Source organism: Bufo bufo, chromosome 3 (assembly GCF_905171765.1).
Source record: "Bufo bufo chromosome 3, aBufBuf1.1, whole genome shotgun sequence".
Lineage (NCBI taxonomy): Eukaryota > Metazoa > Chordata > Amphibia > Anura > Bufonidae > Bufo > Bufo bufo.
In genome coordinates, this window is record NC_053391.1 from 201,630,967 (window position 1) to 201,703,055 (window position 72,089).

The 72,089-nt window shown below is 44.9% G+C and overlaps 1 protein-coding gene across 3 annotated transcripts; it reads left to right on the plus strand.

Annotated features, from left to right (window-relative positions):
• Positions 1–12,291: 12,291 nt before the first annotated feature.
• Positions 12,292–43,391, plus strand: SLC16A1 (solute carrier family 16 member 1). Of its 3 annotated transcripts, none has more exons than XM_040423889.1 (5): positions 12,292–12,417; positions 28,965–29,214; positions 36,243–36,386; positions 37,237–38,097; positions 40,557–43,391. In XM_040423889.1, exons 2-5 carry the CDS (start codon positions 28,998–29,000, stop codon positions 40,811–40,813), a joined length of 1,479 nt encoding a protein of 492 aa, XP_040279823.1. In that variant the 5' UTR covers positions 12,292–12,417; positions 28,965–28,997; the 3' UTR covers positions 40,814–43,391. The 3 variants fall into 3 exon arrangements, with proteins under 3 accessions (XP_040279823.1, XP_040279824.1, XP_040279825.1); XM_040423890.1 differs by lacking the exon at positions 12,292–12,417 and adding an exon at positions 14,948–15,004 and having other exon boundaries at positions 40,557–40,813; XM_040423891.1 differs by lacking the exon at positions 12,292–12,417 and adding an exon at positions 15,115–15,132 and having other exon boundaries at positions 40,557–40,813.
• Positions 43,392–72,089: the final 28,698 nt, after the last annotated feature.

The following is a 72,089-nucleotide window of genomic DNA, read 5'->3' on the forward strand; positions in this document are numbered from 1 at the left end:
CTGGGAAAAGTACAGAGGAGAGCGTCTAAACTGATAAGGGGCATGGAGGGTCTTGGTTATGAAGAAGGATTAAAAGAATTGAATTGATTTAGTCTTGAGAAAAGAAATCTAAGGCGGACGACGACACAATTAACCCATACAAATATATAAATGGGTCATACAAAAAATACAGTGAAAAAGTGTTCCATGTAAAATGCGCTCAAAAGACAAGGGGACACTGCATCTGATTGGAAAGGAAAAAGTTCAGTCTCCAGAAGAGTCAAAGCTTCTTTACTCAGTGCTCCAGACTAAGGCCTCTTTCACACGACAGTATGTCTTTTTCAGTGTTTTGCGGTCCGTTTTAAACGGATCCGTTGTTCCGATTTTGTTTCCGTTTCGTTTTTCCGTTCCGTTTTTCCGTATGGCATATACAGTGTACAGTAATTTCATAGAAAAAATTGGGCTGGGCATAACATTTTCAATAGATGGTTCCGCAAAAAACGGAACGGATACGGAAGACATACGGATGCATTTCCGTATGCATTCCGTTTTTTTGCAGACCCATAGACTTTAATGGAGCAACGAAACGTGATTTGCGGACAAATATAGGACATGTTCTATCTTTAAACGGAACGGAAAAACGGAAATACGGAAACGGAATGCATACGGAACACATTCCTTTTTTTTTGCGGAACCATTGAAATGAATGGGACCGTATACGGACCGCAAAAAACGGCCCGCAAAACGAAAAAAAAAAACGGCCGTGTGAAAGAGGCCTAAAAGAAAATACCTAGTAGCTATTGGCTCCTGATCAGATCAGCGTAGGGTTGTTTCGATACCAAAATTTTGATTCGGTTTCGACAAGTATTGCGATACTTAATACCACGCGAAAAAAAAAAAAACACTAAAAAAAGCCATGTGCATTCCGCATTTTATGAAACATTCGGCCCATAATAGAACAGTCCTATCCTATTTTTTGGGGTGACAAGGTGACTAAAATATGGCGAATCGCATGGTTTTTATTTATTTATTTCTGTTACGGCATTCACCGCATAGGAGATATTTTTTAATAATTTTATAGTTTGGAATTTTTGGACGCAGCACTATGTAGTATGTTTATTTATTTATTGTTTATATATTTTATATGTAAAATTGGGAAAGGGGGGATTTAAACTTAATATTTTAGTGTTTACGTTTATTTATTTATTTGACTTACTCTTAGCCCCCTTCGGGGTTGGAACCCTTGTCCTGTTCACCCTAATAGATATATATCAGGGTGAATAGGACTTCACACTCTCCCTGCTGCCCTGGGCTTTGTGCACACAGCAGCAGGGAGCTGACTATGGCAGCCAGGGCTTCGGGAGCGTCCTGGCTGCCATGGTAATCGATTACACTGCTGGGGCTCCGATCGGAACTGCCACTGAACCACCAATGAAGAGGGGGAGGGGACCCTGTGGCCACTGCCACCATTGACTTTAATACTGAGAGGTTGAGGGGGGGGGCACACTGCACCACCAATGATTATACTGGGGTGTTGGGGGGGGCGGCACCCGACCTTTATGACAGAGCTGCGATCCGCTGCAGTTAACCCCTCCGGTGCTGCACCTGAGGGGTTAACTGCCGCTGATCGCAGCTCCCTGTCATAGAGGCTATTTGATTCCAGCACCCGCCTCCTGTATTTGTATTAACAGGTCAGTTATCTTCATTGGTGACGCAGTGGCCACAGCCCCTCCCCTCCCGTCTCTCTTTATATTGGCGGCGGCGGCAGCAGCACAGGGGGGAGGGAGAGATTCCTTCTCCACTGCGCTGCTGAGAAAAACATTGGCGGCGGGTGTAATGACCGGCGTCACGCACAGGGAGGGAAAAGGGAAAGCCCTGCCCAAGGGAGAGAGAAAGGTGGTGACCCCTGACTCACCTTGCGGCTGGCACCTGACTGCCCTGACGTCCCTAGACGGGTTCCTCACCCGTGCGTAAATCACGTGCCTAAACCCTGGCTTTCCCTAAAATGAGCCCTAGATAGTGAACGGGCCGGTGGGATCGCTAGTCCGCACCACTGACACTAAGAGGGAAACACCAGGGAGAGGACAGACAATACAGACAAACACATACACCCAGGTGGGCGACCACAAAGGTCCAACAGGGATCCGAAGGGTAGCGTTCTGGACCAACAACCAGAGAATGCAGCAACACAGCTCCAGAGGGTCAGAATAGATGTCCAGGCAGGAAGCTCTATATCTGGCAACCAGAGAAGTGTGAGAGGGGAATATAAGGAGGTTGGGAGTGCTGGACAAGGAACAGCTGAGGAGAAGGAGCTACGGATCCCTGAGTGAGCCAAAAGGGTTTGCAAAGCAAACCCAGAAAGCTACCATAAGGAAACGGGCTGTCTTACATAGAGCGCGCAGCCAACTGCTGCGACTTCCTGACCCCGGGTATAACGGAGTCAGGCGTGGTTCTTGACACCCTCGTGACAGTAGGGGGGCTCTCTACGAGGGGCCTCCAGACACTCAGAACCAGGTCTCTCAGGATGAGAGGCATGAAAAACCTGAACTAGCCTGTCGCGTTTACCTCAGACGCAGGAACCCACATTCTTTCCTCGGGACCGTAACCTCTCCAATGCACCAGATATTGAAGAGAGCGGCGGACCCGACGAGAATTAACAATTTTGGATATCTGAAATTCTAGATTACCATCCACAACAACAGGAGGGGGTGGCAGCGGTGACGGTTCTAGAGGTGGAACATATTTTTTGAGTAACAACTTATGAAAGACATTATGGATTTTAAAAGTCTGAGGTAACTCCAGGCGAAAAGCCACGGGGTTGATGATGGCTACAATTTTGTAAGGACCAATAAACCTAGGACCCAGTTTCCAAGAGGGAACCTTCAATTTAATATTCCTAGTAGACAACCACACATAGTCATTCACTCCTAGGTCCGGACCTGGCGACCGTCTCTTATCAGCCATGCATTTGTATTTACCTCCCATATTTTTCAAGTTAGCTTGCACCTTCTGCCATACCGATGAAAGAGATGACGAAAACCGTTCCTCTTTGGGAACCCCAGAAGACCCCCCCTCTTTGAAAGTACAGAATTGGGGATGAAAACCATATGCACCAAGAAATGGTGACTTGCCAGTGGATTCCTGACAACGATTATTTATGGAAAACTCAGCTAACGGTAAATATGATGACCACAACTCTTGGTTTTCAGACACAAAACATCTTAGATATGTCTCCAGGTTTTGGTTGGTACGCTCAGTCTGTCCATTCGACTGAGGATGGAAAGCTGAGGAAAAGGACAAGTGTAGCCCCAAACGGGAACAAAAAGCTTTCCAAAATTTAGAAATAAACTGGGTACCCCGATCCGAAACAACATCGGAGGGGACCCCGTGAAGCTTCACGATTTCACTGACGAATACCTGAGCAAGAGTCTTAGCATTAGGTAGTGCGGGTAACGCAATGAAGTGTACCATTTTGCTAAACCTGTCCACTACTACCAAAATAACAGTTTTACCTGCAGACAAAGGTAAGTCAGTGATAAAATCCATTGACAGATGTGTCCATGGTCTATTGGGAATGACGAGTGGTAATAGAGACCCTGCAGGACGTGTATGTGAAACTTTTGCGCGCGCACAGGTAGAACAAGAAGACACAAAATCCAATACATCCTGACGCAACCTTGGCCACCAAAAACGACGAGACAATAGCTCCAAGATTGCTTTACTACCCGGGTGCTCAGCAAGTGCCGAATTATGATTCCTTTAATAATTCGAAACGCAGGTTCAACGGTACAAACAATTTCTCTGAGGGGCAAGAGACCGGGGCGTCCCCCTGGGCCTCTAACACCTTCCCCTCCAGAACAGAGTGTACCGCAGAAACAACCACTCCTCTTTGAAGAATGGGCACCGGATCACTCACATTACCCCCTCCAGGGAAACAACGAGATAGTGCATCAGCCTTGGTATTCTTTGCCCCAGGACGATAGGTAATCACAAAGTTAAACCTGGTAAAAAATAGCGACCACCTAGCTTGTCTAGGGGTGAGACGCTTAGCTGATTCGAGGTACAGAAGATTTTTGTGGTCCGTAATCACAGTGACGGGGTGGACTGCCCCCTCTAAAAAGTGACGCCATTCTTCAAACGCTAGTTTAATAGCTAATAGTTCCCTATTGCCAATATCGTAGTTCTTTTCTGCTGCAGATAGTTTTTTAGAAAAGAAAGCACAAGGACGCCATTTGCCAGGAGACGGACCCTGAGACAGCACCGCCCCCACTCCCACCTCTGATGCATCGACTTCAACAATAAAAGGCTGAGAGACATCAGGTTGGACTAGTACAGGTGCTGATGTAAACCTCTCTTTTAGAGAGGAAAAAGCAACTTTAGCGGCGTCAGACCATTTAGAAAAATCAGTCCCCTTCCTAGTCATGTCAGTAAGGGGTTTTACAATAAGTGAATAATTTTTAATGAACTTTCTGTAGAAATTCGCGAAGCCCAAGAACCGTTGCAGTGCTTTGAGGTTCTCAGGAAGATCCCAATCTAAAATTGCCTGGACCTTCCTAGGATCCATACGGAAACCTGAAGCAGATAAAAAATAACCTAGGAATTGTATCTCCGTAACGGCGAAGACACATTTTTCAATTTTAGCATATAATTTATTCGTCCGTAGGACCTGCAGTACTTGTCTGATATGCACCTCATGTGTTCTCAGATCAGACAAATAAATTAAAATATCACCTAGGTATATTACCACAAACCTGCCGATTAGATGACTAAAAATGTCATTAACGAAATGTTGAAAGACGGCAGGAGCATTGGTCAGACCGAAAGGCATAACTAGATTTTCATAATGCCCCTCAGGGGTGTTACAAGCTGTCTTCCACTCATCCCCCTCCTTAATACGAATCAGATTGTAGGCCCCCCTAAGATCAAGTTTGGAGAACCACCTAGCACCCTCAATCTGGTTAAACAGGTCAGGAATGAGAGGAAGAGGGTATGGGTCTCGGATGGTTATCTGATTTAATTCGCGAAAATCTAGGCAAGGACGCAGGCCCCCATCTTTCTTTTTAACGAAGAAAAACCCTGCAGCCACGGATGAAGAAGAGGGTCTGATGTGTCCCTTAGCCAAGCTCTCGGAGATATAATCTTTCATGGCTTGTCTCTCTGGACCTGAAAGATTATATAACCTTGTCTTGGGTAATTTTGCGCCGGGAATAAGGTTAACTGGGCAATCATAAGGACGATGAGGTGGTAACTTCTGACAACCCTTTTCAGAAAAAACGTCCTCAAAATCCGAAATAAATGTAGGTAGGGTAGTTATGGAGGCGACTAAGCAATTGCTATTTAAGCATATTTCTCTGCACTGCTCACTCCACTCCAATATCTCCCTGGCCTGCCAATCCACCACTGGATTGTGCGCTACCAACCAGGGAAGACCCAGCACTACCGGAGTGGGAAGCCCCTCCAGAACATAACATGAAAGCATCTCGTTATGGTGGTCCCCTACCCGAAGGTGTAAATTCTGAACAATGTGGGTGAGGTTTCTCTGAGACAGAGGAGCAGAATCAATAGCGAATATGGGAATAGGTCTCTGTAGCGTACAGAGAGACAAACCCATAGTGCGGGCAAAATGGGCATCTATCAAATTTACCCCTGCTCCACTGTCTAGAAAGAAAGAAATAGTCTCCGTCTTATCACCAACAACAATAACCGCTGGCAACACAAATTGCGATGTACATATGGAGGAAACGTATACTCCCCGGCTGACATCCTCCACACGGCCTGGGGTTAGTAGTTTTCCGACGGTCTTTTGTTTCTGAGGAAAGAAGGACAGACATTAATGAAATGACCCCTCTCCCCACAAAAAAAACAAACCCCACGCCTATGGCGAGCCTCAGGAGGACGGACAATACAGACAAACACATACACCCAGGTGGGCGACCACAGCAGACCACAAAGGTCCAACAGGGATCCGGAGGGTAGCGTTCTGGACCAACAACCAGAGAACGCAGCAACACAGCTCCAGAGGGTCAGAATAGATGTCCAGGCAGGAAGCTCTATATCTGGCAACCAGAGAAGTGTGAGAGGGGAATATAAGGAGGTTGGGAGTGCTGGACAAGGAACAGCTGAGGAGAAGGAGCTACGGATCCCTGAGTGAGCCAAAAGGGTTTGCAAAGCAAACCCAGAAAGATACCATAACGCTGGGTTCAGACCTGAACGTTCGCGATGGAGCGCTCTGTATGCGCGATTGTACCGGCGTTTACAATCGCGCATACAGAGACAAGCGAACGCCCATTGTCGCGCGTTCCCGAAAGTCTATGTACGGGAACGCGCGACAAAACGCCCCAAAGAAGCTCAAGAACTTTTTTGAGCTTAGGGTAAGGAAACGGCCCTATCTTACATAGAGCGCGCAGCCAACCGCTGCGACTTCCTGACCCCGGGTATAACGGAGTCAGGCGTGGTTCTTGACACCCTCGTGACAGCGGGGCAGAGAACTATCATCTCCTGTGCCCCGCCGCTGTATTGAACTGCAGAGCTGCGGGTCTAGTCGCAAATGGCGGCAAGACTAATAAGTCTTGTCGCCATTTGTAAATTCTAAGTAGCATTAGCGACCATTTTGGTCACCATCTGGAGCGCTGTTACTGTAAGAACTGTGAATCTGTGGAATAGACTTCCTCAGGACATGGTCAGAGCAGGAACAGTGGACAGTTTTAAAAAGGGTTTAGATGAATTCTTAAAAGTAAAAAACATTATTGCTTATGAAAATGTGTAGAAATCTGAGTCTCAATTCCTTCTGGGATTAGCGTCCCCACCTATCCCTTGGTTGAACTTGATGGACGTTTGTCTTTTTTCAACAGTATTAACTATGTAACTACAGATGTATCAGGGTTAGCACTCAATCTCTTAACTCAAATTTCTTAACTCATCGCGTTATCTTGAGACAAAAGCCATTGAAAAGCAATTGAAGGTGTTTGCCTAACGCATTTAGTTTAGATAACACGTCTCATAAAGCATGAGTGTTAACTCTACTACATCTGTATGTAATACAAGAGACACTCCTATGAGGTTTTTCAGCAATGACTTACTATTGAGCTCTATAGCCCAGTGGTTAAGGTTCTTGACTTTAATGTAGAAAGTTGTGAGTTTGAATCCACACAGAAACATTTTAAAAATAGAGGCTAAATAAAACTTAAATACACAGGGTGTCTCCAACAGTGAAAAGTTTGATTTTATTGAGAAAAAAAATGGAGCAAAACGGAAAATATGATCAAATAACACCCGTATTAACCCAAACCAACCTTTTTAAACTTGTGTAGCCAGTATTTTTTTGTTGGGAAAGGTGGCAACCCTAACAGCAGCCCCGCTCAGGACGTCTATAGGCCCGCTCACTGCAGCAAGCCAAGCCTCATCAGGAATAGCTTCGTAAAAAATTAATTTTTTCTTTTCATTGCAATATTCTGACCCTCATAACTTGTTTTAGTTATGTCTACGGAGATGTGTGAGGGCTAATTTTTTGCGGGGCAATCTGTCGTTTTTGACAATACCAATTTTGAGTGTGTATGATCACTTTTTATTCAATTTTCTTGGGAGATAAAGTGATGAAAAATGCGAAACGGCCTTTTTAAATTTTTTTATGTTACGCCATTCACCATATGGGCTGACTTTTATAAATATTTCAATAGTATGAAAGTTTTTGCATGCGGCAATGCCCATAATGCAATTTTTTTGGGTTTCTTTTTATTTTCGGGAATGTGGGTGATTTTAATTTTTCAGTTTTCTTTATATTTTCAAAACTTTTTTTTACTTTTTGTTAAAGAGGACCTTTCACCACTCCTGACATGTCTGTTTTAATAGCTGCATGCATTCCCCATGTAATAACAATTCTGGAGCATCTATTCTTATGTCTGTATGTTGTGCCATTCCCTTATTATTTCTACTAGAAGTTATGAATGAATTGCTATTAGTCTTCAGTAAGGGTCCAGAGGGGAGGTAACCAGTTGGCGGGGTGCACCTGCACAGACTCACTCTATCCAATCAGTGCTGCCACTGTCAGTCTGTGCAGGTACACGCCCCCAACTGGTTACCTCCCCTCTGGACCCTTACTGAAGGCTAATAGCAATTCATTCATAACTTCTAGTAGAAATAATAAAGGAATGGCACAACATAGACATAAGAATAGATGAGAGGTGACAGGTCCTCTTTAAGTCCCCCAAGTGGACCACAACTTAGGGTACTTTCACACTTGTGGCAGGACGGATTCGACAGGCTGTTCACCCTGTCGGGTCCGTCTATCTGCTATTTCGCCGTGCCGCTGCTCCATCCCCATTGACTATAATGGGGACGGGGACGGTGCTCCGGCGCAGCACGGCAGTGCACGGCGAAAGGCCGCCGGACTAAAAGTCCTGCATGTCCGACTTTTTAGTCCGGCGGCCTCTCATCGCGAACTGCCGTACTGCGCCGGAGCTCCGCCCTGTCCCAATTATAGTCAATGGGGACGGAGCGGCGTTCCGGCGAAATAGCGGAAGGACGGATCCGACAGGGTCAACAGCCTGTCGGATCCATCCTGCCGCAAGTGTGAAAGTACCCTTACAATAATAAGATGTAAATTGCTCCATTAGGGAGAATTCACACGACCGTAAAACATGGATACCTGCCGTGTGCATTCCGCATTTTACGGACCGCACATGGCCGGCACTATATAGAGAATGCCTTTTCTTGTCCGCAACCACGGACAAGAATAGGACATGCTCTATCTTTTTAGCGGGGCCACAGAATGGAACAATGAATGCGGACAGCACACGGTGTGCTGTCCGCATCTTTTGCGGCCCCATTGAAATGAATGGTTCCGCACTCGTTCCGCAAATTTGCGGAACGGATGCGGATCCATTTATACGGCCGTATGAATGCTCCCTTAGTCTGTATAGAAATCACGATATCACAGTTCAGTGCTGCCATCTAGTGGCCTGAACTGGGATATACTAACAATGAGCCTGGAAGCCTAGTAGAGGCTGCAGCTTATTCATAGAACAGGGTGCTTTCCCCAATCTCCGCTGGGGGAAAGCGCGCCTGAAGAGGAATCCCACGCTTCCGGTTTTTAACACTCTCAGATGCCGTGAGTAAGGGGAACTCATTGCTGTGAGGGGAGGGGACATGTGGCATACTCTGTAACTGTGTCGTTAGTACATTATTACAAGATTTGGGGCCCCACTTTTGATTTTGCCCAGGGCCACATTTTGTCTAAAACCAGCCCTAGATATACCCCTTCTCGGTGCCGGCGCGATCCTCAGCGCTGCCTCCCATTGAAATGAAAGGGAGGCAGAAACCAAGCAGGCATCGACGAAATTTCAGCAAAAGTTCCAGGGAAAAAGACACTGTGTGAACATACCCTTAATGTTTCACGTGTCAAAAGCACTCCAGCAGTTACTACACCGCAACACATCGCCAGTCAGTAAAAAACGCGATTTTGACAAATGACAGATTTATCAAAACTGGTGCAAAGGAAAACAGGCTTAGTTGCCAATAGCAACCAATCAGATTCCACCTTTCACTTTCTAAAGGAGCTCTGAAACATGAAAGGTGGAATCTGATTGGTTGCTATGGGAAACTAAGCCAGTTCTACTTTACACCAGTTTTGATAAACCTTCCCCAATTTATTTTATTGGGGGTCATTTACAAACAGTTTTATGCCTTCTTTTGGCGTAAGATTGTCACACTGACCCTTTTTAAACACCCATACAATATTTGTTGCACAGGCGTTTTTACTCCGCGTTCAACACAAAGTAGTGTCGAGGGAGTGGCGGGAGTTGGCACTGCAGCCCCACTAATGTTATGCTAGAAAAAAGGCATAAAAGTTGCTGAAAACCTGCGCCAGAGGCAGACGCAAAGACTACCACAGCCCTTATAAATTAGGCCTCATACACACAGCCATTGTTTTGGTCCGTATCTGAGCCGCAGTTTTTGTGGCTTGGATGCGGACCCGTTCACTTCAATGTGCTGTCCGCATCCGTTGCTCCGTTCCGTGGTCCGCAAAAAAATATAACCTGTCCTAATCTTGTCAGCGTTTTGCGAATAGGCAGTTATATTAATGGCTGTCCGTGCCGTTCCGTAAATTGCGGAACGCACACGGACGCCACCCAAGTTTTGCGGTTGTGTGCATGAGGCCTTAGTCAGGACGGATCCGTTTTTACTTAGACTTTTTTTTTAAAGAATAATGCAAACGGATACAAGCGTTTGCATCATCAGTGCGGATCCGTCTGTGCAGATACAAGATGGATCTGCACCGAAAGCAGGTGTGAAAGTAGCCTTAGGCTACTTTCTCATTGGCGTTTCTGGGTCCGCTTGTGAGACCCGTTTCAGGGCTCTAACAAGCGTCCCAAAACGGATTAGTTCAGCCCCAATGCATTCGGAATGGATAAGGATCCGTTCAGAATGCATCAATTTGGCTGGGTTTGGTCTCCGTTGCGTTTTTTAGACGGTCACTAAAATGCAGCTTGCAGCGTTTTTGTGACTGGCTGACGATGCGGAGCCAAACGGATCCGTCCTGACTTACAATGTAAGTCAATGGGGATGGATCAGTTTTTCACTGACACAATATGGTGCAATTGAAAACGGATCCGTCCCCCATTGACTTTCAATGTAAGTCAGGACGGATCCGTTTTGACTTAGACTTTTTTTGAATGAATAATGCAAATGGATCAGTTCTGAACGGATACAAGCGTTTGCATTATCAGTGCGGATCCGTCTGTGCAGATACAAGACGGATCCGCACCGAATGCCAGTGTGAAAGTAGCCTTAAGCGCATCTTCAGCCAGTCTAAAAGGTACTAGAAAGACCATCAAAAAATGACGATCTTAGTCTACTTTCACACTGGCGTTTTGGATTTCCGGTTGTGAGAGCCGTTCAGGGCTCTCACAAGCGGTCCAAAACGGATCAGTTTTGCCCTAATGCATCAGTTTGCCTCCGTCCCACTCTGGAGGCGGACATGCCTGCAGCATTTTGGTGTCCGTCTGACGAAACTGAGCCAAAAGGATCCGTTCTGACACACAATGTAAGTCAATGGGAACGGATCCGTTTTCTATGACACAATAGAAAACGGATCCGTCCTCCATTGACTTTTAATGGTGTTCAAGACGGATCCGTTTTAAGATGTTCTGAACGGATGCATGCGGTTGTATTATCTGAACGGATCCGTCTGATGCATGACGGATCCACACAAACGCCAGTGTGAAAGTAGCCTTAGGACTCTTTCACACTTGCGTTGTCCGGATCCGGCGTGTACTCCATTTGCCGGAAGTGCCCGCCGGATCCGTAACACCGCAAGTGAATTGAAAGCATTTGAAGACGGATCCGTCTTCAAAATGCGTTCAGTGTTACTATGGCAGCCAGGACGCTATTAAAGTCCTGGTTGCCATAGTAGTAGTGGGGAGCGGTGGAGCAGTATACTTACCGTCCGTGCGGCTCCCGGGGCGCTCCAGAATGACGTCAGGGCGCCCCATGCGCAGGGATGACGTGATCCATGTGATCACATGATCCATGCGCTTGGGGCGCCCTGACGTCACTCTGGAGCGCCCCGGGAGCCGCACGGACGGTAAGTATACTGCTCCCCCGCTATACTTTACCATGGCAAACAGGACTTTAGCGTCTTGGAAGCCATGGTAACCATTCAGAAAAAGCTAAATGTCGTCTCCGGCAATGCGCCGTTTCGGCGCATTGCCGGAGCCGACATTTAGCTTTTTCTGACGTTTAGCTTAAGGCCGGATCCGGATCAATGCCTTTCAATGGGCATTAATTCCGGATCCTGCATTGCGGCAAGTCTTCAGGATTTTTGGCCGGAGCAAAAAGCGCAGCATGCTGCGGTATTTTCTCCGGCCAAAAAACGTTCCGTTCCGGAACTGAAGACATCCTGATGCATCCTGAACGGATTTCTCTCCATTCAGAATGCATTAGGATAATCCTGATCAGGATTCTTCCGGCATAGAGCCCCGACGACGGAACTCTATGCCGGAACAGAACAACGCAAGTGTGAAAGAGCCCTTAGTAAATGACGACCACTGTGTAAACCCAAAATTGTGGGTTTACATACTGAGGTCAAAACGCAAGGGAAAACATACAGCCAGCCTGGTTATTGTATAACCTATTAAGCACAATTCACACGAACGTTCACGCAGGTGACGCAGCTTTCAGACCCGCTTACAGATAAACGAGCGCACACCGATATATTCCTGACTACACGGCAGCCAGTACCAAGCGAGCGCCGAGCGGTCACCTTTGCGTGTCAATGAGAGGCGTGGCCGGCAGGTAGGCGTGGCGCGCATGCTCCCTAGGCTCGCCTGATTCTGCTCGCTACATTGCTGATTAGCCCATTGCTGTGGTGAGAGCGCATCGTGCGGGGCTGCTGCAGCCCTCCTCTCGTGTGTGTGACTTCAGGCTACATTGTAACCAGAGGTGAGTGACTGGAGCTGGGCTGGCGGCCTGAGCCGCAGAGTACACGTGTGCACCTGGACTCGGGCATTGGTTTAGTCCGCCGCGGGGGGATCTGCTGCTATATCTGCTGATTGTTCTGTGGTGGCGGCGGCTCGGCGTGATATCCACATGGTACCGGCCGCTCTTTCTCCTTGTATCATAGGGGCTTCTGTTCCTTCCAGCCTGTGAGGATCGCTTTCATTAACCCTTACTGTTCCACGCACCCCCTGCAGTGGCTATAGTTTCTACCCGGTCATCCACTGCTGGTATATAGCGGATTCAGAGCTCCCCCTCCAGTCCCGAAGCCTCTTGTGAGTCCCTGATGAGGACTGCCTTTATCTGTGTGATGCAATTCCCTGGAAACCTCTGAGAGCTGTCGAGGGTTTGACCTGCCGGCCACTAGTGGTCTGTTATCTCGGGGAGTAGCGGATTACTGGACTGTTCACTGGTTTGTGGTGGAGTTTCTGCCTGTTTGTGTTCTTCTAAATCCTGTAAAAGTGAGTTAGTTTCCTGCCGGCCCTGTCACCCCAATCATTGACTACAGGGTGTCCTGGCTCCCAACCCCATATATACACCAGGTGTGTGACAATTATACTGGTAACCTCTGGCATTCGTCCTTCATAAAGGACCAGGAAATATATGGGCTTTCAGCCTCTAGAAAGTTTCCATTCACAGATGGCAAGTTGGGGTTTAGGGAACAGCGAGGACATGGGGGGGGTATTGGAAAGTTGCCTTCTCACTTTTTATTACATTCTTCACTTCTCATGATCACTACTGTATCCAGTTCTGTGACCCACTCTTCTGACCGCTATGAGAGTTGACTTTTGGATAAGCTTGCCTATTTTAGGTGCAATGCTCCTCTGTCTCGTTAAGGGACCGTGCTGGGCCCAGGAAGCGGACCTGTGTGTTGGCTCCTGTGACCATGCGGTGAAGTAGTCAGAGGAGCCACCGTTGGTCAGGGACATCCGGCCGACACACAGGCTGTGTTTTCTGGGCTGAGCACCGTCTTGTACATGAGCCCCAAGGCTTCAGAATTTGGACTGGATTCCGCTAGTTGGCTGTGTGGAATCCGCCTCCCGCTTTCAATGGAAGCCTGAGCTGGAGGGGCTTATAGCAAGGATGCTCCACCTGCAGCCCTCCAGCTGTTGTAAAACTACAACTCCCACCATGCCCTTCTGTAGGCTGTCCGGGAATAAGGGGAGTTGTGGTTTTGCAACAGCTGGAGGGCCTCAGGTTGAGCATGCCTGGCTTATAGAAAGGACATGTTATGTGATGTATCAATTTAAGGCCTCTTTCACACAAGCGATACGGATTGGGCGGGATCTGTTCAGGGAAAAACTGATGGTTTTGCAGGCAAGTTCAATCATATATTTTTCTTTTCTGCGGTTGTGTTCAGAATGTGTTTTTCTGTCCAGATGGCTTGCGTTTTTCACACGCATGAAGAATAACAATCTACATCTCCTAGCGCCCATCAGTGAAAAACGTGTTGCATCTGGATGCTTTCCGTTATTCACACAAGCCCCATTCACTCCTATGGCGCCAGAGCCATGCTATGTAAAAACGCTCATGTACACAGACCCATTGAAGTGAGCAGGTCAGGATCCTGGTCCCCGCACCGCCGCTGCTTCTCCCTGTACACGGATGAAAACATCTGGTGTCAGGGAGGGGAAAGCGGCTAATGGCTGGCGGGGATGAGCCTCTCTAGCATTGTGGGTGACACTAGGGAGGCTCGCCCCGCCTGCCATTGGCTGCTCCCCCCCACCAACACCGGATTCTCTTTCTTCCGTGTACAGGAAGAAGCGGCAGTGTCGGGACCAGGAGCGCAGCGGGGTAAGTATATTCCCTCTGAGGGGTCCGGCACATGGGGGGGGGGGGGGGCTGTTTATGACATTGGATAACCCCTTTTAAAAGGATTATCCAAGTATCTGATCAGTGGGACTACCCGCCAATCAGCTGTTTGAGAAGGCACAAGCGCTCCTATGAGTGACGTGGCTTCCTCTATGCTCGCCAAGCACAGCGCCGTACATTGTATAGCAGCAGTCCTTGATATTGCGCTCAGTCCCACTCACTTTTATGGGGCTGAGCTGCGCCTAGGCCATGTGACCGATGAATGTGTTGTCACTTTGCCTAGGAAAAGCTGAGAGAAGGCGGCGGCGCTGCTGCCTTCTCAAACGTCTGATTGGCGGGGGTCCCCCCACATTTATCCTGAGGATTGGTCATCGGTATTAGTCTCAAACTCCTCCTTAAGCGTTTCTTCCAACAAAATAGCCATTGGATACGCCCTGTGTATATTGGAAATCGAGTGCTCTGCTGTGAAGGTTTGGTTTTTGCCTTTCACTGAGTGATGTGGACATTGAGTAATCAGTGGATCACCCTGTCGGTGTACTGTCAGGTGACTGCTATAATCTCACACTAGTAATGTGCTTCCGGTACCTTATCAGTGTCTTTACACTGACGGGGCTTGTCCCTTTATGGGCTTCCAGAAGCTAGTAGACAGCATCAGACTTTTGAGGTCTGTCCCTTCCACCTCCTCTTATGTTGGTGTTTGATCTTGCAGGCATAAGAACAGGTATTGTGACTCACTCCGCTAGTGTGCGTGCCGCTGGATGGCTGCCTCATGGAAGGGCGTCTCGTTACATGGCAACTGCCGGCATGGAAGCTGTGACGCCTTCGTTCTTGTGCTGACTTTCCTGGCTAGTATCCACGCCTCATAGGTTTTAGTAACTGAAGACGTACAATACCAGGAAGGGAATTTTGTGATTGAATGTCACCCCAGCTGTTGATCCAGATTTGCATCTCAATCAGAGGTGCATCTGAGCTTTTCAGAACGTCCTTCACACAGGAGGATCTTGCTGGTTTGATGCAACCTCTTCAGAAGGAGGTCTTTTCAGACTGCGGAGAGCTGTTCATGCGCATTCTTGAGTATGGTAGTAGGGTTTCTATCTGTTCATATGCCTGTGATCATGGGGGAAGGGGGGTACGGTCGGGGCTCAGTATTCGCATTAAGACTTCACGCACATGACCGTATCCGTATTGCAGCCTACAAACCACGGATCTTAAAAATATAGATATGTTCTGTGTGCAATCTGCATTTTTCTCACTCCCGTCGCTAGAAATGACGCTTCTTGTTTGTAATGCAGACATAAGGATGTGGAATTTTTTTAGGGTCCATTCACACGTCCGTAATTTAGGTCCCCATTCACTTTCAATGGGGCTGGAACGGATGCAAATCCACATTTCTTGGATCCGCATCCGTTTTTTTTTTTCGGGATCCACATCCGTTTTTTCGGGATCCGCAATTTAGTTCCTGGAAAAAATAGAACATGTCCTATTCTTGTCCGCAATTGCGGACCAGAAAAGGCATTTTCTATTAGTGTCTGTGATGTGCGGATCGCACATTGCAGGTGTCCGTGTTTTGTGGATCCGCAAAACACTTACGGACGTGTGAATGGACCCTTATTTCCATTTTTCTTTTTGTAGACCCATAGAAATGGCTCCATCTACAAAAAATGCAGATTGGACATGAATGCAAAATGATTGTGTGCTTGAGCCCTTATGTTATGTTCATGCGAGCTTGGCCTATTTTTTTTTTTTTTTTTCCTTTACGCTTGCGTTGCGGTTTTCCGGTATTGACATCCAGCAGAGGATCTCAATACTGGAAAAAAGTGTTTCCGTTTAGTCCTCATGCATTCTGACTGGAAAGAGATCCTTTCAGGGTGTCTTCCGTACTGGCTGCGGTTTTGCGTCCCATTATTAAAAACTGATCTGGCACTGAAAGACGATGTAAGTCAATGTTGACTAATCAGTTTTTTGAGCCTAAAATAAAAAAACAGATTCGTCACCCATTGACTTTTAGTGTATTTAGTGACTGATGCATCCTGATGAGCAAAATAAAAACGGATCCAGTTAATTCTGGCAAAGGATCTCAATACCAGAATTAACAACGCAAGTTTGAAAGTAGCCATAGTCTGGGAAACATGCTTAGTGTGACGGCCGGATTTTCCAAATCGAACCCTGCTCCTCTCACCGACCTCACAGCATCGGGATGAGCAAATTCACATAAAACTTAGTTTGAATACTGTACAGAGCGAGTGCTCCTTACAGTATTAGAATGTATTGGCTCAGATGAGCTGAAGTTGTTACTTCGCGAATGTATTTCTACTGTGAAAAACCTTTTCCCAAACTCTGATTCGTTCTAAGTGGTACCTAAGAACTTTGGCTCATCTGAGCCAAAACATTCTAATGTACGGAGCGAATCGACTTCGGATGTTTCATCCGAAGTAGATTCGCTGATCCCTAGTGATGACCTATGACTTCATTCCTGACCACAGTTGTACTGTACTCGCACAGTACAGTAGACCCACCATCAGACAGGAACTGAGATTCGTAAAGGGGTTGTCCAAGTTATATTTATTGATGACCTATCCTCAGGATAGGTCATCAATATCAGATCGGCTGGGGTCTGACAACTGGCACCCCCGCCGATCAGCTGTTTGAAGAGAAGGCGCACACTGTGCCAGCGCTGCCTCCTCTTCATTGTTTACCTGCTCGCCATTGCATCTGCAGCGGTGAGCAGGTGTAATTGATGACCTATCCTGAGGATAGGTCATCAATAAATATAACTTGGACAACCCCTTTACGTCATTATGATGTTGTGAATTAATTGCAGTGGGATTTCAGAAAATAGCTGAGTCATCAATATAAGTCTCGGAAATCCCCTTTAATTTCTTAATACATAGAGACTAAAGAGGCAAAGGTAAAATCTAGTTTTTGATGGTATTTGTGTACGTGGGCAGTATTTTAGACTTCTAATCACTTAATAGATGCCGAGCCAGAATAAGTTTGGATTGCTGCCTTGAAACAAACAGCAGGTGGTAAGTGACCATGCCAGATCTCCATCTTCTTCCGGAGCTCTGGCATTCCTTGTCTGTGGTGGGAGGGTTGGCGTGGACTAATGCCACCTTTCTGGCTCTAGCTGCCACAAAGAGGAAGGTGGTAGCCATGACCCAGCACTAGATTGAGGATGGATTGCCCAGTAAGGCTTCATGCGTATTCGTCTACAATATGGACTAGAATAGGACGTGTTATATACGTTTTGCAGAATGGACAAACGGATCCGCCAACAGTACGGATGTGTGCATGGCCCCATAGAAATGAATTGATGTTGTTCACAAAAAAAGATGGCACATTGCTGGAGAACAGTCGTGTGCACGGAGCCTAATCATTTTGGAGTCAGGTTTTAGTGTAGCTGTAGGGGATATTGTTTTTCTTTAACTGAGCAACAATGTGACTTTTCACCAGTTTTTGAATCTGTCGTGACATTTTAAAGAGGACCTTTCATGATTTTTATTTATTCTAGATAAATACCTTTTACCCGCTGTGTTCCCCATAGTTTTCCTGCTCTGTATGTTAAATACTAAGCATCGGTACAGGGAGGAGGAGACACCAGGGTTTCTCAATGGGCGTCTCCTTCTCCCTGGCTGTGCCGCAATCCAGTCTCAGCGGAGGGCGCCTGAAGCAGGGAGAAAAAAAACTCAGGGAAAGTTGTTGCAGCATGTCTTCTGATTTCCTTAGTCAGCATGTAACATCTGGCTGCATTTTGGTTCTTTGCTACAATGTTACCTGACGGGATTCATGAAACGTACTGCAACCGTAATCTGGCATTCATGGTGGAAAGCAACTGGATCCCATTATAGTCAATGGGGATCTGATGTTGTGTGTCTGTTCCCCACTATCTGCAAAAAAAAGGGGGTTAGTCAGCACCTCCCAAAAATTATAGTGCTAATGCTACACTTATTTATAAAGTGAGATGCTTGGCCAATGCATTTTGTACAAAACCATCTGAGCCCGTCTGCCGTACTTCAAGGCGATCTCTGTTAGACGGGTCCTAACACTAAACATTATGGCGCATAACAGGTAGTATTTAGTGTTAGGACCCATCTAACAGAGATCGCCTTGACGTACGGCAGACGGGCTCAGATGGTTTTGTACAAAATGCATTGGCCAAGCATCTCCCTTTATAAATAAGCGTAGCATTAGCACTATAAGTTTTGGCATTATTGTACTTTATCTGATTTGCATGGTGCTGCTGCATTCTCTTGTTCCCCCACTATGCCGGATACAGTAAAACTCCAGTAGTCTGTTCCTCTGCTGGAACAGATAATCAGTTGTTTGCTTCATATGTGAACCTACCCATACTTAGTCTTCTGTCTGAGATTTCCTCAAAGCTTGACCTGTTGTACGTCAGAAACCTTGACCTACTGTAGCTGACGGTGAATTTGTTTTTCCTGGCTTAGCCTTTTGAATGTTTGAGTGACTGCACAAAGTGCATAGTTCTATGAACAGGTAACCTTGGCATAAAAGTCAATTGGTGTGTGGAAATCTTTCTGTCAGTTTTATCTGTGGGTATATATTTAAATTTCATGGTAGAATTTATTTATAGCATATTTTCCATCTTTTTAAATGTATTTTGGGACAGACAGTCTAAAGATGCTCCAAATATTTCAGTGGATCATGCTAGATGATACTTTTGGTGCATCTTTATATACTTTATCTAACTTTACACCACCTATTGTTTGGCTTACTTTACACCAAACTTTTTGTGCATGTTAGCACATTTTAAGCCAGATGAGGCACAAAAAAAAGTGCTCAAAATACATTGTTTGATTTAGTGTTCACTACCTGTACTTTGTGTAACGTGACGGTAATGTAAAATTTTGGATTTACTGTATGTTGCTCTAAAAATATATTGTAAACCCTCCTGCTAGAGTGATGGGATGATGGAGTACTTGTATGTTGGGGTGTTCACTGGATTCTAGTGTGTGCTACTGTCCAGTAGGTTTATAGGGTTGTCCCATTATGTTTCCCCTCTACAAAAGATAGGGGATAAGTGTTCAGCAGTGGCTCAATTGTTGGGGTCGCATGTTCCCTATTCAAATGGAGAGGCAGATACGCATGCCCGTCCGGCCACTCCATTCAGCTCTTTGGGACTGCAGGAGATTGCAAAGTGCTTGTACTCCGCTATATCCAGCAGTCCCATGGAGCAGTGGACAGGCACGCATGCCTGCCATTCCATTCAAACCGGGAACACCTCTCCATTCTTGTGAGCGGTGGGGTCCAGGTGGTCAGACCCTTCACCCCTGTGCTGTGGATAGAGCATAAGTTATGGTCAAGGGACAAATCCAATAAGTATACAAATAGAATCCAATTCAGCCAAACAAAGACTCCTCCTATAATTGTGCCTACTTGGACAATGACGTAGCATTTCTAAACGTTAAACCACCACAGTGGGCTTGGCAAATGATCAGGCGTACTCATCTGCTATTCATGTGTAATGTTAATATACGATGGCTGAAAAGATCTTATCTGGCAGATTGTTTTTGAAAGACAGTAGTTTTCAATTGGCTTAAAGGGGTTGTCTGGCTGAGGAGCAGGCCAACCCAATCCTTGGAACTTTTCCCTACTGACAAGAGGACGCTGACCTTTATACAGTCCCTGCACAGCAGCTTCTGGTCCCTGCCTCTCCAAAGTGGCGCCAGTCACTGTCCACAGTGGTCACATGTGCTAGAATGGCGTGTTGCTACTAATGATGGCCAAGCCACTTTTTAAACAATGGTTGACCAAAATGGTCAAAATTAGCCATTTCAGCTTTTGTTGCTTGTGTGGGGGTGGGGTGTGTAAACTGCGTCAGAAGGGCAGTTTGGCGGTTATCGGGTTTCAGGAGGCAGCTGCTCTGGTTGTCCTGTGAGGGCACTTCTTACCTTGGTGCAGCCAGTGTCCTCATTGGGTGTACCGCTGAGACCAGTTATTGTCTGCAGGAGTCATGTGTTGTCTACAGCGCTGGATCTGTCAGGTAAGTACTTATCAGTGTTGCAGGCTGATCTTCTTGAAACTGGACAACCCCCTTTAAAATGCATTTCCAATTAAAAAAGCGCACTTGTTGTTGAGTAGTATTTAGCTGTCAAAGGGGTCTTCTGAGACTTTAAAGGGGTTATCAGACACTAGCAAATGCTACCCCATATGCCGTGCCCCTCACACTGATTCTACTTACCTGGCTCCACGCTGCTGCTTCTCCCCATGCGCTAATGAAAACATCTGGTGGGGGGGGTAGGGTAGCCAACAATGGCAGGCGGTGACTGGGACCAGCCTCCCTAGTATTGTTTGTCACACTAGGGAGGCTCGTCCCCGTCACCACCTGCCATTGGCTGCTCCTCTCCAGTACCGGATGTTTTCATCCATGCACGGGGGGGAAGCGGCAGTGTGGGGACCATGTCAGATAACTCCTTTTTAATACTGGTGACCTAACCTCAGGATAGGTAATCAGTATCTGATCGGTGGGGGTCTTACACCCAGGAGCCCCCCCACCGATAGGCTGTTTGAGAAGGCAGCGACGCTTGCTGTAGTGCCACAGCTTTTCTCAGCTTTTTCTTGTCCAATGACATGTTCATCGGTCACATGGCCTGGGCACAGCTCAGCCCCATAGAAGTGAATGCGATACCAAGCGTAGCTGCTATACAATGTACGGCGATGTGCTTGGTAAGCATGGAGAAAGCAGGAGTGCCGGAACCTTCTCAACCAGCTTATCGGTGGGGGTCCTGGGTGTCGAACCCCCACTGGTCAGATACGGAGGACCTATCCTGAGCATTGAGGAGACTCTGCATATTTAAGCCAGCCTGTAACGAGGTCTCTGTGGGAGACGAGCGCTCATTGTATCAGGATCCGTGGGTAACAAATCTATGAAGCATTACTGAAAACAACTATGCATCAAAGAAAGCAATTTACTATTATAATATATGCGCATTACCTACGAGTTGACTGGCAAGCAATACAATAAGCCGCTCAACCACAGGGGAACATTGGAGCGGACGATGATGTTCTAGGAGTTTGTTACCAATTAAGAGAACCTTGCGTTTTAGTTGACACTGAAGAGAGATAATTGGCAAATATTAACTGATGCTACCAACTGCATGCCAAAGTGATGAAGTAGCAGACAAGGAAACCATCTTTTTAAAATACATATTTTATTTTTTTATATACATATGAATTTTCTATATGAATGTTTTATTTATACTTATGTACTGTGTGTGTGTGTATATAGAGATAGAGATATATATATATATATATATATATATATATATATATATATATATATATATATATATATATATATATATTCACATTCATGCTCAACCTGCGGTGCAGGCAGTTCGTTCAGGCTGCACGCGGCATGGAGGAGCTTTAGAGAAAGCTCGTCTATGGCTTTATTCTAACTGCACATGCGCTGCTTTTCCTAATAAGAGCAGCGCATGCCCAGTCTGCCCCTGCCTCTGGCGCGCTCCCTCCGACTGTCTCTACAATCGGCTTATTCCTGTCAGTTCGGAGCAGGAAGAAAAGTAAGAGCGTGTCGGGGATCAGAAGCTTTCTTGCTTTTCTTCCTGCTCTGAACTCTGACAGGAATAAGCCGGTTGTAGAGACAGTCGGAGCAGGGAGCGCGCCAGTGGCAGGGACAGACTGGGCATGCGCTGCTCTTATTAGGAAAAGCAGCGCATGTGCAGTTATAATAAAGCCATGGACGAGCTTTCTCTAAAGGACGAACTGGCTGCACGCTGAGGGGGGCGGGGCTCATTATAAAAACATTACCATTCAGATTTTTTTTTTTTTATCAAGTATATTAGGAAACATTTTTTTTTTTTTTTTACCCTACCTCCCACTATATAGTGGAAAGTACTTGTATAGTGGCCAACCCCTTTAAGGGAGAAGAGTTCTATGGAGGTCAGTGTTAAGGGGTGGGGTGCTGTAGAGGTCACATTTTAAGGGAATAGAGTTCTGTGGAGGTCACTGTTAAGGGGGTGGGTTATTGTGGAAATCACTGTTAACAAGACAGGGTACTGTGGAGATTACTGTTAAGGGAGGGGGTGGGGCGACTGTGGAGGCCACTATTAAAGGTGCAGAGGGGTATAGTGCAGGTCACTGTTAAGGGAGCTGGGTACTGTGGCAGCCACTGTTAAAGGGGAAGTTGCTGTGGAGGTCTCTGTTAAGGGGGCTGGGAATGGTGGAGGTCGCAGTTAAGGGGACTGTATCCTATGGTCAGTGTTAAGGGGCGGGTGCTGTAGAGGTCACTGAAGGGAGGTGGAGGTCACGGACAAGAAGGTGGGGTGCTATGGAGGTCTCATTTTAAAGGGGCAGGGCACTGGGGGGGGGATCAATGATGGGTGGCTGTGGAGTTCACTGTTAAGGGGGCGGGGTACTGTGGATGTCACTGTTATAGGGGATACTGTCTATCTTTTAATGACACGCACAAACATTAAATGAAATATACCCGTGCAAAGCCGTGTCCTTCTGCTAGTTAATAAAAGAGAACTTGCTTCACTGCAAATAATGTTCTGTCTGAAACTGAATATTAACCCTAGTGCGTTTGTGCATGAGGCCTTAAATTGTGCTTAGTTTACAGTGAGAAATGTAGTCCATGAGTACACTGTAATTCCTTTACTATAGCTGTGCCCTCCACTGAAAGACGCCACTGCTATTTCTAACCTGAGACCATCTGATGTGAAAGCATAATCCAGCCATGCGGCCTCTTCAGCTATAAATGCTTGTCCTTGTCACGAGATTTAGCGGTAACTTGAACAATTCCAGAGCTTGTTCTAGTCTAATTTATTCTTGTGCCGGTGCCAAGGCATACTTCACTCCAGATAGCTGCCTCTGGTTTAAAGGGACCACCGCTCTGTAGAGCTTTATGAAGTAGGTTACGTAATGTGACCGGCGTCCATGTCGGGCAATGTGAATCTAACTGCATTTATCTTTTTCCGCTATTCCATTTTTACACATGTAGACCCTTTGGTTAATATTAGGGTTAGTGTTCAGCCTCAGTGCAGCGGCATCTATGTAACCTTCAGATGTGCTGGATCATTAGTTTTCTTCTTCATAGGTCAGCATGCCAAGGATGGTGTTCTTCATCCGTAGACAGGTTTTATTGTACGCTGCAAATTCGGTGGACTTTGTTATTAAGTCCTCTACTAGTTCTTGAGTAGATGTTTAAATGATTTGGCTTTGGATAGGTAAATTAGCTGACCTACAAGCAACAGAAACTCATTAATGCCCTGAATTTCGTTAAAGGCAAACTACTCCTACAACGTGTAATTACCCTCTTATATGCGCGGATTGTTGCTTGGTCCACCTCTCCTCTACCGGGCTCAATAGAAAGTCAATGAGCTGGTCTCCAGCAGTGAGGAGAGACAGCCAACGCCTTGTTTTAGCAATTGGTTTGGGTCTCGGACCTCCACTAATCAGAACTTTTAGGGGTCATGCACACGGCCGTTAGTAGTGTTTTGCGGTCCCACAATACACTGTCCCCGGCAGTCTGCACGCTGACATTTTCTTTTGTTTGCAAAATGGACGATAGGATATTGTTTTATATTTTATTTTTAATTTTTTTGGGCACTGAAATGAATGGGTCTGCGTCCGATCCGCAAAAAGTGAATATCGGGTGTGAACCAAACATACGGCCATGTGCATGAGCACTTAATATGTCACCATGACACTGGTAAACGTTATTAGATTTCCTGCTCCTCACAGGACAAATGGCCACTTCAGTAGAAGGGGTAAGGGTACTTTCACACTTGTAAAGGTATATAGGTAATGTTATCCAGCTCACCTGGTCGGCGTGTAATATCCCGTGTGCACGGAGTCAAGCCAGCAAGTTCCTGGACGTAGACAAAGTGAAATAGAATAAGACGATAACGGCACTTATTTTTCTTCCCATAAAATCTTCCTCTTTATTAAATCACATCATATGTGGGACAGTATCACAGACAAACTGTTTACGCGTTTCCATTAGATCATCATTAGATTCCTGCCACACCTCTGGTGCTGTTTGAAGAGGCTGCAGCTCTCTGGGTCTGAGCTACACGTTGGTCACGTGACCAAGCAACGTGATGTCACTGGCCTCAGAGGCCGCAACGCTCACCTGAGTGTCCCAGCTTCTTCAAACACATCTGGTCAGTGGGGGTACCTGGAATCCTCTCCCGAGGATAGGTCATCAATAGTTTTACCCTCTGAAAAGCCCTTTAAGAAGTTTTTACAGCGTGCTCCTTGGATCCGATCAGGCCAGGAGTTAATTTTCAATAGTTTTATTGGCCCAACAGTCAGAACTTCTATTGAGCTCTATGGAAAAACCTGCATATTAACTTTATTTTTTGCTCTTCTTACGGTCTGACGGGTGTATTTGGATGACAGACATGCATGTAGTAATCCTAGTTCCTTATGTGCTTCCGTTTTTTACTGTCATTACTGTAACTGCTGACTTTTGGTGGTAGCAGACCAGCCCTTTGTGACTAAGCAGTTAGACGTCATCCTCCTGTGGAAATCGTTCTGTGTGGTCATTCTCTTCCTGGTTATGTAGCTTTTACTAATGAAGTCGCATGTTCCTAAATAGCAAAAAAAAAACAACCCTTTCCATGAGGCACGTCTTACACGTAGATCACTGGTGTCAAGTATCGCTAAAGCCTAGTTCTCTGTCCTGATGTTACCCTGAGAGCAGCAGTAGAAAAATATTCTTCTGTTTTCTTCCTAAATGCTAGCTCAGAGGTTTACTATCTGACCTCCTTTCCTAATTTTTCACTTTTTTCCCGGAAAACAGTTTTATGCATTCAGCAAATGAACCCTCTTCTTTCCGTGGCTTTCAGAATACTGCCTTATAAGTGGAAGCTGCACTGAGTTATACATTTCCTCTGCTGGAATGGAAAGATTTGAACCTGTTTGTTCTTGACCCACACCTGCTTTTGGCTATCACTGGCGTTGGGCCTATGTATGGCTGGGAGATCGTCGTTCCACCAGGCCAATATAGTATCTGCTTTTTTTCTTTTTATTTCTCCATAAGAACTGATGTTGCCGTTGATCTTTCTAAGGAGCACACACCCATGTTTGTAGATGGGGTGTAGCTAGCATGATTTATTTAAATTGCTGAACTGGACTTGGAGCATCACAGCCAAAAGCTACACAGATCAGATCTGCAATATTTGTATGGTATTTTGCCCCCATTGGTGAACTTTCAAAGGGAAAAATACCACATGCTTTAGGATCCAAGAGCCATTTTCAATTTTGAGGCACCATTAGAACTTTTCAGAACATGGCAGATTCCCATGTGCATTAGTTTCCCTGCCTCCTGTAGACATATAAACATGTCACAAGTTTTGAAAAGAGGGTGTCCAGGTGCCTGGTCGATCACTTAAACCAAGGGGCAAAAGCCTTAACTTTTCTATGATCCTGTACACCATTGGTTTGAGCTGAGCAGAAATGAACAAAACTTGACATGCTACTTAAAGGGATTCTGTCACCTCTTTTTACCATATAAAGATGCGGACATGCACGGCTAGATCGCCGCTAGCATGTCCGCAATATACCTGTCCCATAGCTCTGTGGTTTTATTGAGTGTAAAAAATATATATTTAAGACCATTTGAAAAATGGCAAAAAAATCATATTTAGCATGGTTGGATCTTAACAAGGTTCCAAGTAGAGCTTCAACATGCAACAAGAAGAAATGGGAGTGAGACAAAACACTTTTTTTGAGCATTCAATTTAATGAAAACGAATAAACTGAAACAGGCTGTTTTTCAGCTGATCAAAAGTTTAGGACCACACCTCCAAAAAAAACTAAACCTCCCCAAAACAGAAATCCAACTTCCAAACATGAACTCAGTAACGAGTAGCTCCGCCGTTATTGTTTATCACTTCCAAAATTCGTTTCGGCATGCTTGATGCAAGCGTTTCCATGAGTGGGAACATTTCTCCAAGTGGTGAAGACTGCCACACGAAGGCCATCTACTGTCTGGAACTGTTGTCCATTTTTGTAAACTTCCCTTGCCATCCATCCCCAAAGGTTCTCAATTGGATTTAGATCAGGGGAACACGCAGGATGGGCCAAAAGAGTGATGTTATTCTCCTGGAAGAAGTCCCTTGTCCTGCAGGCATTGTGTACTGTAGTGTTGTCCTGTTGAAAAACCCAGTTGTTACCACACAGACGAGGGTCCTCAGTCATGAGGAATGTTCTGCCACATCAGGACATAGCCAGTGGCTGTTCTTGACACCCCTGCACTTCCTGAAGCTCCATTGTTCCACTGAAGGAAAAAGCACCCCAGACCATTGTGGCGCGTAGAAAACCTCTCAGGTGGGATCTGCTTATCATGCCAGTAACGTTGGAAACCATCAGGACCATCAAGGTTAAATTTTTTTCTCATCAGAGAATAAAACTTTCTTCCACCTTTTTGAATGTCCAATGTTTGGTGCTATCTTGTAAAGTCCAAACGAGCAGTTTTGATGGTTATGGGGCTGCAGTCAGCACCAGTAAGGGCGTTAATTTGGGTCGAGGATTGTCCAGTGTCTTGACGGACAGCCAATTGGATCCTCCGGCTCAGTGCTGATGACATTTTTTTGGGTCTTCCACTTGACTTTTTTGTTCCATAACCCTCAGGATCATTTAAGAAATTCCAAATGACTGTCTTACTGCGTCCCTCCTCAGCAGCGATAGCGCGCTGTGAGAGACCCTGCTTATGCAGTTCAACAACCCGACCATGTTCAAAAAGGGAGTTTTTTTTTTCCTTTGCCTTCACAACGTGTGACTACCTGACAGAAAATGACAATGAATCCACATCTTTGCACAGATTTGGCCTTTTTAAAGGCATGTGGTCCTAAAATTTGGATCAGCTGAAAAACAGGCTTTCAGTTTAATCGTTATTTTCAATTAATTGAATGCTCAAAAAATGTTTTGTCCCATTTCTTCTTGTTGCATGTTGAACCTTGTTAAGATCCAACAGTGTAAAATATGATTATTTTTTTTTGCCATTTTTCATGTGGTCGTAAACTTTTGATCAGGACTGTGTGTGTATAATATATAATAGCCCAGCACACCACCTGTATCCACAATTGGATCAGATTGCGAGATCGTGCATGTGCAGTTCCTTCCCTGAGGCTGATGCCAGCACAGGAAAAGAACACTATGCTGGCACCTCACATGCGTGAGCTCGCACATCACGAGATTACGGCGCTCTGACTTCATGAGCAAGGAGGAGATTCTGGGCTCCAGAACGGTTAGTGCAGCCTCTTGGGCTCCTTACCAGGCTGATTTACATATAAAACAATTTTTTACACTCAATAAAACCACACAGAGCTATGGGACATGTATATTGCAGACATGCTAGCGGCGATCTAGCTGTGCATGTCCGCATCTCTAAAGGGTAAAAAGAGGTGACAGAATCTCTTTAAAGGGAACCTGTCATGTGGATATTTGATTATAATCTAACTAATTATATACAATCATTAACTACTAAAAAGTACCTTAGATGTATTCACTTACTGGTGACAGATGGTTACCTCATAATATACACACAAAGATGCCACATGCTAATGAGCTGATTTGAGTCCAGCGTGATTTCAGGGAGTCCAGCGTTTATTTCACAGCTATAGCCACTCCCCTGCCCACCTGCTGCTGATTCATATGGAAAATGACTGTCAATCAGCAGCAGGTAGGCGGGGAGAGTCAGGAACTCATGAATATTCCGGACTCATCATTATCAGCTGGAGCTTTTTTCAATACAAGATGTTGGCAGATTGACTGGGTCAATTAAAGAAAGTGACCCAGCATTGTACTAAGAGAATCAATCACTTATTTATGTTGCCCTTAGTTAGGACACCATAAAACTGGTGACAGGTTTTCTTTTAAGTAGCATGTCAAGTTTTGATTGGTGGGGTTCTTGTTCATTTCTGCTCAGCTCAAACCGATTGTATGTGTCCGCAATATACCTGTCCCATATCTGAGTGGTTTTATTGAGTGTAAAAAATGAGATGTATATAGATTTTATCTTTCTTTCATTTTTTACACTCAATAAAACCACTCTGATATGGGACAGGTATATTGTGAACATGCTAGCGGTGCTCTAGCCGTGCATGTCCGCATCTCTATAGGGTAAAAAGAGGTGACAGAATCCCTTTAACACAACTTAAAATGAATTCTCTTCTACCAGAATTTTTTTTTTTTTTTTTGCCTTCTCCTGGATCACTTTGCAGGTGAACTAGATGGACAGATGGGTTTATGTATATACAAACTAGGTAACTACTAGTTAAACTAACCATGTTCTCTTTAAGATTAGATGGGACGCATCCAGACTTGGTGTGTATAGTGTACACCATGGTCATGAAATTGCTGAAATTTTTGCTGCTTGTTTGTTTCTTGGCTTGATCATACACAAAGCAATTTAACTCTCTCCAGATCACATGGTAATGGTTTGTGTCTGGTACAGGATCCGGGGGCAGCCTTGTAACGAATGGGAGGTTGCGTATGGGAAAATATAATCGGTGATGACGCAAGTAATTCCAGTGACCATATAAGTACTTAAATGAATCTAAGATATTCTCAAAGCATATAACTAACCTGCACTCCCATTACTGCCTCACCGGCTCAAATAATGAATGTCATTTTATAAGTTTGAGACTTGTGTGTAATGTTGCATATTTTTCTTTTTGTTTTTTTTCCAGAAGTTGCAAGCAACAGTTTGAAACGCTAGCAAGATGCCACCTGCAATTGGAGGACCTGTGGGTTACACACCACCCGAGGGAGGCTGGGGATGGGCTGTGGTTTTGGGAGCCTTTATATCCATTGGCTTCTCTTATGCCTTTGCCAAATCAATCACAGTGTTTTTTAAAGACATAGAAGTAATATTTGGAGCAACAAGTAGTGAGGTCTCATGGATTTCTTCAATTATGCTGGCTATGATGTATGCTGGAGGTAAGGCATATTACTATCAAAAATCATGCTGGGGAAGAAGCCAAATGGCAAATATTGCACATGACTTTTATTTTTAGCTTTTATTTTTTTCCTTTAGAGGTTTGAGTTATAATAAAGCAAAAAAGTAATGAAGCTTAATAATAATAAAAATATATATTTACTCACTGCCCGAACCAGCGTTACAGCCATGATGTACCTACATACTGCACATAACCACTTCGTCCAGTCACTGACTGCAGAGGTATATATTACTGCTGCTGTCAATTCTGAAAGCCTAAAGGAGCTTTCCAGTAGGACCCAAATATGTTTGAAACTGATCAGAATGCTGGAAAACAAAACTATTCCTTTAAGTATACGTGCTGGTCCCCAGCCCCACACCTGTCCTGGTCCAGGGATGTGTTGACGCAGGATCTCTACATAATGGTAAAGACACCAAGTATACCTGTTCTCATTCTAATCTGAAACATTCAGAACTTGGGGCGGTCATTTATTATCCAGAAATACACCTATATTAGGCGTATTTCTGGTGCTGATTTTGATGCCAAGGCCATTTGCGCAGTAATCTGCGACTTCTCCCCGTTCGCACGGGGGTGAGGCGTGGAAGGGGACTGGCAGACAGGCTCATTTCATAATTTTCTGCTCTTGTTTTAGGTGTAGAAAATGGTGTAAATATAAGACTGGCCTATACTCAGACTGGTGCTGGATGCACCGGCGCTGCTTTATAAACTTCATCGGATCCACCGCCAGATATAGGGGTTATTAAGACTGGTGTCTTACATGCCGTTCTTAATAACTGACCCCTCAGAGTCCAAAAGGTTTGTCACACTACATGACACCTCTCACAGGTAAATTCTGAGGATAGGTCATCAATATGTAAATCCCAGAGAACCCCTTTGACGCTGGGTTCACACATGAGCGTACCGAAGGAGAGCTCTGTATGCGCGATTTTATCGGGCGTACAGACGTGGCTCCGGCAACAAGCAAACGCCCATTGTCGCGCGTTCCCGGAAGTCTATGGTCGGGAACGCGCGACCACACGCCCCAAAGAAGCTCCTGACCTTCTTGGGGCATTTTACAGCGCGTTCGCACGCGCTGTAAAACGCTCAGGTGAGAACTATTCCCATAGGGAATCAGTTGTGAACCCAGTGTAAAGGGTTTGTACCACAGTTGACATTTATGACCAATCTGCAGGGTAGGTGATAAATGTCTGATCACTTGGACCCCCCCTCCCCTTGATTGCCAGGACCCGAGTTCTCCACTCCTCGCTGCACAACCTCAGTAAGTAGTGGTTGGAATGGAGCGGTAGTTGAGCATACATGCTGCCGCTCCATTCACAGCACTAACTAGGACAATCTAAATCCTCACCCTGCTAGCTAAAGTAACGTCTGATGAAATGGGAAGAAATTTGATTATGGGAATGTATTGAAAGAATCTTTTTCTCTTTCCTTGATAACACCATGGAACTTCAGTGATGGCTGTAAGTCATGCAGACTTGTTCTACAGTGGTTATAAAATGCTCTTTATATCCAGCAGCTCCTCCCCGGGTCATGGCGTGATCTATCTGCAGGTTCATTGACTGGTATTGACTGTTTGCTGTCATGCTCAGCATTCGTTGCTGGTTTTCCTGAACTTTAAGCTGTGGTTTATGTATAATTTTATGCATCTTTCAGCAGACTATGCATTTTATATTGACAAACTCTGCATCAACACTGTCTGAACGTGGTTTGCGTTGGGAAAGTCTGAAAGGCGAATGCAATGACATTTAAATAGAAAATTTGTGATTTTTCTACATATTAGAAACTAAAAAACAAAACTAGGTGAAGACATGAAAAATTGCAAAGGCATTATATATACAGCACTCACAATACAGCCATTATGAACTGTCTGCCTTAAAACAGTGTGACTTTTATAAGTGGGCCCTGTAGGTTTAGAGGCTTGGGAGGGGGCGTGACATCCCTCCACAGGAATTTTTCATCCAGCATTAAGTACTGAATTGTTGACATAAACCTTTTATATAATATCTCCTCAGTTTGATTAAAGCATAAATTCCTCTTTCTGTCCGGCTGATATGCTATCAGCCTGACCGGAAAACTCCCCAATATGTAGTAGAAGCAAGTGCTGGAGCATAGTGTCGTGAAGCCCCAACTCTTACCTGCCTAGACGGCTATGGAAGTGGTGGGAGCCCATCCTGTTCACATTCTACAACAGTCTTTCAGTCTCCCCAGGTTTTGAGTGTTTTGTGTATATTGGTGATTTATTAAATGATCCTGTAATTCTGAACATGGTGTCTGAGCTTCAGGCAGCATGTTATAGAGCAGGAAGAGCTGAGAAGATTGGTTTCCACAAAACTACATAAACCATTCAGTCAAACTTGTAACTTGAACATTTAAATTCCTGCTCATTCTGGGCTTTGAAGTCAGAGGCGGTCCTATCTGTGTATGTCATAGAGAGAAGGCTGTCAGTCACTGATAGTAGTCTCCCGCTAGATGTGGCTGCCTGCATGTGAGACAATATATCCTGGAAAGGTTTACTGATAGCAGAGCAGAGAGATAAGAGAAGTGACAGGACACAGAGTTTACATTACAGGTTGAATTAACCCTTTAGGGTCAAATTAGCTTCTCAAGGAGATATGTTAAAGGCACCCCTTCTGTCTCATTCAGTAGCTATAGAACTATTGAGAGGTGTATTTTTTTTTAAATACATTTACACATTTAACCCTCCATTTTAATTATATTATTTACCCTGTGTTAAATTCACCCCCCCCCCCCCCCCCCCCCCCCGGATGCTTGTTTTTTTCCTACAGTGGGGTAGATAATTACACACAGGGTTTTAAAGAATAAACTTCCTGACTCAGACCAAGAGCCGACTCAGCGAGTCAGCAAGTGAATCGAAGCATGCGCAACCTAAGCTTCGGTTCACTTGCTTCTTGTCAGCTCAGCGAATGAACCGAAGATTCTATTCATGAATCGGTTCATTTGAATGAACTGATTCAAATGAACCGATTCATGTGAAAGATCCGAACTTCCCATCTCTAGTTTACTCGCAGTAAATCTTTCCAGCAACCTGTAGCAGTGTCCCCTTCTCGGCGAGTGCGCACAGTGCAAGAAGAAGCCGATGCCAGCAGTCCGCAACGGCGCATCAGGCTCAGCCTGTGCGCACGCGCGGGATCTCAAAGCGGGAGGAGGGAGAGGCGGCACTGAGGAGTAGAAGGTGGCGCTGGGCACGAACGGCGATGCGGCCGGGCACCATGCATCCACAGACCTCCTTGCTTGGGCACCTTAATTCAATGATTGAGGGGTTAGTAAAACCTGTTTTTCGGCAGAATAAAGCCACAAATAGCTTTTATAAGGCCACCTTAGAAATCAGAATGCTACCCTGGACATGAGCATATGTTTAGCTCACAGGGCTTATAGGTGGTGACAGAATCCCTTTAATCATATACATAAATATGATAATTTGGGGCAGGGTAATGAGCCCAGTCCTCCACACCATAGAGTAAAGTGTGCAGATACTGCATATGTTTGGAAAATGTAATAAAAAGTTTGAAAAAAAAAAAAAAAAAAAACCTCCCTGAAATGAGTTTTTGCAGGTTGGGATGTCTGCTACAATGAGCAGGAGTTTTAATAAAACAATCTGCTCCGCTCCTCCTGCTCTAACTTTTTGCCTTAATCTCTGACGTCATGTTTAAAGGGTTTCTATCACTTCATATGACATAATTAGCTGGCAGACACTAGCGATCTGCTAGTGTCTGCTCTGGCCAACCATCCTACTATAATCACTTGTGGGGCAGCGGTTTAGCTAAAAAACTAGCCGAATACAGCCGCGCATGCGCATTGAATGTCTGACCGCTCCGAGCTCAGACATCTCTAATGCGCCGAATACAGCCGCGGACGGCGCATGCGCGAGAATTCGGCCGCTGCGTCACACGGAGGAGGACATGGGCGGGCTGGAGGGACGTGCTGGGCGGCGGCTGTGTATGAAGGTAGACGGAGCCTCTAGGTGCTAATGACGCCCGCATAGCACCTAGAGGCTCATTAGCATATTTATAAAAGTTAGTTTTTTAGCTAAACCGCTGCCCCACAAGTGATTATAGTAGGATGGTTGGCCAGAGCAGACACTAGCAGATCTCTAGTGTCTGCCAGCTAATTATGTCATATGAAGTGATAGAAACAATTTAATATCCCAAGTTGAGATTGAATTTGCATATATTTTTTTTTTTTTTTTTTTTTTTTTTTTTTTTTTTCTCTTTCCTTCTGAAAGAAACCGTTAAGAATATGCTGTATAAGGCTAATCATACACATTAAAGAAGTTGACCCATCTTGCACATTGGTGGCATATTGCTAGTATATGCCACCAATGTCAGATAGTTGTGGGTCCCACTTTTGGGACCCGCACCGGTCTCTAGAACGGGGCCCCCATAGTGAACAAGGTCACACCGCACAAGTGCATCCACCCTCCATTCACTTCTAAGTGCTGAGCATCGGCTCAATTTCCAGGACCCCCATAGAGGAGAATGGTGATGTCCGTGCTTGCGCAGTGTATTCTCTATTTACTTTAATGGGTATTCTGGGAATACCTGGGCAATGCTGCTTGGCTCTTTTCGGAACTCCCATAGTAGAAAATGAAGGGCACACCACACTTGCAATCTGTACTGAGCTTTGTGTATGGTGAAGGCACAAGAAAACCAAGTAGTATTTATTCAATCCTTTGTTTATGGCTATGTTCTCTAGCTGTCCATCAGTTTAGAGATGCAATATAGGACTTGTACACCTCCTATAGCCTCCATATTACAGCCATGTTAATAAAATTCTCTTATGAGCACACATTTAGTTTGAGCCTTGACAAAAAACATCTAAACCACTTGTAAAATGCCCTGCCCTATTCAAGCATAACAACCCGACTTGTTGTATCCAAGGCCTTTTTAAGGCGCATAAAATTTGAATATGATAACCTACTTCTTGCAATGATAAATTGGGAAAGAAGTGTGGTGTGCCTAACCTGCCTGAAGCAATATCCTTTTATAGGCATTATCCCACGAAGAATACTTGGTTATAGCTAGCCCTCGCCCCTTTAGAATCCCTCTTATGCCCAAAATGTGTAGAGGTAACACTGAGTATGTGTGTCCCCCTCTGCACAATTACTCTGGTGGACACCAAGGCTGTGCAATAGAAATAGTAGGTGGTGCCATATCAACATTATTCCTGGAATATCTGGAGGTATAAACTTTTTTTAGATGAGCTTGGGCTTCTTTCACACTAGCGTTTCTATTTTCCGGTATTGAGATCCATCATGGGGTGTTAATACCGGAAAAAAACACTTCAGTTTTGTCCCCATTCGTTGTCAATGGGGACAAAAAGCAACTGAACGGAATGCTCAAAAATGCATTCCATTCTGTTCTCATACTGGAGAGCAAACCGCAGCCTGCTGGGATGCGGAGCAAGAAAGATCTGTCATGACCCACAATGCAAGTCAATGGGCACAGATTTTTATTTTTTTTCTGACATTGACTTTCAATTGAGTTCATGACGGATCCGTCTTGGGTATGTGAAAGATAATACAACCGGATCCGTTCATAACTGATGCAGATGGTCGTGTTATCAGTAAAGGAAGCGTTTTTGCTGAACCCTGCTAGATCCAGTAAAAACGCTGGTGTGAAAGTAGCCTCAAATACAGGCAGCATATTTCGCTGTGGGCTGTATTTAACTATAAATCTTTTTTGTTTGATAATCCTTTTAATTCAACACTTCTGCTTCACCATGTCGTTTGGACATTGTGTAGATACAATCACAGTCCGCATCAGCACTATTTGGATCCAGATAATATGCCTTTGAGGCTGAATAGTCGGACCCGTGTTGCTGCACCACTGCTTTATTGTACACCTGATTTTATTTTTTTTTTTTTATTTTTTTGTTCCTTGGATGACATGACAGCTTTTATTTTTGTGCCACTTAAAGGGAACCTGTCATCAACTTTATGCTGCCCATACTAAAGGCAGAAGAAAGACAGGTGAGTTGATTTCAGCGGTCTTTCATTTAAAAGTGGTTGCCGAAAACCAACCTCACAAACATCGCAGACTGGGCCTGGAAAAGAGTCCCGGCCACCTGAGTAGAGTCCTGGTTATTCATAGATTCCTGCTCTCCTCGCCCATCTGCTGATGACTGACCGTCTTCTACCGAGTTTTCTCGCTTTCTATCTAGGAGACAACTGCCAATCATCAGCAGATGGGTGAGGGTGCAGGAGATTACGAATAACCATGACTCTTAGGTAGATTTGACTCTTTTCAAGGCCTGGGCCCAATGATTATGATGCTGGTTCTCAGCAACCACTCACTTTTAGCTCATGAGTGACACACCGCTGAAATCTGCATTTCTGTCACTATTTTATGCTGCCCCCCAGTGAAGTCAGCATAAAGTTGATGACAGGTTCCCTTTAAAGAGAACTTCCATTGTAACGTAATAAAAGCTTTAGGAACTCGTAACCTGTGGTCCAGATGTGCTCATTACTCCTCAGAAATGTCATGCTAACTTCTGTTAATGAGCATTGAACAGGTTTTCTGGTTCTTACGTGCCTGACACTTGGCAGTATAAAGAAAACAAATTAGGCCTTGTGTCCCTTGCCCTGTTTTACGCTCCTTTCACATCAGTTTCTCCTTACCCTTGCATGCAGGACTTTCGTCTCCGCTCAAAAATCATATTCTGAGTGGACACCGAACGGACCCCATTATAGTCTATGCGGCCTTTAGGCTCCATTACGCTCAGTTAGGTCTCGGTTATCTGCAGAATCCATCCTTTCCGTTCTCCTGCTCCTCAACGGAGCCGGAGAACGGAAAGGAGAAACTGTGATGTGAAAGGAACCTTAGTGATATACATGTTCAACAAGCTGTTAGTTTTTCTGACGGCTCTGTGGACCAGATTGTGCCACATTGAAAAAAAGTTTAGGATTCTCTACATTGGTCTTCATTTTCTTTTTAGCTGTTTACATTTTATGTGGTCTTAGACAATGTCCTTTTATTTTTACCCCTTTCTCAGGTCCCATAAGCAGCGTGTTGGTGAACAAATTTGGAAGCAGACCCATCATGATTGCTGGTGGCATTCTTGCAGGCAGTGGTTTAATCGCAGCCTCGTTCTGTAATACTGTGACTGAACTATATTTCTGTATTGGTGTTGTTGGTGGTAAGTCTTTTATTTTACTTCCCCACTATAAAGAATACAATCTACACATCATGGGCGGACTGGGGACTTGAAGTGGCCACGAAAAAAAATATATGAATTGGCCCCATGTTGTAGGCAGATCCAGATTGACAGAAGGCAGTGCAACAGAAGTAGGCTGGGCCAGCAGTACCTTGTTGCAGCACAAAATACCACAGTGCAGCATAAAATACTGCCACCTGCATCGCTGTATTCAACTATCAGCGTTCTGAGAATGGTGAGACAGTTAAATTCAGAAGGGCACCTGTGGATGCCTGCCAGGGGCATAAGTACCTGATGCTCCTAGCATTAATTAATTCTGAGAGCATCCGATAATTATATACACAGTTGGTGGCCGCAAGGGGGGTCTATGGCCAGTCTGTCTCTGATGCACCTTATCTGATAAAGAATACAAAGGTCTTGTATTGATATGTTTGCTTAGAATATCTCTAATGACTTGCTATAGATTTCAGAATACGCACATGCACTCCTAGCTGGTAAGTTGCAGGAGTTCCTATAGGATTGTTCTAGAGATACTTTGATTCATCTCATCAGCAGGACTACTTCACCGGTGTGTCCTCTGCCCTTGCTCTGCCAATTGGAGCAGCAGCACAGTCAGGAAATTGTCAGGACTGGGCTAAATGTCCAGCCCTGTCAATCTAGCAGCTGGTAGATCCTTTACCTGTGGAGACAGCCCACCACAAGTGAAAAAGTCCTGCTATTGAGACGACTTGATTCTCTCTAGAACCGATTCGCTCATCTCTAGATTGCACTTTAACTGATGCCATGTGGAAGTCTTAACTTTAAGTTTTTTTTCTTTTTTAATTTTCTCTAGGATTTGGTCTGGCTTTTAACTTGAACCCAGCACTAACAATGATTGGAAAATACTTCTTCAATAAGCGACCAATAGCTAATGGAATTGCCATGGCTGGAAGCCCTGTATTTTTGTCAACACTTGCTCCTCTGAATCAATACTTGTATAACATCTTTGGATGGCGTGGAAGCTTCTTGATCTTGGGTGGGCTTCTGTTCAATTGTTGTGTTGCAGGTTCCTTAATGCGTCCCATTGGACCAAAACCAGAGGACCCAAAGAAAAAAGTGACCAAGGAGGTTTTGGAAGAAGCTGGAAAATGCGCCTCAAAAGAAGATGGTGATGTTAACAAAGATCTGATTGGTGGCAAAGCAAAAACAAAGCCAACCTTTTTTCAGACAATCAACAAATATTTGGACTTTTCTCTTTTTACTCATCGGGGATTTTTGATTTACCTTTCTGGCCACACTATTATGTTCTTTGGACTTTTTGCACCTCTAGTCTTTCTCAGCAATTATGCAAAAAGCAAGGGCATTTCAAATGAGTCTGCTGCCTTCTTGCTTTCGATACTTGCATTTGTAGATATGTTTGCAAGACCATCCATGGGCTTTGTAGCCAATACCAAGTGGGTAAGACCCAGGATGCAGTATTTCTTTGCCGTTGCTGTCCTTTATAATGGTGTGTGCCACCTTCTGGCTCCATTATCAACAGATTATGTTGGCTTTGCTGTATATGCTGCCTTTTTTGGATTTGCTTTTGGTTGGCTCAGCTCTGTCCTTTTTGAAACATTGATGGACTTGGTTGGTGCACACAGGTTTTCAAGTGCTGTTGGACTGGTAACCATTGTAGAATGTTGCCCTGTCCTCCTTGGACCACCCCTTTTAGGTAAGAATAATAAGAAAAGTAACTTGCTAAAGTGAGTTTCTCTACATTTGATCTTAAAGAGAAATTGCTTTCCTGTGAAGTTTTGTACAAATTTATTAATGTCACTGCATTCTGCTAGTTGCTCTTGCAGCAGACAATGCTTTAGCTCCAGTCTTCAAACCTTTGCTGGAAAGTATGGCCTTTCCTTAACCACTTGTGAGTGGGGGTACCATACAATGAACCATATGCACACATCGGCAATTTAGTTTTTTATCTTCTAAGGTGCAATAATCCTCCGCTTCTAAGTAACAGAAATTCAGCAGATTCCTTAAAGGGGTTGTCCGGTTTCAGTAAGAAACTAGTTAACACCAGTAAATAGCCTACAATAAAGAATAGAGCAGTACTTATCTAGCAAATCCAGTGCTGCAACTCTGGTTCTCCCAACCAGGCTCAGAGACCACAGCCAATTACTGGCCTTAGTAGTACACAAGTGGCCAATGATTGGTGGTGACAGTCATTTGTCGATGTGATGTACAGCAGCAGCTGGGTAAACGGAGCCTGGCCGGTAGAACACGAGCAGCGGCGCTGAATCTGCAAGGGGAGTACTGTTCTATTCTTTATTGAAGGCTCGCCCCCAGCATTGACTGGCTTCTTACTGAAACTGGACAGCCCCTTTTTTAATATGCCTTTCAGGTATTTAAGGAATAGAATGTAAAAAAGCTAAACTTTTAGAAAATAATGTAACAAAGCAAGATGTTGAAGTAAAAAAATACACCCTTTGGTAATGGTAAAAAAAATTCCAATATTTATTCCGTCATCTAAAAATCAACCGTATACAGATAGATGCAGACAGTGTTTATCTAGCTGACGCGTTTTGGTTGTCCAAACTAAATAGGGGGGAGCAGCCAAACCACATGTGTGCATATTAGAGAGAATGAATTGCCAATTAAAGGGGTTGTCCGGTTTCAGAGCTGAACCCGGACATACCCATAATTTCACCCAGGCAGCCCCCCTGATGTTACAATCGGAGCATCTCATGCTCCGATGCGCTCCCTTGCCATGCGCTAGATCGTGCAGGACACAGGCTCTTTTGTTTACAATAACACATTGCTGGGCGTCTGCTTCCGCCAGGCACTGTGTTCAGTGACCTCACTGGCTCTGATGGGCGTGCTTTAGCGCCGCCCTAGCCTTTTTACTGGCTAGGGAAGTGCTAAAGCCCGCCCATCAGTGCTTCCTGGCAGCCCCATGGAGAGCCCGGTTCGTCACCGGAGCTCCTGAAAATGCCTTTGCCCTGCACGATTTAGCGCAGGGCAGAGGAGAGCATCTGAGCATGAACTCCTCCGATGCTCACGTCCGGGGGGCTGCCTGGGTGAAAATGGAGGTATGTCCGGGTTTAGCTCTAACCCCTCTGCTGCCAATCAGTATAGCTAATGCAAGTAACTACCTTGACATCTATACAAAGTAAGCTGTCGAGGTATAGGTGTTTTAAAGATGTCTTGTTGGCTCCTGAGTTGTCGGATTTGGGAAATGATTATATTCATAAAATCGCAGTACGGGAGCATCTTTTGTAATAATTGTATTTTCTCTTCTAGAAAGTTAGAAAAGAATTGACAACTTAGCATAACCTTTTAATGAGATGTGTCCCCCAGAGTCTGAGATTCCCCAATCACTGCTGACATTGCCAGTGTGTGGGAGCAAATAATGACTGTGCTGAGGAATTCGCACACACTATATTGAAAAATTCTTTAACTTTTTCATTACAAAGAAACATTAGCTGAAACGAAAAAAAAAATCCAGTTTAAATGATGTGTGTTAGCTACTAGATGCATTAAGATTGTAATTTTGTGAAGTCACAAGTGTAAAATAATAAGTGAAGCTCACCTTACCTGACGGTGTCCCTGGTGGCTTGTGACTCACAGGAAAATACTGCTCAGGCAACTACAGGCCACAGCGGTCAGCCATTGTTGAGCAGTTGTTTCCTGTGTTTTGAGAGGGACCATGACGTAGAGACCAATAGTAGACTGTGAAACCTTGGAATGGGAGCATCAGGGCATCGGTAAGGAGTGTGAATTCTAGTGTTTTTAAAATTAGCCAGATAATCTAGATTGAGCTGAATTGATCAGAAGTGCAAAATATATGGGGGGGTCATTTATCAAACATTGGCGTTTTGCAGTGGTCTTTAATACCCCCTGAAATGTTGGACGATGCACCTAATTTAGGTTGAATCATAGATGGTGCATCCTCCACTGCCTAGATTGAAATCTATCCAGCCCCTGACTTGTGTTTCAGTAGTCATCTACACTGGTTTCTTGGCATGATTAATACATTTTCCAGGGTTGATGGCCATGCTCCTGCCACTCCCTCACACTGTCCCCACCACTCCCCAATATTGACAGCAGGGTAAAAACTTCACATGTGCCTAACCATGGTCTTCAAGAGCATTCTAATGTTGACCTAAAACCTCCTGTTTTTAATTCTAGGTAGACTTAATGATATATATGGAGACTACAAGTACACCTACCAAGCTTGTGGAATAGTGCTGATCTGTGCATCGATCTACCTCTTCATTGGAATGACCATCCACTACAGACTCCTTGCAAAAGAGAAAAAAGCTGAAGAGAAAAAGAGAAGCCAGGAGGCCAACGGTGGGGAATCCGAACACAAAGACCATAAAGAACTTGCAGTCCTTCCTCAGAGTTCAGATGACGTAGTGAAGGAGGAGGAGAGCAACATATGAGACTGTGGCTTGGATCGGTTGGACACTATCAAGACATGACACTGATTCTGCACAATAGTCTCATTTTAGGATAGAATTTATTTTTAAGCCTTATTCAAAACCATTTTTTTTTTTCCTAGCTGATCTATGGAAACCTTTCATCAGACAAACTAAACGTTGCAATCTTAATTCTTCAGTTGGCTGGAACAGTAACTTGTGCCTTAATGCTGTTGTTCACAAATCCATTTAACTTTTTTTCCCCTCCTTTCAAAGGGAACTTTCTTTTAACCCTTAGTTTTTGTTTTATTTTTTATATATTTCTTGACTAATGTGGCCATGCAGAAGCCACGTGCTAAGAGGTTTTAATTTAACGGGAATAGGTGGACAAAACTTATAGCTCACCCACACGCAACGCTTGGATTCTGTCTTCCGAGGACTACTTCCACTAGATAAGATGCTTCTACAATACATCAAACATTGGAAATCTTCAGGGCCTTGACTGGCAGGTTTCTGAATGGATCATGGCAGAGAATCTGATCTCTCATAAAATATTTTTGTAATGCTTCTGTTTATAGCTGTGTGGATGTATTGTTCCAGTATTAATGTCTGCATTGCCATAGATGGCTGCAGCTCTTGTAGAATCTTCCAGCCGCTGAAGAGGCAGTCATGTTCTGTCCTCCCACTTGTCACCATGAAGGAGTTCTAAACATACCGTTTTATTAATGACTGGCCATTTTACTTTTAAGTGTTAAAGCCAGTTCTGACATTCTTAAATTTTTTTTTTTTTTTTTTTTTTTACCAGCCCATGCTACCCATCACTCAATTTTTTTAAATCATGTTAAAAATCTGACCAGAATGTTGCTTTCATTATGAGTGGACAGTGACGTGTGTTTTTGCTTAACGATGTACTGGGCTGATAGGATGAAGTGTAATTTTAATTTATAAGCTGTATAGCTATAGGAAACAATTGCTTTTTGTCTTATAATCAAGGCAGCCTTTAGACAGGGTATATGTGCCTGTTAACACAAAACTGTACCTCCTTAATGTTAGAATGCATGTACCGTCACATTCAGGAAGTCTGTTCTCCTAAGCTAAACACTAGAAAGTTTTCTGTCTTTTTTTTTTTTTTTTTTTTGTATATTCTGATAGGAGAACAGATCTTGCAAATACCAGTGTGCATGCAGTCTAATGTGGTCTGTTTTTCCGAGTGACTGAATTTGTTGGTTTTGAAACCATCAGCCCTAATATTTAGGGTGACTCCTATTAAGATAGAAGTTAAGAGCTATTCTAGTGGCAAATAAGGGTCAAGTTCCTCTAACTTTATTTATAATTTAGTTGTTTCAACCTGTCCTCCACCCCAGTGTTTCCCTGCCATAACAATAAATGATATGTAAACTAGTCCCTCTGCTTCTTCCAGGACCACACCCTGCCCATGGGTTGTGCCTGGTATTGCTTCTTTGCCTCAATGAAGATAAAGATGTTGATCTGTAATGCCACATCCAACCATTGGACAAGTGTGGTGCTGTTTTTGATAGAAATCAGTCTGTCTAATTATGTACAGCGTTTTAAAGCTTTTGCTGAAAGTCTGAAATTTCAGATGTGTGCGTTGCCGACCCCCCCCCCCCCCCTCTTCCCCCATATTCTTCATTTCATGTCACATTCTCAGGGCTCTGGATGAGCTGTAGAGTTGCCTTAGCCTTATATGTGCTTGTCTGTGACCATGAGTGTTGTCATCACTTTGCTAATATCTGTGAGCTCCATCAGACTGACACCTCTAAAGCAACTATACAGTGTGAAGATCATGCAAAATGGCTCCCGATATCTCCAGGACCAACGTTGGTGTGACATTTTTAATGAAGTCGGGCTCTGGATGAAAACCAGCTTAAGGAGGACATTACACTGGTCCTGACATTACAATGTTAGTACCTGGCAGTATAGGTCCCGCAGTTTTTAGTGTTTTTTTTTTTGTTTTTTTTTTCAGATACGCTGATTCGTTGCCCCGCTGTGCCCCTCGTTCTCTTATGCTGTCCTGTATGCTAATTAATAGTACAGGGAGGAGGAGACAGTCATGTTTCTTAAGGGGCGAGAGGAAAAAGGTGACTTCCCTTGAGATACACGGCAATCTTCTCCTCCTCTGTACAGATGAGAACTGAGGGCACAGTGGGAGAACGAAGCAGCGTATCTGGAAAAGAAAATTAAAATGGCACACTGACATCTACTGTTCAGTCCCTACACACACTGCCAGGTACTAACATTGTAATGTCGGGACCAGTGAAAGGTCCTCTTTAATTCCCTACCTCCTCCGAACCTGGCCTGCTGGCTTGTACTACTGCTACCTCCTATCTTTTTTTTTTTTTTTTTTTTTTTTTTAGGCAATCAGTTGTGTCTTGTATATTACTAGTATTTATAAAGTCACCCACATATTTATACACGTCTCCGAGGATCTGCTGCTCCAGGCAATATAGCAGCCGGTAAAAGTTCACATGTGTCAACCAATGCCAGAACAGCAGACCACTATCAACATTGATAAAGTATTCCACTTTTCGTTTTGGGCCCATTAGAAGATTGATGTACTGTATGTAACATGTTTTTAAATAAAAGCTACTTTTATTAAAAAAAAATGTTACTTTTTTTTTTTTTTTTTGCTTATTGTCCTCTTCCGTGAGTAAATTTTGGTGTGACATTAGAAATATGCAAGCTTGTGCCAGTTATTACTGGACTGATTCTGCCGTATGAAACATTGGGAGAGCTACAAAACATATTTATAATACACTGAACAAAAGTATAAACGCAACACTTTTGGATTTGCTCCCACTTTGCATGATAAGAACTCAAAGATCTGAAACATTTTCTACATACACAATTGACCCATTACTCAAATATTATTCACAAATCTGTCTAAATCTGTGTTAGTGAGCACTTCTCCTTTGCTGAGATAATCCATCCCACCTCACAGGTGAGGCATATCAAGGTGCTTATTAGACAGCATGAATATTTCACAGGTGTGCCTTAGACTTCCCACAATAAAAGGCCACTCGGAAATGTGCAGTTTGATCACACAGCACAATGCCACAGATGTCGCAACATTTGAGGGAGCGTGCAATTGGCATGCTGACTGCAGGAATGTCTACCAGAGCTGTTGCCCGTGTAATGAATGTTCATTTCTCTACCTTAAGCCGTCTCCAAAGGCATTTCAGAGAACTTGAAAGTCCATCCAACCGGCCTCACAACCGCAGACCATGTGTAACCACAACAGCCCATGACCTCCACATCAGCATGTTCACCCGGACAGCTGCAGCAACAATCGGTTTGCATTACCAAAGAATTTATGCACAAACTGCCAGAAACCGTCTCGGGGAAACTGCATGATTGTCGTCCTCATCGGGGTCTGGATCTGACTGCAGTTTGTCATAACAGACTTGAGTGGGCAAATGCTCACATTTAATGGTGTCTGGCACGTTGGAGAGGATGTTCACGGATGAGTCCCGATTTTCACTGTTCAGGGCAGATGGCAGACAGCGTGTGTGGCGTCGTGTGGATGAGCGGTTTGCTGATGTCAATGTTGTGGATCGAGTGGTCCATGGTGGCAGTGGGGTTATGGTATGGGCAGGCGTATGTTATGGACAACGAACATCAGTGCATTTTTATTGATGGCATTTTGAATGCACACAGATTCCATGACGACATCCTGAGGCCCATTGTTGTGCCATTCATCCACGACCATCACCATGTTGCAGCAAGATAATGCACGGCCCCATATTGCAAGGATCTGTACACAATTCCTGGAAGCTGAAAACATCCCAGTTCTTGCATAGCCAGCATACTCACAGGACATGTCACCCATTGAGCATCTTTGGGATTCTCTGGATCGGCGTATACGACAGCGTGTTCCAGTTCCTGCCAATATTCTGCAACTTCGCACAGCTATTGAAGATGAGTTCACCAACATTCCACAGGCCACAATCAACAACCTGATCAACTCTATGCAACGGAGATGTGTTGCACTGCGTGAGGCAAATGGTGGACACACCAGATACTGACTGGATTACCTTGGCAAAGGAGAAGTGCTCACTAACAGATTTAGACAGATTTGTGAACAATATTTGAGAGTAATGGGTCTTTTGTGTATGTAGAAAATGTTTCAGATCTTCGAGTTCAGCTCATGCAAAATGGGAGCAAAACCAAAAGTGTTAAGTTTTTGTAATTTTTGTTCAGTGTATTCCCCCCCCGCATCAGTTATCAGCGTTCAGATAAAAAGCCATCTAATTAAAGGAGTCATTCAGTGTTTTTTTTTTTCTCTGATTTATCTGACCTCTGTATAGATCAGCATTTGATTGGCCAAAGGTGTGAAAGCACCACACCTTCAACACGCTTTGTTGAAACCGCCACTAGCCACTAGTCACCGTATACAGACCCCACGGCATATACAGACTCTTTTGCGATTTTGGCTTGCAAGGGCGAATAAAAGTCTCTTATACTGCATATTTCATTAATCCCTTCTGTCAAATGATGATAAACTTCTCTAAGGACGTACATTAGATTCTGCTAGATTTGTTCCCATCGCTGCTTAATCTTCTATTTAGCTGTACAAACCTAAGGGATCTCCAGATGTATACAGGTGAAACTTGAAAAATTTGAATATCGTGCAAAATTAAAAGGAATTGCATTAATGCAGCTTAGAATTAGAATTTTGTGAAAGTTTAATATTCTAGGCTCAGTGTCGGACTCTAGTCATCTAATTAATCCATACCACCTGAGCAAAGGGTACCTCAAAATTGTGACTTTGGGGTTTGATGAGCTGTAAGGCATAATCATCCAAATTATAGCAAATAAAGGCTTGAAATATCTCACTTGGCATGTAATGAGTCTCTCATATATTAGTTTCACCTTTTAAGTTGCATTACTGAAATAAATGAACTTTGCACGATATTCTAATCTTTCGAGTTTAACCTGTAGATATAAAAACCAAGAGATGCCCATTTCTGCAGCGTTCTACTGCTCTGTTCTTTGCAGTTTGAGTCCATCTTAAAATGGTCAACATTTGGCATTATTGCAATTTGCAATACACTTAAGGGTACTTTCACACTAGCGTTTTTTTGTTTTCCGGTATTGAGTTCCGTCACAGGAGCTCAATACCAGAAAAACTGATCAGTTTTATCCTAATGCATTCTAAATGGAGAGCAATCCATTCAGAATGCGTCAGTTCAGTCCCTCTTACGTTTTTTTGAACGAAGAAAATACCGCAGCATTCTGCAGTTTTCTCTCCGGCCAAAAATACTGAACACTTGCTGGATCCGGCATTAATTTACATTGAAGTGTATTAGTTCCGGATCCGGCATTAAGTGTTTTGGTAAAACGGATCCGGCTTTCCGGTCTGCACATGCGCAGACCTTTTTAAAAATGCAAAAAAAATTAACACCGGATCCGTTTTTTCCGGATGACACCAGAGAGACTTATCCGGTATTGCAATGCATTTGTGAGACTGATCCGCATCCGGTTCCGGCGATGGAACTGCCTGCCATAATCCTCTGCCGCAAGTGTGAAAGTACCCTTATCTGTACATGTGGTTTTCTCCTGATATCCTACAACAGATGGCCACTAATGTCAAGTCTTGTTGTAGGGCTGAGATGCAGAATGTCATTCTTGAGAAACTTGTGAAGCACTGATGAAATGTCTGGAAACCGCAATAACATGCCCCGGGCTATGCGAATAAAGATCAGCTATCTGCAACTATGTACTGATTAATGGAAAATACAAATGTGATAGCACTCTGCATCCAGCATTCTGCCCTGCCTCCATGCTGGATGAGGCATTGGTGTACATTTTGGCCAAAGCGTAATAAGCCACTCACCATGTCAAGGTCGTCTCTATTGAGTGGTCCCTAACACTAGTTCCTACCTGTTTATGGGCCATGACAGCCACACAAAGTCCAGGGAATGCAGGTCAGCATGCACGCCAAGCACACTCTGCTCTTAACCCCGTGTGGTGCCATTACAGCTTTCATCGGATCCAGGGATACAAGTACCAACATGCACGCTGAGCCCACCATATACTTCTCCTGGAGCCAAATGGCTACTGGTAGGTTCTCTATAAGCAGACTCAGTTTTATACTGACTTTACAGCCTCCAGGACAGATTGACTGGTCAGGTGTGCATGACTCCAAGGAGATCGCCACACCTCCAATATATACTACAAAGAAAAAATATGTGGGGGATTGAGTCAGCACAACCTGTATGTAAGTGCACAGCTCAGCGGGCATGTTGATACTTGCATCCCTGGATCTGATGAAAGCTGTAATGGCACCGGACGGGGTTAAAAGCAGAGTGTGCATGCTGACCTGCATTCCCTGGACTTTGTGTGGCTGTCATGGCCCATAAACAATCCAATAGTTGTTTGGAGGGCACTCCTTAACAATGGTCCGGTGCTCAGCGGTAACGACAGTCAGTATCTAAAAATATGAAACCGCGGCACTCGAGTTAGGTAGTTAATTGTTTATTTATCCATCCACAAAAATAGGACTTAACGCCAACGTTTCGGTCTCATCCCGAGACCTTGTTCACGGCCTGAAAGAAACGTCTGGTGTGGAGGATGGCTTGTAGCTCAAGCTACAAGCCATCCTCCACACCAGACGTTTCTTTCAGGCCGTGAACAAGGTCTCGGGATGAGACCGAAACGTTGGCCTTAAGTCCTATTTTTGTGGATGGATAAATAAACAATTAACTACCTAACTCGAGTGCCGCGGTTTCATATTTTTAGATATGGCCCATAAACAGGTAGGAACTAGTGTTAGGGACCACTCAATAGAGGCGACCTTGATGTGGTGAGTGGCTTATTACGCTTTGGCCAAAATGTACACCAATGCCTCATCCAGCATGGAGGCAGGGCAGAATGCTGGATGCAGAGTGCTATCACATTTGTATTTTCCGTTTGTATATGTATTTCGCCATAGTGATGTGCACCTACATACAGGTTGTGCTGACTCAATCCCCCACATTTTTTCTTTGTAGTATATATTGGAGGCGTGGCGATCTCCTTGGAGTCATGCACACCTGACCAGTCAATCTGTCCTGGAGGCTGGTTTTAAAGTCAGTATAAAACAGAGTCTGCTTATATAGAACCTACCAGTAGCCATTTGGCTCCAGGAGAAGTATATAGTGGGCTCAGCGTGCATGTTGGTACTTGCATCCCTGGATCCGATGAAAGCTGTAATGGCACCGGACGGGGTTAAAAGCAGAGTGTGCTTGGCGTGCATGCTGACCTGCATTCCCTGGACTTTGTGTGGCTGTCATGGTCCATAAACAGGTAGGAACTAGTGTTGGGGACCACTCCATAGAGGCGACCTTGACATGGTGAGTGGCTTATTACGCTTTGGCCAAAATGTACACCAATGCCTTATCCAGCATGGAGGCAGGGCAGAATGCTGGATGCAGAGTGCTATCACATTTGTATTTTCCGTTTGTATATGTATTTCGCCATAGTGATGTTCACCTACATACAGGTTGTGCTGACTCAATCCCCCACATTTTTTCTATGTACTGATTCATGTTAAACCGCTTTTAAAATCCACAAAAGGGATGTCAAAGGTGATGGCTGCAAAGTACATGTAAAGTATAGATAAACTGTTTTTGCTGTATAAGGGTTGTGTATGAATGGGTTGAATAGTAAACATAGTGCGCAAAAAAAACCTGTGTAGCCTTAGTTTATGCCACTTATAAGTTGTAGTTTTACTCCAAAAATGCTCCAAAATGGTAGCTGATGGGGGTGCATTTAAGACATGCCCTTTTCCTGTGAAGATGCCCCCATCGTCAGGCAAGACTTGTAAAGCTTAGAAAAGTGTGTAGAACAGTTGGTAAATCTGATACAAAGCATGCACACAATTTTTATTTTTATGGTGCAAAATTTACCAAAAAACTGGCAAATTCAATACTAAATCTGCCCCAATATATTGCCTCTTTATGTAACCACACTCGGTAAATACAGTAACTAATTAGCAGTGTAACGGGGTCAGTCCACACGTGAATCACGTGCTACAGATTTGCCATCGTTGGGCAGTACCAGCAAAATGGATGAGATTTTAACGAGGTTGTGGTTGTCTGGCCTTGGAGCTGAAAACCCTTAGGGTTCCCCTGAACTTAACAAACCTCTTTGTCTGTGGTCCCACCACTTCCAGTCCCTACAGGACCAGGACGTGGCTCTGTCCTGTGATCACTGCTGCCGGTCACAGGCCTCAAAACTGCTTGAGGAGTACACCGCTAGAACTATTGAGGCTTTTAATATAGGATTATTTGTGCAGTACACTTTCCACAGATGTATTGTCAAATAGGCTTTGTACTTCATAAATAGCCTCTTGTATCTGTCTCCAGAAAATGTCCTATGCATAGCCCAGATTAGTCTCCGAGAACAAGAATTCTTCAGAAGTGTTCCTGAGATGAGAGATCCCTGAACATATTGCTGATTCAGAGATATAAATGAGCCTTTCCTGTAGCACATTATCTAGAATGTTTAGATTTGTGTCCTTTTACTGAATCACCTAGATATGGTTCCATTTGCCAGTTATATTAAACAATTATCATGGAAGGATCCCATGCCACCCTCAAATCATGCTTATCTGGTCACCGCCATTCAAGTGATGCTTGTGCAGAGGTTTCCTACACCACTTCCCAGGTTTCTTATAACATCCAGTACTTGGGAAGGTCTGTATGAAGATCCATATAGATCTTCAGCATGGTAGGTCCCTGCTAATCCTTGGCTACTTCGCTACATTGTGATAATTTTTTTGTAGGTTCACTTTATAGTAATGCTAAATTTTATATATATATATATATATATATATATATACACTGTTCAAAAAAATAAAGGGAACACTTAAACAACACAATGTAACTCCAAGTCAATCACACTTCTGTGAAATCAAATTGTCCACTTAGGAAGCAACACTGAGTGACAATCAATTTCACATGCTGTTGTGCAAATGGGATAGACAACAGGTGGAAATTATAGGAAATTAGCAAGACACCCCCAATAAAGGAATGGTTCTGCAGGTGGTGATCACAGACCACTTCTCAGTTCCTATGCTTCCTGGCTGATGTTTTGGTCACTTTTGAATGCTGGCGGTGCTTTCACTCTAGTGGTAGCATGAGACGGAGTCTACAACCCACACAAGTGGCTCAGGTAGTGCAGCTTATACAGGATGGCACATCAATGCGAGCTGTGGCAAGAAGGTTTGCTGTGTCTGTCAGCGTCGTGTCCAGAGCATGGAGGCGCTACCAGGAGACAGGCCAGTACATCAGGAGACGTGGAGGAGGCCGTAGGAGGGCAACAACCCAGCAGCAGGACCGCTACTTCCGCCTTTGTGCAAGGAGGAACAGGAGGAGCACTGCCAGAGCCCTACAAAATGACCTCCAGCAGGCCACAAATGTGCATGTGTCTGCTCAAACGGTCAGAAACAGACTCCATGAGGGTGATATGAGGGCCCGACGTCCACAGGTGGGGGTTGTGCTTACAGCCCAACACCGTGCAGGACGTTTGGCATTTGCCAGAGAACACCAAGATTCGCAAATTCGCCACTGGCGCCCTGTGCTCTTCACAGATGAAAGCGGGTTCACACTGAGCACATGTGACAGACGTGACAGAGTCTGGAGACGCCGTGGAGAACGTTCTGCTGCCTGCAACATCCTCCAGCAATGCCAGCATGACCGTTTTGGCATTGGGTCAGTAATGGTGTGGGGTGGCATTTCTTTGGAGGGCCGCACAGCCCTCCATGTGCTCGCCAGAGGTAGCCTGACTGCCATTAGGTACCGAGATGAAATCCTCAGACCCCTTGTGAGACCATATGCTGGTGCGGTTGGCCCTGGGTTCCTCCTAATGCAAGACAATGCTAGACCTCATGTGGCTGGAGTGTGTCAGCAGTTCCTGCAAGATGAAGGCATTGATGCTATGGACTGGCCTGCCCATTCCCCAGACCTGAATCCAATTGAGCACATCTGGGACATCATGTCTCGCTCTATCCACCAACGTCACGTTGCACCACAGACTGTCCAGGAGTTGGCAGATGCTTTAGTCCAGGTCTGGGAGGAGATCCCTCAGGAGACCGTCCGCCACCTCATCAGGAGCATGCACAGGCGTTGTAGGGAGGTCATACAGGCACGTGGAGGCCACACACACTACTGAGCCTCATTTTGACTTGTTTTAAGGACATTACATCAAAGTTGGATCAGCCTGTAGTGTGTTTTTCCACTTTAATTTTGAGTGTGACTCCAAATCCAGACCTCCATGGGTTGAAAAATTTGATTTCCATTTTTTAATTTTTGTGTGATTTTGTTGTCAGCACATTCAACTATGTAAAGAACAAAGTATTTCAGAAGAATATTTAATTAACTCAGATCTAGGATGTGTTATTTTTGTGTTCCCTTTATTTTTTGAGCAGTGTATATATATATATATATATATATATATATATATATAGTCGCGCCTAAAGGACAGATGTCCACACAGACAAACGGCTGAACCGATCTTCACCAAATTTGGAACACAGGTACATCAGGTGTCCGGGAAGGTTTTAGATCTGGTCTCAGCTCTCTTGGACATACCGTTCCTGAGATATTCCCCAAAAATGACCTGCATTAGCCAATAGAAGCCAGCAAGCCTTTCACTTAAATCCGAACTGCCATTTACACGGTCACATGTCCCTTATTAGCCAATAGAAGCTCTCGGGTCCTACTCCAGGTTGCCATAACAACTAATCACAGGTTTTAGCAGTTCGCAGGTCCTTAAATATTCAGTCATATGACGTATGATGGCACAACTACACTGCTACATGCATGGAGGGCAGCATTTTGTGGAAGTCACTTAAAGGGGCAGGCACTGTGGAGGTCACTGTTAAAGGGGCGGCCACTATGAAAGTCACTGTTAAAGGGGTGGTCACTGTTAAAGGGGCGGGCACTGTGGTGGTCACTGTTAAATGGGCGGGCACTGTGGTGGTCACTGTTAAAGGGTCAGGCACTGTGGAGGTCACTGTTAAAGGGGCAGGCACTGTGGAGGTCACTGTTAAAGGGGCAGGCACTGTGGAGGTCATTGTTAAAGGGGCAGGCACTGGAGGTCCCTGTTAACCACCTCCGGACCGCCTAACGCAGGATCGCGTTCCGGAGGTGGCAGCGCTGCGCACAGTCACGCATATACGCGTCATCTCGCGAGACGCGAGATTTCCTGTGAACGCGCGCACACAGGCGCGCGCGCTCACAGGAACGGAAGGTAAGAGAGTTGATCTCCAGCCTGCCAGCGGCGATCGTTCGCTGGCAGGCTGGAGATGTGTTTTTTTTAACCCCTAACAGGTATATTAGACGCTGTTTTGATAACAGCGTCTAATATACCTGCTACCTGGTCCTCTGGTGGTCCCCTTTGTTTGGATCGACCACCAGAGGACACAGGTAGCTCAGTAAAGTAGCACCAAGCACCACTACACTACACTACACCCCCCCCCCATCACTTATTAACCCCTTATTAGCCCCTGATCACCCCTAATCACCCCTGATCACCCCATATAGACTCCCTGATCACCCCCCTGTCATTGATTACCCCCCTGTCATTGATCAACCCCCTGTAAAGCTCCATTCAGACGTCCGCATGATTTTTACGGATCCACTGATAGATGGATCGGATCCGCAAAACGCATCCGGACGTCTGAATGAAGCCTTACAGGGGCATGATCAATGACTGTGGTGATCACCCCATATAGACTCCCTGATCACCCCCCTGTCATTGATTACCCCCCTGTCATTGATTACCCCCCTGTAAAGCTCCATTCAGATGTCCGCATGATTTTTACGGATGCACTGATACATGGATCGGATCCGCAAAACGCATCCGGTCGTCTGAATGAAGCCTTACAGGGGCATGATCAATGACTGTGGTGATCACCCCCCTGTCATTGATTACCCCCCTGTAAAGCTCCATTCAGATGTCCGCATGATTTTTACGGATGCACTGATAGATGGATCGGATCCGCAAAACGCATCCGGACGTCTGAATGAAGCCTTACAGGGGCATGATCAATGACTGTGGTGATCACCCCATATAGACTCCCTGATCACCCCCCTGTCATTGATTACCCCCCTGTCATTGATTACCCCCCTGTAAAGCTCCATTCAGATGTCCGCATGATTTTTACGGATGCACTGATAGATGGATCGGATCCGCAAAACGCATCCGGACGTCTGAATGAAGCCTTACAGGGGCATGATCAATGACTGTGGTTATCACCCCATATAGACTCCCTGATCACCCCCCTGTCATTGATTACACCCCTGTCATTGATCACCCCCTGTAAAGCTCCATTCAGATGTCCGCATGATTTTTACGGATGCACTGATACATGGATCGGATCCGCAAAACGCATCCGGTCGTCTGAATGAAGCCTTACAGGGGCATGATCAATGACTGTGGTGATCACCCCCCTGTCATTGATTACCCCCCTGTAAAGCTCCATTCAGATGTCCGCATGATTTTTACGGATGCACTGATAGATGGATCCGATCCGCAAAACGCATCCGGACGTCTGAATGAAGCCTTACAGGGGCATGATCAATGACTGTGGTGATCACCCCATATAGACTCCCTGATCACCCCCCTGTCATTGATCACCCCCCTGTCATTGATTACCCCCCTGTAAAGCTCCATTCAGATGTCCGCATGATTTTTACGGATGCACTGATAGATGGATCCGATCCGCAAAACGCATCCGGACGTCTGAATGAAGCCTTACAGGGGCATGATCAATGACTGTGGTGATCACCCCATATAGACTCCCTGATCACCCCCCTGTCATTGATTACCCCCCTGTAAAGCTCCATTCAGATGTCCGCATGATTTTTACGGATGCACTGATAGATGGATCGGATCCGCAAAACGCATCCGGACGTCTGAATGAAGCCTTACACGGGCGTGATCAATGACTGTGGTTATCACCCCATATAGACTCCCTGATCACCCCCCTGTCATTGATCACCCCCCCTGTCATTGATCACCCCCCTGTCATTTAGCACCCCTCTGTAAGGCTCCATTCAGATATTTTTTTGGCCCAAGTTAGCAGAATTTTATTTTTTTTTTCTTACAAAGTCTCATATTCCACTAACTTGTGTCAAAAAATAAAATCTCACATGAACTCACCATACCCCTCACGGAATCCAAATGCGTAAAATTTTTTAGACATTTATATTCCAGACTTCTTCTCACGCTTTAGGGCCCCTAGAATGCCAGGGCAGTATAAATACCCCACATGTGACCCCATTTCGGAAAGAAGACACCCCCAGGTATTCCGTGAGGGGCATATTGAGTCCATGAAAGATTGAAATTTTTGTCCCAAGTTAGCGGAACGGGATACTTTGTGAGAAAAAAATTAAAAATATCAATTTCCGCTAACTTGTGCCAAAAAAAAAAAATTTCTATGAACTCGCCATGCCCCTCATTGAATACCTTGGGGTGTCTTCTTTCCAAAATGGGGTCACATGTGGGGTATTTATACTGCCCTGGCATTCTAGGGGCCCCAAAGCGTGAGAAGAAGTCTGGTATCCAAATGTCTAAAAATGCCCTCCTAAAAGGAATTTGGGCACCTTTGCGCATCTAGGCTGCAAAAAAGTGTCACACATCTGGTATCGCCGTACTCAGGAGAAGTTGGGGAATGTGTTTTGGGGTGTCATTTTACATATACCCATGCTGGGTGAGAGAAATATCTTGGTCAAATGCCAACTTTGTATAAAAAAATGGGAAAAGTTGTCTTTTGCCAAGATATTTCTCTCACCCAGCATGGGTATATGTAAAATGACACCCCAAAACACATTCCCCAACTTCTCCTGAATACGGCGATACCAGATGTGTGACACTTTTTTGCAGCCTAGGTGGGCAAAGGGGCCCATATTCCAAAGAGCACCTTTAGGATTTCACAGGTCATTTACCTACTTACCACACATTAGGGCCCCTGGAAAATGCCAGGGCAGTATAACTACCCCACAAGTGACCCCATTTTGGAAAGAAGACACCCCAAGGTATTCTGTGAGGGGCATGGCGAGTTCCTAGAATTTTTTATTTTTTGTCACAAGTTAGTGGAAAATGCTTATTTTTTTTTTTTTTTTTTTTTTCATACAAAGTCTCATATTCCACTAACTTGTGACAAAAAATAAAAACTTCCATGAACTCACTTTGCCCATCAGCGAATACCTTGGGGTCTCTTCTTTCCAAAATGGGGTCACTTGTGGGGTAGTTATACTGCCCTGGCATTCTAGGGGCCCAAATGTGTGGTAAGGAGTTTGAAATCAAATTCTGTAAAAAATGACCTGTGAAATCCGAAAGGTGCTCTTTTGAATATGGGCCCCTTTGCCCACCTCGGCTGCAAAAAAGTGTCACACATCTGGTATCTCCGTAATCGGGAGAAGTTGGGGAATGTGTTTTGGGGTGTCATTTTACATATACCCATGCTGGGTGAGAGAAATATCTTGGCAAAAGACAACTTTTCCCATTTTTTTATACAAAGTTGGCATTTGACCAAGATATTTATCTCACCCAGCATGGGTATATGTAAAAAGACACCCCAAAACACATTCCTCAACTTCTCCTGAATACGGGGATACCAGATGTGTGACACTTTTTTGCAGCCTAGGTGGGCAAAGGGGCCCACATTCCAAAGAGCACCTTTCGGATTTCACAGGTCATTTACCTACTTACCACACATTTGGGCCCCTAGAATGCCAGGGCAGTATAACTACCACACAAGTGACCCCATTTTGGAAAGAAGAGACCCCAAGGTATTCGCTGATGGGCATAGTGAGTTCATGGAAGTTTTTATTTTTTGTCACAAGTTTGTGGAATATGAGACTTTGTATGAAAAAAAAAAAAAAAAAAAAAAAAATCATCATTTTCCACTAACTTGTGACAAAAAATAAAAAATTCTAGGAACTCGCCATGCCCCTCACGGAATACCTTGGGGTGTCTTCTTTCCAAAATGGGGTCACTTGTGGGGTAGTTATACTGCCCTGGTATTCTAGGGGCCCAAATGTGTGGTAAGGAGTTTGAAATCAAATTCAGGAAAAAATGAGGAGTGAAATCCGAAAGGTGCTCTTTGGAATATGGGCCCCTTTGCCCACCTAGGCTGCAAAAAAGTGTCACACATCTGGTATCCCCGTACTCAGGAGAAGTTGAGGAATGTGTTTTGGGGTGTCTTTTTACATATACCCATGCTGGGTGAGATAAATATCTTGGTCAAATGACAACTTTGTATAAAAAAATGGGAAAAGTTGTCTTTTGCCAAGATATTTCTCTCACCCAGCATGGGTATATATAAAATGACACCCCAAAACACATTCCCCACCTTCTCCTGAGTACGGAGATACCAGATGTGTGACACTTTTTTGCAGCCTAGGTGGGCAAAGGGGCCCATATTCCAAAGAGCACCTTTCGGATTTCACAGGTCATTTTTTACAGAATTTGATTTCAAACTCCTTACCACACATTTGGGCCCCTAGAATGCCAGGGCAGTATAACTACCCCACAAGTGACCCCATTTTGGAAAGAAGAGACCCCAAGGTATTCGCTGATGGGCATAGTGAGTTCATAGAAGTTTTTATTTTTTGTCACAAGTTAGTGGAATATGAGACTTTGTAAGGAAAAAAAAAATAAAAAAAAAAATCATCATTTTCCGCTAACTTGTGACAAAAAATAAAAAGTTCTATGAACTCACTATGCCCATCAGCGAATACCTTAGGGTGTGTACTTTCAGAAATGGGGTCATTTGTGGGGTGTTTGTACTGTCTGGGCATTGTAGAACCTCAGGAAACATGACAGGTGCTCAGAAAGTCAGAGCTGCTTCAAAAAGCGGAAATTCACATTTTTGTACCATAGTTTGTAAACGCTATAACTTTTACCCAAACCATTTTTTTTTTACCCAAACATTTTTTTTTTATCAAAGACATGTAGAACTATAAATTTAGAGCAAAATTTCTATATGGATGTCGTTTTTTTTGCAAAATTTTACAACTGAAAGTGAAAAATGTCATTTTTTTGCAAAAAAATCGTTAAATTTCGATTAATAACAAAAAAAGTAAAAATGTCAGCAGCAATGAAATACCACCAAATGAAAGCTCTATTAGTGAGAAGAAAAGGAGGTAAAATTCATTTGGGTGGTAAGTTGCATGACCGAGCAATAAACGGTGAAAGTAGTGTAGGTCAGAAGTGTAAAAAGTGGCCTGGTCTTTCAGGGTGTTTAAGCACTGGGGGCTGAGGTGGTTAAAGGGGTGATCAATGTTAAAGGGGCGGGCACTGTGAAGGTCACTGTTAAAGGGGTTGCCAATGTTAAAGGGGCAGGCACTGTGGAGGTCACTGTTAAAGAAGCGACCACTATGGAGGTCCCTGTTAAAGGGGCGGGCACTGTGGAGGTCACTGTTATGGGGGAAACTGTTGATATCTTTTTACAACACACAGAAACATAAAATGAAATAGATGAAATATACCCGTGCGAAGCCGGGTCCTTCTGCTAGTCTCTTATTTACACTGCTCAAAAAAATAAAGGGAACACAAAAATAACACATCCTAGATCTGAGTTAATTAAATATTCTTCTGAAATACTTTGTTCTTTACATAGTTGAATGTGCTGACAACAAAATCACACAGAATAAAAAAATGGAAATCAAATTTTTCAACCCATGGAGGTCTGGATTTGGAGTCACACTCAAAATTAAAGTGGAAAAACACACTACAGGCTGATCCAACTTTGATGTAATGTCCTTAAAACAAGTCAAAATGAGGCTCAGTAGTGTGTGTGGCCTCCACGTGCCTGTATGACCTCCCTACAACGCCTGTGCATGCTCCTGATGAGGTGGCGGACGGTCTCCTGAGGGATCTCCTCCCAGACCTGGACTAAAGCATCTGCCAACTCCTGGACAGTCTGTGGTGCAACGTGACGTTGGTGGATAGAGCGAGACATGATGTCCCAGATGTGCTCAATTGGATTCAGGTCTGGGGAATGGGCAGGCCAGTCCATAGCATCAATGCCTTCATCTTGCAGGAACTGCTGACACACTCCAGCCACATGAGGTCTAGCACTGTCTTGCATTAGGAGGAACCCAGGGCCAACCGCACCAGCATATGGTCTCACAAGGGGTCTGAGGATCTCATCTCTGTACCTAATGGCAGTCAGGCTACCTCTGGCGAGCACATGGAGGGCTGTGCGGCCCTCCAAAGAAATGCCACCCCACACCATTACTGACCCAATGTCAAAAACGGTCATGCTGGCATTGCTGGAGGATGTTGCAGGCAGCAGAACGTTCTCCACGGCGTCTCCAGACTATGTCACGTCTGTCACATGTGCTCAGTGTGAACCTGCTTTCATCTGTGAAGAGCACAGGGCGCCAGTGGCGAATTTGCCAATCTTGGTGTTCTCTGGCAAATGCCAAACGTCCTGCATGGTGTTGGGCTGTAAGCACAACCTCCACCTGTGGACATCGGGCCCTCATGGATTCTGTTTCTGACCGTTTGAGCAGACACATGCACATTTGTGGCCTGCTGGTGGTCATTCTGCAGGGCTCTGGCAGTGCTCCTCCTGTTCCTCCTTGCACAAAGGCGGAGGTAGCGGTCCTGCTGCTGGGTTGTTGCCCTCCTACGGCCTCCTCAACGTCTCCTGATATACTGGCCTGTCTCCTGGTAGCGCCTCCATGTTCTGGACACTACGCTGACAGACACAGCAAACCTTCTTGCCACAGCTCGCATTGATGTGCCATCCTGTATAAGCTGCACTACCTGAGCCACTTGTGTGGGTTGTAGACTCCGTCTCATGCTACCACTAGAGTGAAAGCACCGCCAGCATTCAAAAGTGACCAAAACATCAGCCAGGAAGCATAGGAACTGAGAAGTGGTCTGTGATCACCACCTGCAGAACCATTCCTTTATTGGGGGTGTCTTGCTAATTTCCTATAATTTCCACCTGTTGTCTATCCCATTTGCACAACAGCATGTGAAATTGATTGTCACTCAGTGTTGCTTCCTAAGTGGACAGTTTGATTTCACAGAAGTGTGATTGACTTGGAGTTACATTGTGTTGTTTAAGTGTTCCCTTTATTTTTTTGAGCAGTGTATATAAAAATGCGTGGCCAAACGACTGAACCGATCTTCACCAAATTTGACACACAGGTACATCAGGTGTCCAGGAAGGTTTTAGGCTGGGTCTCGGCTCTCTAGGACGTACCGTTCCTGAGAGATTTGCTAAAAATTACCTGCATTAGCCAATACAAGCCTGCAAGTCTTTCTTTTCAAATCCCAACTGCCATACACACAGTTTTACTCCAGGTTTCCGTAACAACCCAGCCATTTTTCTTCACTGCTGTAGGTCAGCTTTAGGCTAGTGTTACAGGACGACAATAAGTTGCATGACACATAGGGCACAACTACGCTGCTAAATGCAACCATCTTGGATGGATTTTTTGCGACTGTCATGTCGCAGTCGCAGCATGTCGCAGTGCGACACCATAGCAGTGCGACAAAATGTCGTCGTGTAGCCCTAGCATTAAAGGGGCAGGGCCCTGTGGTGGTCACTGTTAAAAGGGAGGGCACTGTGGAGGTCACTGTTAAAGGGGCGGGACTGTGGAGGTCATTTTTAAAGGGGTGGGTACTGTGGAGGTCACTGTTAAAGGGGCAGGCACTGTAGAGGTCACTGTTAAAGGGGTGGGCACTGTGGAGGTCACTGTTAATGGGGTGGATACTGTGAAGGTCACTGTTAAGGCAGTAGGGTACTGTGGAGGTCATTGTTAAGGGGGCGGGCCCCTGAGGAAGTGACTGTCAAGGGATTAGGGTTCTGTGAAACTTACTGTTAAAGGGGCGGGCTGCTGTGAAGGTCAAAGCTAAGGGGATGGGCTGCTGTGGAGGTTCCATTTTAAAGTGGCAGGGCACTGTGGGGGGTCTGTGTTAAGGGGCAAGGTGCTGTAGAGGTCACTGTTATGGGGGATACTGTCGATATCTTTTAACGACATACAGAAACATTAAATTAAATAGATTAAATATACCCGTGCGAAGCCGGGTCCTTCTGCTAGTTAATAATAAAACATATCTTTTAGGTTGGGTTTACAACTTGTGTCTTTTGTCTCCATAAAAAGTGTCAAACTGGACACTAAGGCCCCTTTCACACGGGAGAGTATTCCGCGCGGATGCGATGCGTGAGTTGAACGCATTGCACCCGCACTGAATACTGACCCATTCATTTCTATGGGGCTGTTCACATGAGCGGTGATTTTCACGCATCATTTGTGTGTTGCGTGAAAATCACAGCATGCTCTATATTCTGTGTTTTTCACGCAACGCAGGCCCCATAGAAGTGAATGGGGCTGCGTGAAAATCGCAAGCATCCGCAAGCAAGTGCGGATGCGGTGCGATTTTCACGCACGGTTGCTAGGAGACGATCGGGATGGAGACCCGATCATTATTATTTTCCCTTATAACATGGTTATAAGGGAAAATAGTAGCATTTTGAATACAGAATGCATAGTAAAACAGCGCTGGAGGGGTTAAAAAATAAATAGAAAATAATTTAACTCACCTTAGTCCACTTGATCGCGGCCCAACATCTCCTTCTGTCTCCTTTGCTGAACAGGACCTGTGGTGAGCAATAATTACAGGAACAGGACCTTTGATGACGTCACTCCGGTCATCACATGATCAATCACATGATCTTTTACCATGGTGATGGATCATGTGATGACCGGAGTGACGTCATCAAAGGTCCTGTTCCTGTAATTAATGCTCACCACAGGTCCTGTTCAGCAAAGGAGACAGAAGGAGATGCCGGGCCGCGATCAAGTGGACTAAGGTGAGTTAAATAATTTTTATTTTATTTTTAACCCCTCCAGCGCTGTTTTACTATACATTCTGTATTCAGAATGCTATTATTTTCCCTTATAACCATGTTATAAGGGGAAATAATACAATCTACAGAACACCGTACCAAACATGCGCGATTTTTCTCACGCGCGTGCAAAACGCATTACAATGTTTTGCACTCGCGCGGAAAAATCACGGGTGTTCCCGTAACGCACCCGCACATTTTCCCGCAACGCCCGTCTGAAAGAGGCCTAAGGCCTCTTTTACATGAGCGTCACGGATTAGGTCCGGATGCGTTCAGTGAAACTTGCACCATTTTGCAAGCAAGTTCAGTCAGTTGTGTCTGCGATTCCTTTCAGTTTCTCTGTTTTTTCCGCGCAGGTGCAATGCATTTTGATGCGTTTTTTACGCACGTGATAAAAAACTGAAGGTTTACAAACAACATCTCTTAGCAAACATCTGTGAAAAACGCTTTGCATCCGCACTTGCTTGCAGGTGCTATACGTTTTTCACAGAAGCCCCATTCACTTCTATGGGGCCAGGGCTGCGTGAAAAACGCAGAATATAGAACATGCTGTGTTTTTCACGCAACACAGAACTGATGCGTGAAATAAAACGCTCATGTACACAGAACCCATGAAATGAATAGATCAGGATTCAGTGTGAGTGCTATGCGTTTACGTCACGCATTGCACCCGCGTGGAAAACTCGCTCGTGTGAAAGGGACCTAAGAACAGTGACTACCTTTTGTACCGCAATGTGCTAACTGCCCATGAAGGTTGTGCAGATGAAATACATTAAACACATTTCACCTGCAAATGTGGTAAAAATCTATGTTTTATGTTGGGGGGGAGGGGGGTCTGCATAGTAAAAACTCAGACTTAGGCCTCATGCACCCGACCGTGGTGTGTTTTGCGGTCCGCAAATCGTGGATCTACGGAACACGCATGGCGTCCGTGCGTGTTCCGCAATTTGCGGAACGGCACGGACAGCCTTCAATATAAATGCCTATTCATGTCTGCAAAGCGCGGACAAAAATAGGACATGTTATATTTTTTTAGCGGGGCCACGGAACGGAGCAACGATTGCGGACAGCACACGGAGTGCTGTCCGCATCCTTTGTGGCCCCATTTAAGTAAATGGGTCTGTATCCGAGCCGCCAAAACGGCGGCTTGGATGCGGACCAAAATAACGGCCGTGTGCATGAGGCCTTAATCCAGCATTTCACAAGCCCCAAAAATTGGGTTATCCATTATCTTTTTGTTTTTTCCTCGCCACCTTCCAAGAATCATTACTTTTTTAAATTTTCCATTCACATAGCTTCCAAGAATGAGGGCTTGTTTTTTTTTACAAGGCAAGTTGTATTTCTTAAATGGCACCGTTTAATTTGCCATATCTTGTCTTGGGAAACAGGAAGATAATTCATGTGGGAGGAAATCGGGAAAAAAAAAGCTTATTCTGCTGATCAGTACTATTATGGAGATAAAACATACAGTAGTTAAAATTTTTATATTTCCATCTACACAGCTGTATTTGGGCTTGGTTTTTGTGGGAAGAACTTTAGTTTTTATTGGTACCCTACATACAACTTTTTGATTACTTCACTATTCATTTGTACATTTGGATTTTTTTTTTCACTTTACATTTACTTTCCAGTATGAATACAATATTTTGGAACTTTTTGGACTAAGTGATAAGGCATATTTTTTTTGTGTTATTTTTATATGTGAAACTGGGAAAATGTTAATGTTTTTTTTAATAACAAAAATTTATTTTTACTTCTAGGGTACTTGACCGTGCAGTTGTTTGATCTTATACCAGAGACTGCAATATTTTACTGTTTTAGTCTATTAGGACTGTGCGGGTAGTTAACACCTGCAGGACTGAGGGACTTCACAAGGTCCCAGACTGCTATAGCAACTAATAGTCGTACTGCAATTTTTCCACAAGGGGCCCGAACGGATGTCTGAGAGAGAGCCCCCTTCCTTTGTTTAACCAGTTATATTCTGTAATTGCTATTGGTCGCAGCAGGCGGGTGCCAGCTGTGTTACACAGTTAGCACCCCCCACGTACGGAGTGGGCTCATCTTTGCAAGCGCGCCTCAAGCACTCCCTGTACGAGAATGACGTAACTTGGGTCACACAAACTGGTTAGGTTACGGTTTAATTTAGGAATTTTTCCTAGATCTCTACACATTTGTGCTTGCTTTAAATGCATTCCTGTGACTTTCTAGTAACCTAGCATGTCTGAAACACCAGATATCGGATATCCAATGGGTGTTTCCAAGTATGCCTGACTTTATAGATTTATTTTGTAATAAAAGCCAACAATTACCATGTGGCTTAGAAACTTGGTGGAATGAAAAAATAAGAACAGAAAAGGCTGAGTCATGTAGGAATGTGAAATATGATCATGGAGATATAGCTTGAGAGTAGAGGCATGGAACTGATAAGGTTCAGAAAGAAGTGCAAAAAACAGGCTCATAATTTAGAATGTGTACAGTCAGGTCCATAAATATTGGGACATTGACACAATTCTAACATTTTTTGCTCTATACACCACCACAATGGATTTGAAATAAAACGAATAAGATGCGCTTTAACTGCAGACTGTCAGCTTTAATTTGAGGGTATATACATCCAAATCAGGTGAACAGTGTAGGAATTACAACAGTTTGCATATGTGCCTCCCACTTGTTAAGGGACCAAAAGTAATGGGACAGAATAATAATCAAAAATCAAACTTTCACTTTTGAATACTTGGTTGCAAATCCTTTGCAGTCAATTACAGCCTGAAGTCTGGAACGCATAGACATCACCAGATGCTGGGTTTTATCCCTGGTGATGCTCTGCCAAGCCTCTACTGCAACTGTCTTCAGTTCCTGCTTGTTCTTGGGGCATTTTCCCTTCAGTTTTATTCTCGGCAAGTGAAATGCATGCTCAATCGGATTTAGGTCAGGTGATTGACTTGGCCATTGCATAACATTACACTTCTTTTCCTTAAAAAACTCTTTGGTTGCTTTTGCAGTATGCTTTGGGTCATTGTCCATCTGCACTGTGAAGTGCCGTTTAATGAGTTCTAAAGCATTTGGCTGAATATGAGCAGATAATATTGCCCGAAACACTTCAGAATTCATCCTGCTGCTTTTGTCAGCAGTCACATCATCAATAAATACAAGAGAACCAGTTCCATTGGCAGTCATACATGCCCATGCCATGACACTACCACCACCATGCTTCACTGATGAGGTAGTATGCTTAGGATCATGAGCAGTTTCTTTCCTTCTCCATACTCTTCTCTTCCCATCACTCTGGTACAAGTTGATCTTGGTCTCATCTGTCCATAGGATGTTGTTCCAGAACTGTGAAGGCTTTTTTAGATGTCGTTTGGCAAACTCTAATCTGGCCTTCCTGATTTTGAGGCTCACCAATGGTTTACATCTTGTGGTGAACCCTCTGTATTCAGGGCCGGATTAAGAGCATCATGGGCATGGTGCTGAGTTTTTTGCTGGGCCTTTTTATGGAACTGCACTCAGTGTCTTAATTACATATATATTTTATCGATACCATTAAAGTATTTTGTTCCTGCAACTACCCCTTCATTTGGCGTCTATCTTGGCAATATGGAGGGGGACCACGGGAGGGGGACCCTAAGGGTCACTATAGTGATCATTTAACATTACTATGAAGATTACTGTTTTCTAGCTGCTGTGGACTGTGGACAACAGCAGCTAGAAACAGTAATTTTCATAGAGCTGTGTTATGATTTATGGACACAGCACTCAGCATGCTTAGCCAGTCAGATAGAAGGCTGGCTAAGCATGCTGAGAGCGGTGTCCAAATAACATAACACATTAAAGGGATTCTGTCACCAGGTTTGACCCCTGTCAGCTAAAAATATGCTGATGTTCAGGGCGTCTTCACGATTTCTAATGTGGGCTTATAAATGTCATCTGTGGGCTTATTTAGCTAAAAAAACAGCTATTACTAACCTGTCAGTCAAACAAATAAGGTGCCCAAGGGGATGTTAATGGATGCAAGGTGCCGGCCGCACCCGCCGCCGTTCGTGCCCAGCGCCGCCTTTCCAGACTTCTGCGCCGCCTCCTAATCCTCTGTGCCGCCTCTCGCTCTCCCTCCCTCCCCCCTCCTCCTGCTGTAAGATCTCGCGCATACAGGGGTTGAGCAAAGTGCCGGCGCATGCGCACTTCGCTGTAAAAAGCCAAATGGAGAAGTCTGCACGGGCGCATCAGGCAGAGGCCTGTGCGCAAGCGCGAGATCTTACAGCAGAAGGAGGGGGGAGGGAGGGAGAGCGAGAGGCGGTGCAGAAGTCCGGAAAGGCGGCGCTGGGCTCGAACGGCGGCGGGTGCGGCCGGCACCTTGCATCCATTAACATCCCCTTGGGCACCTTATTTGTTTGACTGACAGGTTAGTAATAGCTGTTTTTTAGCTAAATAAGCCCACAGATGACATTTATAAGCCCACATTAGGAATCGTGAAGACGCCCTGAACATCAGCATATTTTTAGCTGACAGGGGTCAAACCTGGTGACAGAATCCCTTTAAAGAAATTACTGTTTCTAGCTGCTGTGGACTGGCAGCTAGAAACAGTAATTTCTTAATGTGTTATGTTATTTAGACTGAGCTCTCAGCATGCTTAGCCAGTCAGTCATTTTCATAGTGCTGTTATGATTTATGGACACAGCTCTCAGCATGCTTAGCCAGCCTTCTATCTGGCTTTGCATCTTGAGAGTCACAGTCCACAAGCTCAGAAACAGCCTGTGGACTGTGACTCTCAAGATGCAAAGCCAGATAGAAGGCTGGCTAAGCATGCTGAGAGCTGTGTCCATAAATCATAACAGCACTATGATTGCCCTCCCTTCCAACTGGATGAGTTTATCTGATACCTGCTCCAGAAGCTCCTGCTGTCTCGCGAGCTGGTGTGGCTGAGCGCTGTGGGCCGTGTGCTGGTCGAAACTGCTGAGCAGGTTGTACACAGCGCAGCGTGCAGGAGGGATAACCGCGGGCGCACTGAGGTCATATCCGGCGGGCCGCGGCATTACTGGAACAGCACCAGCTGCTCTGACGTCCTGCCGCCGGATATCCTGTGACGTATATCCGGCGGCAGGACGTCAGAGCAGCTGGTGCTGTTCCTGTAATGCCGCGGCCCGCCGAATATGACCTCAGTAGTGATGGGAAGTTCGGATCTTTCAGATGAATCGGTTCATGAATCGGATCTTTGATTCACTTGCTGAGTCACTAACTGCTGAGCTGACTCGCAAGTGAACCGAAGACTCTAGGTGCCGGTGCGCATGCGCAGATGCTATCCATTCGATTCACTTGCTGCTGCTGACTCAGTCGGCTCTTCAGCTCTCTAATGAGTGAGTCAGGATCAGGAAGAGTGATTGATTATAGTGATAGTGAAGGGAAGCTGAGGCTGACGCCGGACAGGAGTCAGGAGCTGTCACTGTGGTGTGCATTGTTGTCTGTTGTGCATTGTTACCCACAGTGACAACAGTCTGACACTGACAGTAGTACAACGAACCAAGTGAAGTGAAATGTGAATGCACGCACAGGGAGAACTATGTGCTGAATTGATAACAGTACTACAGTAACACAGTCACTGGCTGATAATAAAATAGTCCCCACAGTCCCCACTTAACGGAATCCATAAAGGAGATGTGAACCCACCCTTAGTTATATAGCTACTGAATGAGATGCCTTTAACATATATATCTCCTGAGAAGCCAATTTGATCCTAAAGGGTTAATTCAATCTGTAATCTAAACTCTGTGTCCTCTGTCACTTCTCTTATCTCTCTGCTCCTGTCCCTTAATCTTATCACTGCTGCAACAAAAGCAGCTGACAGCCTCAGTGTAACCTGTTCTAGTCTGACTCACGGCTCTTTTAACTCAAAGAATCGAATGAGTCTCTAACTAATCGGATCTTTAGATTCTTTTAACCTGAGACTCATTCGATTCATTTCTATTCTTAGGCCTCTTTCACACTTGCGTTGTCCGGATCCGGCGTGTACTCCACTTGCCGGAATTACACTCCGGATCCGGAAAAACGCAAGTGTACTGAAAGCATTTGAAGACGGAACCGTCTTCCAAATGCTTTCAGTGTTACTATGGCACCCAGGACGCTATTAAAGTCCTGGCTGCCATAGTAGTAGCGGGGAGCGGGGGAGCAGTATACTTACAGTCCGTGCGGCTCCCCGGGCGCTCCAGAATAACGTCAGAGCGCCCCATGCGCATGGATGACGTGATCCATGTGATCACGTCACCCATGCGCTTGGGGCGCCCTGACGTCACTCTGGAGCGCCCGGGGAGCCGCACGGACGGTAAGTACACTGCTCCCCCGCTCCCCGCTACACTTTACCATGGCTGCCAGGACTTTAGAGTCCCGGCAGCCATGGTAACCACTCTGAAAAAGCTAAATGTCGGATGCGGCAATGCGCCGAAACGACGTTTAGCTTAAGGCCGGATCCGGATCAATGCCTTTCAATGGGCATTAATTCCGGATCCGGCCTTGCGGCAAGTGTTCCGGATTTTTGGCCGGAGCAAAAAGCGCAGCATGCTGCGGTATTTTCTCCGGCCAAAAAACGTTCCGTTCCGGAACTGAAGACATCATGATGCATCCTGATGCATCCTGAACGGATTTCTCTCCATTCAGAATGCATTAGGATAATCCTGATCAGGATTCTTCCGGCATAGAGCCCCGACGACGGAACTCTATGCCGGAAGACAAGAACGCAGGTGTGAAAGAGCCCTTAGACTCCCTGCACTACTCAGAGGACTCAGAGCTGCTAGTGCTTGCCTTGCCTCAGCTCTGATTGGTTGGTGGGCGGGGAGGGGAGGGGCTGGAAGAAGCAGCTTCCACTCTAGGATCATATTACGCTCCTCCCCAGTCCCGCCCTCAGGCTCCCTGCTGCCAGCGTGAGGTGAGCGTCTCTGCATTGTCTGTGTGCTACGGTATGTGACAGCTGACAACAGAGGACTTTTAGCGCGGGCCACTCCCGACGGCCTTTTGGCTGGCGGATGGGCCTATTTTATGGTAGGGGCCTGGAGCTGCAGCTCCATCAGCCCCTACGTTAATCCGGCCCTGTCTGTATTCACTCTGGTGAAGTCTTCTCTTGATTGTTGACTTTGACACACATACACCTACCTCCTGGAGAGTGTTCTTGATCTGGCCATCTGTTGTGAAGGGTGTTTTCTTCACCAGGGAAAGAATTCTTCGGTCATCCACCACAGTCGTTTTCCATGGTCTTCCGGGTCTTTTGGTGTTGCTGAGCTCACCGGTGCGTTGCTTCCTTCTTTTCAAAAATGGTACAAACAGTTGTTTTGGCCACGCCTAATGTTTTTGCTATCTCTCTGATGGGTTTGTTTTGTTTTTTCAGCCTAATGATGGCTTGCTTCACTGATAGTGACAGCTCTTTGTATCTCATCTTGAGAGTTGACAGCAACAGATTCCAAATGCAAAAAGCTGACAGTCTGCAGTTAAAGCACATCTTGTTCGTTTTATTTCAAATCTTTTGTGGTGGCGTATAGAGCCAAATATGTTAGAATTGTGTCGATGTCCCAATATTTATGGACCTGACTGTACATGCCTACGGGGGTACAGAAAGCAGAGTGCAAAGTAACCCTCCATCATCTGCTTCAGTCTACCCTTGAGGACTTGTCTGCTGCACTATTATGGTGATTTAAAGATGGCGGTAAAATCGTCACATAGTGAAGTGTACAACACTGGAGAATATACACAATGGAAAAGCTGCTGTGCCTAAATCCTCTGTGCTTAGTCGTATTACTATTCTCAGGTTACTAGTCTATGAATCCCTCTATAGTGACGCTGCACCATCATACAGTTGCAAGAAAAAGTATGTGAACCCTTTGGAATGATATGGATTTCTGCACAAATTGGTCATAAAATGTGATCTGATCTTCATCTAAGTCACAACAATAGACAATCACAGTCTGCTTGAACTAATAACACACAAAGAATTAAATGTTACCATGTTTTTATTGAACACACCATGCAAACATTCACAGTGCAGGTGGAAAAAGTATGTGAACCCCTAGACTAATGACATCTCCAAGAGCTAATTGGAGTGAGGTGTCAGCCAACTGGAGTCCAATCCATGAGATGAGATTGGAGGTGTTGGTTACAGCTGCCCTGCCCTATAAAACACACACACCAGTTCTGGGTTTGCTTTTCACAAGAAGCATTGCCTGATGTGAATGATGCCTCACACAAAAGAGCCCTCAGAAGACCTACGATTAAGAATTGTTGACTTGCACAAAGCTGGAAAGGGTTATAAAAGTATCTCCAAAAGCCTTGCTGTTCATCAGTCCACGGTAAGATAAATTGTCTATAAATGGAGAAAGTTCAGCACTGCTGCTATTCTCCCTAGGAGTGGCCATCCTGTAAAGATGACTGCAAGAGCACAGCGCAGACTGCTCAATGAGGTGAAGAAGAATCCTAGAGTGTCTGCTAAAGACTTACAAAAGTCTCTGGCATATGCTAAAATCCCTGTTAGCTAATCTACGATACGTACAACACTAAACAAGAATGGATTCAATCGGAGGATACCATAGAAGTAGCCACTGCTGTCCAAAAAAAACATTGCTGCACGTTTACAGTTTGCACATAAGCACCTGGATGTTCCACAGCAGTACTGGCAAAATATCCTGTGGACAGATGAAACCAAAGTTGATTTGTTTGGAAGAAACACACAGCACTATGTGTGCAGAAAAAGTGGCACAGCACCACCAACATCAAAACCTCATACCAACTGTGAAGTATGGTGGTGGGGGCATCATGGTTTGGGGCTGCTTTGCTGCGTCAGGGCCTGGACGGATTGCTATCATCAAAGGAAAAATTATTTCCCAAGTTTATCAAGACATTTTGCAGGAGAACTTAAGGCCATCTGTCCACCAGCTGAAGCTCAACAGAAGATGGGTGTTGCAGCAGGACAACGACCCAAAGCATAGAAGTAAATAAACAACAGAATGGCTAAAACAGAAGAAAATACGCCTTCTGGAGTGGCCCAGTCAGAGTCCTGACCTCAACCCGATTGAGATGCTGTGGCATGACCTCAAGAAAGCGATTCACACCAGACACCCCAAGAATATTGCTGAACTGAAACAGTTCTGTAAAGAGGAATGGTCAAGAATTACTCCTGACCGTTGTGCACGTCTGATCTGCAACTACAGGAAACGTTTGGTTGAAGTTATTGCTGCCAAAGGAGGTTCAACCAGTTATTAAATCCAAGGGTTCACATACTTTTTCCACCTGCACTGTGAATGTTTACATGGTGTGTTCAATAAAAACATGGTAACATTTAATTCTTTGTGTGTTATTAGTTTAAGCAGACTGTGATTGTCTATTGTTGTGACTTAGATGAAGATCAGATCACATTTTATGACCAATTTGTGCAGAAATCCATATCATTCCAAAGGGTTCACATACTTTTTCTTGCAACTGTATATTCCATTTCATCTCCATCTACAAAGCCAACGATGTATGACTCTCATCCTGCCTTATTACATCCTCTCATGCTCTCCTGTAGGACTGTTCCTGTGCTGCATCTTTTCTGTTGAACCCATTGCCTTGGACCATTAGAGGTGCTCCAAATGTATATGTTAAAGATAAATAATTAACAGCGAAAGCGGCATGACGTAGGTGTGCCGCGCTCCTCCTCCGGCTGCCGTCTCCTCTCTCTCTCCTCTCTCCCCGCCTCGCCTAGCTCCTCGATGTGGATCCTGAAGGAGCGCCGCCCACTGGACAGGCCTGGCTAGCCGAGCCTGGATGGAAGTTCGGGCTGCCTGGTCCTGCCGTCTGCCGTCTGCTGCCCGCTGCGACCCGCCGTGGGCTGACTGCCTTGGCCTGTCGCCTGGTCCCGCCTGCCTGCTGTGACCGGCGGCGTGGTGGTTGGTTGCCTCTGAGGTGCTGGGTGCTGGCGGTGGTAAGCCACTGATATATTGGGCCGTGGCTCCTGCTTTATCCTGCTGCCTGCTGTCCGCGGTCACCAGCCATCTGCTGCCACCAGTCGCCTGTTGTATACCGCCCGCTTTGATCCGTCACCTGATGCCCGCTCCCTGCCGTGACTTACCGAGGCCTGCTCCATGCTGTCCTGCTGCCTGGGGGGTGCTGGGTGTTGGAGCTGGTAAATCACCAGGTAAATTGGGCTGCCGCCCCTGTGGGTGAAGTAGAGGCTCGGGGCCAGACGCCCTGTGGGTGAATTGGATGTCCCAATCCTGATACCGTGTGCTGACGAGTGTGCTGACCCCTGGTGTGGCTGGGGGATGGTGGTGGCGTGGTGTTCTCGGCCTGCTGTGCCATTTTTTGGTCCCTGTTGGGGAGTCTGGCTGTTTGCGGCGGCCGGCTGTGGGCTTTGGGGCTGTCAGCTGTGTGGTCTGCTGTGGTTGCTGGGGTCTGGGGCTGTGATCTCAGTGGAACTGCCCCCCTTTCTGTGCAAAGCACAGATGAACAGTTAAGGCCCATAAAGACCCTCCTCAATTTACAGTCTTCTGGACCCTGCCTGTTTTCTGGACCCTGCCTGTTTCTCTTTGGATGGACTGGCCCTTCTGATAAACTCAGCTGCCAGTAGGAAATTTGGTGGGGCGATCCGATATCGTATCTGTGGGCTGAAAAGCCAAAGTTTGATGTCTGCAGTTTGAACGTAAGAGGGTGCCCCCACTGGGTATCCTGCTCTTGCATATCGCTTATGGGACATATTCCTTAAAACTCTGCTTCAATAATCTGTTTTGATACTAACTGGGTTTGCTCCATTTACATCTATATGACTGTTATATAACCGCTGGCAATTCTATTTTAGCCTGCTAGCGGTTTATTTCGCTTCCGTTTATATGATTGTTATATAACTACAGGCAACCTTACTTAGCCTCTTATTTGGGGAGGTAAACAGTTAGCTCGCATGCACTCTGGGTTTCTGGTATCTACATTTATTCAGTGTTTACTTTTTTCTCTGATGTGTATATCTAACCAGTATTTGTCTCTTTTCCCTATGTGTACCGGCTAATATAGATGAGTGGTGCTCTGTACATATTTATATATATGAGATATAGCTGTGTGGGAATTGTGTACATAGATGCAATATATTGAATTATATAAAAATGCCGCCAAAATATCGTAAATCAGGTGCTCTGTCCTCTCCAAAAGGTGGATCAGGGGGGAGCCCACAGGCTCGACTAGACAAACTTTTGAAGTCACCTCCTCCCAAAACTAGAGGAGGGGTACAGAGATCTGTTCTTCAGGCTGAGTCAGGTTTGGATAATGCGGATCGGTTAGAACAGGGTTTATTAAAGACCAGCTCCTCCCATAGTGAAGGTTTTGAGAGCATTAATAAAAAATTGCAGGATATACTGGGAGTAGTAAATGCTACCAGTACCTTGGTCGCAGAGTTGGCCTCTTCCCTTGCAGTAGTACAGG

What these genes read in the sequence shown, in the direction of transcription:
- SLC16A1 (XM_040423889.1), top strand. Translation starts at nt 28,998, where the DNA reads ATGCCACCTGCAATTGGAGGACCTGTGGGTTACACACCACCCGAGGGA. An exon ending in CTGTATTGGTGTTGTTGGTG is followed by an intron (nt 36,387 to 37,236) that starts GTAAGTCTTTTA and finishes AATTTTCTCTAG; the next exon opens with GATTTGGTCTGGCTTTTAAC. An exon ending in CCTTGGACCACCCCTTTTAG is followed by an intron (nt 38,098 to 40,556) that starts GTAAGAATAATA and finishes TTTTAATTCTAG; the next exon opens with GTAGACTTAATGATATATAT.